At 44.2% G+C, this 72089-nt stretch overlaps 2 protein-coding genes across 13 annotated transcripts in view; one reads left to right on the top strand and one right to left on the bottom strand.

Annotated features, from left to right (window-relative positions):
- Positions 1–29173, top strand: part of ppfia2 (PTPRF interacting protein alpha 2) — a 240204-nt gene extending 211031 nt beyond the window's left edge. For 5 of the 9 annotated variants that reach the window (XR_006760155.1, XR_006760156.1, XR_006760154.1 and 2 more), the window contains exons 16-32: positions 2093–2330; positions 5333–5362; positions 6710–6837; positions 7038–7222; positions 11037–11121; positions 12600–12605; positions 14547–14628; positions 15737–15937; positions 22307–22372; positions 23898–23933; positions 24119–24294; positions 24421–24518; positions 25205–25380; positions 25828–25896; positions 26259–26412; positions 26786–27877; positions 27969–28052. Coding sequence is in view for 3 of the 9 variants with exons in the window: in XM_045699939.1 (XP_045555895.1) it covers positions 2093–2330; positions 5333–5362; positions 6710–6837; positions 7038–7222; positions 11037–11121; positions 12600–12605; positions 14547–14628; positions 15737–15937; positions 22307–22372; positions 23898–23933; positions 24119–24294; positions 24421–24518; positions 25205–25380; positions 25828–25896; positions 26259–26412; positions 27969–28027 (1789 nt within the window). In the remaining 6 variants the exon portion in view is untranslated. Of the gene's footprint in view, positions 1–2092; positions 2331–5332; positions 5363–6709; positions 6838–7037; positions 7223–11036; positions 11122–12599; positions 12606–14546; positions 14629–15736; positions 15938–22306; positions 22373–23897; positions 23934–24118; positions 24295–24420; positions 24519–25204; positions 25381–25827; positions 25897–26258; positions 26413–26785; positions 27878–27968; positions 28053–29042 lie in introns of those variants that run through there. The other 4 variants (XM_045699941.1, XM_045699940.1, XM_045699939.1 and 1 more) reach the window with 3 other exon arrangements.
- A 4785-nt stretch (positions 29174–33958) lies between these two features.
- LOC106576328 (acyl-CoA synthetase short chain family member 3) lies at positions 33959–71854 on the bottom strand. 4 transcript variants are annotated; one of them, XM_045699936.1, is made up of 16 exons: positions 71275–71849; positions 69902–70046; positions 69181–69369; positions 68233–68367; positions 66795–66935; positions 65407–65487; positions 65189–65284; positions 63833–63984; positions 58971–59074; positions 43306–43401; positions 40646–40709; positions 37179–37260; positions 36198–36320; positions 35191–35290; positions 34888–35063; positions 33959–34513 (listed from the first exon to the last, which is right to left on the bottom strand). In XM_045699936.1, the coding sequence occupies exons 1-16, from the start codon at positions 71670–71672 to the stop codon at positions 34430–34432; spliced, it is 2166 nt and encodes a 721-aa protein (XP_045555892.1). In that variant the 5' UTR covers positions 71673–71849; the 3' UTR covers positions 33959–34429. The 4 variants fall into 4 exon arrangements, 3 of the variants coding, with proteins under 3 accessions (XP_045555892.1, XP_045555894.1, XP_045555893.1); XM_045699938.1 differs by lacking the exon at positions 71275–71849 and adding an exon at positions 70251–70370; XM_045699937.1 differs by lacking the exons at positions 69902–70046; positions 71275–71849 and adding an exon at positions 69551–69583.
- Positions 71855–72089: the final 235 nt, after the last annotated feature.

Below are 72089 nucleotides of genomic sequence, written 5' to 3'. Positions count from 1 at the left end.
GGACCAGACATGTACCCATAACCCTGCTCTTATTGGACAGACCATGCTAGGGAACAGACATTTACCTGACTGTAACCCTGCTCTTATTGGACAGATCATGCTAGGGACCAGACATGTACCCATAACCCTGCTCTAATTGGACAGACCATGCTAGGGACCAGACATGAACCCATAACCCTGCTCTAATTGGACAGACCATGCTAGGGACCAGACATTTACCCATAACCCTGCTCTTATTGGACAGACCATGCTAGGGACCAGACATTTACCTGACTGTTACCCAGCTCTTATTGGACAGACCATGCTAGGGACCAGACATGTACCCATAACCCTGCTCTAATTGGACAGACCATGCTACGGACCAGACATTTACCCATAACCCTGCTCTTATTGGACAGACCATGCTAGGGACCAGACATTTACCCATAACCCTGCTCTTATTGGACAGACCATGCTAGGGACCAGACATTTACCTGACTGTTACCCAGCTCTTATTGGACAGACCATGGTAGGGACCAGACATGTACCCATAACCCTGCTCTAATTGGACAGACCATGCTACGGACCAGACATTTACCCATAACCCTGCTCTTATTGGACAGACCATGCTAGGGACCAGACATTTACCTGACTGTAACCCTGCTCTTATTGGACAGACCATGCTAGGGACCAGACATGTACCCATAACCCTGCTCTAATTGGACAGACCATGCTAGGGACCAGACATTTACCCATAACCCTGCTCTAATTGGACAGACCATGCTAGGGACCAGACATTTACCTGACTTTAACCCTGCTCTTATTGGACAGACCATGCTAGGGACCAGACATTTACCCAAAACCCTGCTCAAATTGGACAGACCATGCTAGGGACCAGACATTTACCCATAACCCTGCTCAAATTGGACAGACCATGCTAGGGACCAGATAAAAACTGTGGGCTTCCTGGTCAGGTCTCATTGCCAGGAAACACCCCTAGTGACTGATCTTTATGTAAATCAAGTTGTATGTTAGGCAGATAAAGTTCCTTGGGAAACATTATGACACATTGATTTGATTAATCCATGTTGGTCACTTCATCGTTGATCGGTAAAATATGCCTCTTAGTGCATGACGTGAGGGAGAGTTTATGGGTGTCGGCCTAGCTATCTCCACCCCTAAGGCTGGCTCATCCTATCAGTGGGCTCCGTGCCTCGGGTTTCTGTGGCGATGAAATTGATTTAATGAGACAGTAATTGATTGGATATCTAGGGATGTGTGTGGACACACTTGTCTTCAGGGCAGAAGCTTGTTGGCTCTTGTCTGCAGAGTGTGATGCCCTGTCTAGAGGAATTAAACACGAACCTCAGATACTGCCAATTACAGTACCTAGAAAAGCTGCGAGGAGCTGACCCTGATATACTGTAGTTTTATTCAAGTATTGATCATTTACCCAGTTAGCTGTCAGAATAATCTGTTGTATTAAGATGATTAAAACTTAGTTAACATTGGGAGCCTGACACTGTTTGAAATCAAACAACAGTATTTACTGGTTTGGGTTTATTCAAGATACAAGGTCTGTTATTTGCTTGTTGATATTGTACTGATCTTCTTGTCTGGTGATTAGCCAAGTATTATTTCACACAACCCTAAGCTTAAGTGACATTTTAAAGTGAAGTGTTGTTAATTTACCTAAGGCCTTTATTGTTTTTTGCTTATAAGCACAATCGATGGAGACATGCCTCATCAGGGTGATTTCTGAGTAAGTATATGCTGAGTTGGAATACGATTTCAGCTCCGATGGCAGAAAGCACTCTGAATTAATTTCTAAAGTAATTAGTGTTGTGAGGTAGTGTTATGCACCTATATGGTTTATGGGTAATGAACTGGCTTTATGTCTCCCCGTTTTGTCTTTAAGAGGAGCCCTATGGGTCTGCAGTGGGGATTTCCATGAACATCCAGAGAATTTAACCACAAAGGACCAAGGGATTCTGAGAATTCTCAGAGTCCTGTTGGGTGAATGAGCTTTCTATATATTCAGTGGCTGAATACAACTGTGAAATAAGTCTAATCAATCCCTTCCTCTCTGCCTCCCCCTCGATCTCTCCCCCAGACTGATCCAGGAGGAGAAGGAGTCGACAGAGCTGCGGGCGGAGGAGATAGAGAACCGTGTGGCCAGCGTCAGCCTGGAGGGTCTCAACCTCGCCCGTATGCACCACCCAGGAGCCTCCATCACCGCCTCGGCCACCGCCTCCTCCCTGGCCTCTTCCTCCCCGCCCAGCGGACACTCCACCCCCAAGCTGGACCACCGCAGCACCACAGACATGGAGCGCATGGGTATCATGACACTGGTACGGGGGGGGTGTATCCCAGTCTTGGCGAAGGCTACCATAGCCATTTCGGGCTCTGTCTGTATTGTGGTGCAGGACAGGGCCAATAGAAGCACCTGGGATCAGCATTCAGTATGCTGTGTTTGGCCTCTCTTTCTTTGTTCTCAGCCTTGCTCTTTCAATAGACCTCATATGTCTACTTCACCTGAGCCGCCCTTGATTATGCTAGAACGGAAAGTAAACTCAATTTGATGGTAAACTAGTAACCTCAAATGACCCGGGACCAGATTTCAAAGCAGCTCTGAGAGAGAGCCAGACGTAGATTTTTTTCATTAGCCAGCCACTTATGAAAGCATGTATTGGCTTTCTTTCAACTTTATTTAGATGGTGTTCTTTCCTTGATGGATTGAGTTGCATAATCTATCTGGCTGGGGTTCATTACTCCTTCATCATAGAGCTTGGCTTGGTTTGTGTGTGTTGTAGATACCAGGATGTGATAGTCTGTGCTATGTTTGTTTACTATGTTTTAAGGACTTCAGAAGATTTTTTTATACTTGCCACTATTGTCCTATTGAGCAATAAAAGTACTGTCTACATTAGGTCAATAAAAGTACTGTCTGCGTTAAGTCAGTAAAAGTACTGTCTGGTTAGGCCAGTAAAAGTACTGTCTGTTAGGCCAGTAAAAGTACTGTCTGTTAGGCCAGTAAAAGTACTGTCTGTTAGGTCAGTAAAAGTACTGTCTGTTAGGTCAGTAAAAGTACTGTCTGTTAGGTCAGTAAAAGTACTGTCTGTTAGGTCAGTAAAAGTACTGTCTGTTAGGTCAGTAAAAGTACTGTCTACGTTAGGTCAGTAAAAGTACTGTCTATGTTAAGTCAGTAAAAGCACTGTCTACGTTAGGTCAGTAAAAGTACTGTCTTGTTAGGTCAGTAAAAGTACTGTCTGTTAGGTCAGTAAAAGTACTGTCTACGTTAAGTCAATAAAAGCACTGTCTACGTTAAGTCAATAAAAGCGCTGTCTACGTTAGGTCAATAAAAGCGCTGTCTACGTTAGGTCAGTAAAAGCGCTGTCTGTTAGGTCAGTAAAAGCGCTGTCTGTTAGGTCAGTAAAAGCGCTGTCTGTTAGGTCAGTAAAAGCGCTGTCTGTTAGGTCAGTAAAAGCGCTGTCTGTTAGGTCAGTAAAAGCGCTGTCTGTTAGGTCAGTAAAAGCGCTGTCTGTTAGGTCAATAAAAGTGCTGTCTGTTAGGTCAATAAAAGTGCTGTCTGCGTTAAGTCAATAAAAGCGCTGTCTGTTAGGTCAGTAAAAGCGCTGTCTGTTAGGTCAGTAAAAGCACTGTCTGTTAGGTCAATAAAAGTGCTGTCTGTTAGGTCAGTAAAAGCACTGTCTGTTAGGTCAGTAAAAGTACTGTCTGTTAGGTCAGTAAAAGTACTGTCTGTTAGGTCAGTAAAAGTACTGTCTGTTAGGTCAGTAAAAGTACTGTCTGTTAGGTCAGTAAAAGTACTGTCTGTTAGGTCAGTAAAAGTACTGTCTGTTAGGTCAGTAAAAGTACTGTCTGTTAGGTCAGTAAAAGTACTGTCTGTTAGGTCAGTAAAAGTACTGTCTGTTAGGTCAGTAAAAGTACTGTCTGTTAGGTCAGTAAAAGTACTGTCTGTTAGGTCAGTAAAAGTACTGCCTGTTAGGTCAATAAAAGTGCTGTCTGTTAGGTCAATAAAAGTGCTGTCTGTTAGGTCAATAAAAGTGCTGTCTGTTAGGTCAGTAAAAGTAGTCAACATTAGGTCAGACTGTTGCAACACTTCCCTGTTGTCAGGTGCGTCGTAAAAGGTGGACCAAAACGCAGCGGGTATATGAATACTCGTCTTCTTTTATTAGAAGAAAAAAACAAAACAAAACACTTATACAAAAACAACGACGAAAACCAGTCCTGTAAGGCTACACAGCTATACACGGAACAACTACCCACAAAACCCATGGAAAAACACCCCTACTAAATAGGACCTTCAATTAGAGGCAACGAGGAACAGCTGCCTCCAATTGAAGGTCAGCCCAATTAACTAAACATAGAAATATAAGAACTAGAACGAACATAGAAATATATTAACATAGAACATGACCCCAAAAAAACGAAACACACAAAACAAACACACCCCTGCCACGTCCTGACCAACTACAATAACAAAATGACCCCTTTGCTGGTCAGGACGTGACACCAGTCATGTGCCTTGGTACATTGGTTGTTTTTACTAGTGTGTAGCTCTGGCTGCTCCAGCTTCTGATGGAGACAATACTACCAAGGAAAAAAGGTCTGCCTTGATGAATCCCCAGATGACATTATTGAATGGCAGGCTAGAAATACACACATTAGGATGAACTGATCGGTTGGCTGTGTGTACCGCCGATAGAGGATTTTCTCTCGTCTGTCTGTCTGTCTGTCTGTCTGTCTGTCTGTCTGTCTGTCTGTCTGTCTGTCTGTCTGTCTGTCTGTCTGTCTGTCTGTCTGTCTGTCTGTCTGTCTGTCTGTCTGTCTGTCTGTCTGTCTGTCTGTCTGTCTGTCTCACACACACACACACACACACACACACACAGCACACTGACCCAGGGCTGTAGCGCTCCAGATGTCCCCATCACAGGGAGTCTGTCTCTTTTTTCTATCCTCCACTGGGCTAAAAATATTCAAATCCCCACAATCCATCCAGCCATCCATCCACCAGCCAGCCAGCCAGCCAGCCAAACGTCTCAGAGAGTGAATGTTGCCAATACCCAGGGGCTTTTAAAGAATGAGCCTTTGATTTTACTGACCTTTCAAATGAATAGTGTCAAAGCAGGTTCTTTTTTCAACAAATCACTGTAATTGATTGTGTGGTGTAATGTGTAATTGACAGGTCAAGTGCCCACCTGATGATATATCGGCTAGCCATGTCTATAACTATAAATGAGGTGTTTCTGTATGGGAAAGGACATTTTGTTGAGTCTTACTGATTTACTGTAAACTGCTGTTTTCCTTTTCTTTCCTGTCCTCCACCCTGCAGCCCAGTGATCTGAGGAAACACAGGAGAAAGGTACAGTACTAATGATATGTTCATTTTATTACATTAGACATTTCAAATTCATAGTACCTCTGTCTTCCTGTAGATGACTGTCATAGTCTGGTGTATCCTTGCTATTATTGGACTCTAATGACCTATAAGCAAACAGTGTTGTAGAGATTGATGTGTGAGGTGTGACTATAGTGTAATACCAGTGTTGTAGAGATTGAGGTGTGACTATAGTGTAATACCAGTGTTGTAGAGATTGATGTGTGAGGTGTGACTGTAGTGTAATACCAGTGTTGTAGAGACTGATGTGTGAGGTGTGACTATAATGTAATACCAGTGTTTCAGAGATTGATGTGTGAGGTGTGACTATAGTGTAATACCAGTGTTTCAGAGATTGATGTGTGAGGTGTTATTATAGTGTAGTAACAGTGTTATAGAGATTGATGTGAGGTGTGACTATAGTGTAATAACAGTGTTGCAGAGATTGATGTGTGAGGTGTGACTATAGTGTAATAACAGTGTTGTAGAGATTGATGTGTGAGGTGTTACTATAGTGTAATACCAGTGTTGTAGAGATTGATGTGAGGTGTGACTATAGTGTAATAACAGTGTTGTAGAGATTGATGTGTGAGGTGTTACTATAGTGTAGTAACAGTGTTATAGAGATTGATGTGTGAGGTGTTACTATAGTGTAGTAACAGTGTTGTAGAGATTGATGTGGGAGGTGTGACTATAGTGTAGTAACAGTGTTGTAGAGATTGATGTGTGAGGTGTTACTATAGTGTAGTAACAGTGTTGTAGAGATTGAGGTGTGACTATAGTGTAGTAACAGTGTTGTAGAGATTGATGTGAGGTGTGACTATAGTGTAATAACAGTGTTTCAGAGATTGATGTGTGAGGTGTTACTATAGTGTAGTAACAGTGTTGTAGAGATTGATGTGTGAGGTGTGACTATAGTGTAATAACAGTGTTGTAGAGATTGATGTGTGAGGTGTGACTATAGTGTAATAACAGTGTTGTAGAGATTGATGTGTGAGGTGTGACTATAGTGTAATAACAGTGTTGTAGAGATTGATGTGTGAGGTGTTACGATAGTGTAATAACAGTGTTGTAGAGATTGATGTGAGGTGTTACTATAGTGTAATAACAGTGTTGTAGAGATTGATGTGTGAGGTGTGACTATAGTGTAATAACAGTGTTGTAGAGATTGATGTGTGAGGTGTGACTGTAGTGTAGTAACAGTGTTGTAGAGATTGATGTGTGAGGTGTGACTATAGTGTAATAACAGTGTTGTAGAGATTGATGTGTGAGGTGTGACTATACTAGTTTAATAAGAGCTACTAACAGGTCTCTTCACCCCTCCACGGTCAGATTGCGGCCACCGACGATGACGGCCAGGACAAGGCTACCATCAAGTGTGAGACGTCCCCTCCCCCCACGCCCCGGACCGTACGCATGACCCGCACACTGCCAGCCTCCTCACACAACGAGGCCCGAGGGTATGCTGCACTTATAGCGCACACACACACACACACACACACACACACACACACACACACACACACACACACACACACACACACGCATACTCCACCTTCTTCATCCTGACGGTAATTTGTGAGACAAATTGTCTCTTACCCAAGTTGTATCTTTTTCCTTGACTGTGTGTGTGTGCGTGTGTGCATGTGTGTGTTTGCAGCATTGCTGCCAGCCTGGAGGCAGAGGCCAGTGCTCTGAGCAGCGTAGCCAGCAGTCAGGACTCCATCAACAAGCAGCCCAAGAAGAAGGGCATCAAGTCCTCCATCGGACGCCTGTTTGGCAAGAAGGAGAAGACCAGACTGGCACAGCTGCATGCCCACAGGGAGGCCATCGGGCAGAGCCAAGGTACTGGTCTACACTCAGCACCTCTCTGATATGAGTTGCTCTTATCTGTTCTATGTACTGTTTGGTTAATGAGTAGGCATTCGTTTACATTGACATTTTAGTCATTTAGCAGTTTAGCAGACGTTCTGATCCAGAGTGACTGACAGGAGCACATAGGGTTTAGTGCCTTGCCAGGGGGTTAATACTTTCTCAAATCAAATTGTATTTATCACCTGCGCCGAATACAACAGGTGTAGACTTTACAGTGAAATGCTTGCTTACGAACATCTCCAAACAAGTAAAATAAATGATGATTAAAAGTAAAATAGCGGAGTAAAATAAAAGCTATATACATGGAGTAACAGTACCAGATCAATAATGGATCTATATACATGGAGTACCAGTACCAGATCAATAATGGATCTATATACAGGGAGTACCAGTACCAGATCAATAATGGATCTATATACAGGGAGTACCAGTACCAGATCAATAATGGATCTATATACAGGGAGTACCAGATCAATAATGGATCTATATACAGGGAGTACCAGATCAATAATGGATCTATATACAGGGAGTACCAGTACCAGATCAATAATGGATCTATATACAGGGAGTACCAGTACCAGATCAATGTGGAGCTATATACAGGGAGTACCAGTACCAGATCAATAATGGATCTATATACAGGGAGTATCAGTACCAGATCAATAATGGAGCTATATACAGGGAGTACCAGTACCAGATCAATGTGCAGCAGTACGAGGTATTTGAGGTAGATATGTACATGAAGGCAGCAGGGTAAAGTGACTAGGCATCAGGATAGATAATAGTAAGGTATTTGAGATAGATATGTACATGAAGGCAGGGTAAAGTGACTAGGCATCAGGATAGATAACAAGGTATTTGAGATAGATATGTACATGAAGGCAGGGTAAAGTGACTAGGCATCAGGATAGATAACAAGGTATTTGAGGTAGATATGTACATGAAGGCAGGGTAAAGTGACTAGGTATCAGGATAGATAATAATAAGGTATTTGAGGTAGATACATGAAGGCAGGGTAAAGTGACTAGACATCAGGATAGATAATAATAAGGTATTTGAGGTAGATAGATGAAGGCAGGGTAAAGTGACTTGGCATCAGGATAGATAATAATAAGGTATTTGAGGTAGATATGTACAGGAAGGCAGGGTAAAGTGACTAGGCATCAGGATAGATAATAATAAGTATTTGAGGTAGATATGTACATGAAGGCAGGGTAAAGTGACTAGATAATCAGGATAGATAATAATAAGGTATTTGAGGTAGATATGTACATGAAGGCAGGGTAAAGTGACTAGGCATCAGGATAGATAATAATAAGGTATTTGAGGTAGATATGTACATGAAGGCAGGGTAAAGTGACTAGGCATCAGGATAGATAATAATATGAGTAAAATAAAGAACAGAGTAGCAGCAGCAAATTATGTGTGTGTGTGTGTGTGTGTGTGTGTGTGTGTGTGTGTGTGTGTGTGTGTGTGTGTGTGTGTGTGTGTGTGTGTGTGTGTGTGTGTGTGTGCGTGCATGTTTGAATGTGTGAGGGATTTGTGTGGGAGTGACAGTGTAGTGTGTCTGAGTGAGTGTGTATATGTAGTCTAGTGAGTGTGTATATGGTGTGTATATATAGTCTAGTGAGTGTGTATACAGTATGGTGTGTATATATAGCCTAGTGAGTGTGTATACAGTATGTTGTGTATATATATAGCCTAGTGAGTGTGCATATGGTGTGTATATATAGTCTCGTGAGTGTGTATATGGTGTGTATATATAGTCTAGTGAGTGTGTATACAGTATGGTGTGTATATATAGTCTAGTGAGTGTGTATACAGTATGGTGTGTATATATAGTCTGGTGAGTGTGTATACAGTATGGTGTGTATATATAGTCTAGTGAGTGTGTATACAGTATGGTGTGTATATATAGTCTAGTGAGTGTGTATATGGTGTGTATATATAGTCTAGTGAGTGTGTATACAGTATGGTGTGTATATATAGTCTAGTAAGTGTGTATACAGTATGGTGTGTATATATAGTCTAGTGAGTGTGTATACAGTATGGTGTGTATATATAGTCTAGTGAGTGTGTATACAGTATGGTGTGTATATATAGTCTAGTGAGTGTGTATACAGTATGGTGTGTATATATAGTCTAGTGAGTGTATTTGGTGTGTATATATAGTCTAGTGAGTGTGTATATAGTATGGTGTGTATATATAGTCTAGTGAGTGTGTATACAGTATGGTGTGTATATATAGTCTAGTGAGTGTGTATACAGTATGGTGTGTATATATAGTCTAGTGAGTGTATATGGTGTGTGTATATATAGTCTAGTAAGTGTGTATACAGTATGGTGTGTATATATAGTCTAGTAAGTGTGTATACAGTATGGTGTGTATATATAGTCTAGTGAGTGTGTATACAGTATGGTGTGTATATATAGTCTAGTGAGTGTGTATACAGTATGGTGTGTATATATAGTCTAGTGAGTGTGTATATGGTGTGTATATATAGTCTAGTGAGTGTGTATACAGTATGGTGTGTATATTTAGTCTAGTGAGTGTGTATACAGTATGGTGTGTATATATAGTCTAGTGAGTGTGTATACAGTATGGTGTGTATATATAGTCTGGTGAGTGTGTATACAGTATGTTGTGTATATATAGTCTAGTGAGTGTGTATACAGTATGGTGTGTGTATATATAGTCTAGTAAGTGTGTATACAGTATGGTGTGTATATATAGTCTAGTGAGTGTGTATACAGTATGGTGTGTATATATAGTCTAGTGAGTGTATTTGGTGTGTATATATAGTCTAGTGAGTGTGTATACAGTATGGTGTGTATATATAGTCTAGTGAGTGTGTATACAGTATGGTGTGTATATATAGTCTAGTGAGCGTGTATACAGTATGGTGTGTATATATAGTCTGGTGAGTGTGTATACAGTATGGTGTGTATATATAGTCTAGTGAGTGTATATGGTGTGTGTATATATAGTCTAGTAAGTGTGTATACAGTATGGTGTGTATATATAGTCTAGTAAGTGTGTATACAGTATGGTGTGTATATATAGTCTAGTGAGTGTGTATACAGTATGGTGTGTATATATAGTCTAGTGAGTGTGTATACAGTATGGTGTGTATATATAGTCTAGTGAGTGTGTATACAGTATGGTGTGTATATATAGTCTAGTGAGTGTATTTGGTGTGTATATATAGTCTAATGAGTGTACATAGGCTCAGTGCAAGGTAGAGTCAGAGCAAATAGTTCAGGTACCATTAATTGACTATTTAGCAGTCTGGCCATTTAGCAGTCTGGCTATTTAGCACTCTGGCTATTTAGCACTCTGGCTATTTAGCAGTCTTATGGCTTAGGGATAGAAGCTGTCTCAAATGCACAATTTTTGGGGCCTTCCTCTGACCCTGCCTGATATAGAGATCCTGGATGACAGGGAGCTCAACCCCAGGGATGTACTGTGCTGGCCCAATTGCCATACCAAGTGGTGATGCAGTCAGTCAAGATGCTCTCGACGGTGCAGCTGTATAACTTTTTTAAGGATCTGAGGGCCCTAACCTGCCTGTATTATGTTAGATGATACTTGTCACAGAGGTTATGACTTACCACCTCACCATCCAAACATCACCTCTGCTGACTCGTGAACTCTCTGTTGAGTACAGATTCAGAAGAGATAAGTGTGGCTCCTTGCTAGTACTCTCTGGATGCTATCTACACGGGATGATTTCTATGAGCCATGCAGGCAGTGCAGTAACGTCCCATTCTCCCTCTCTCACAGGAGTGTCTGATCCAGACCTGGGTCAGGACATGGCTGTGGGGAAGCTGGGGACTCAGGCTGAGAAAGACCGCCGGCTGAAAAAGAAGTAAGCTTTCATAACACCCCCCTCCTGCCCCTGAAACCTGCCACCACAGCATTTCACCCCCAAAAAACAACAACCCTGCGCTCAATAATACTCTATTGGCTGACAACACAGCCAGTGGGAGATAAATCATACCTGTGTCACTAGAAACACTGGGCAATGTACCACACCAGTACTAACACCCCCCTGTGTTAATCTACTGTACATGACACTACTGTAGTAAAGAGTTATGATACACACACCTTTTTATGTGCCAGACAGCAGTGTCTGTTATAGTAAATCTGAATAGAGATCATTATCCTGTTTCCAACCTTTGACCCCATACACAGTGGCTGGTGAGGAATCCCTGGTTTCATTAGTCCTTTCCCTGTATAGGAGGCAGTTGCCCATGTGGCTGGATAGAAGATACATCTCCAATACTCTCACTCTCCAGCAGAGAGAGGATCAATACAGACCAGGAACCTGAATAGACGTACAATAGAGGGATCCCCCCTAACCAAACACACAGTCAGACTATTGATTGGGTTAGAAGTCTATTCATGTCACACATTGTAGGCCTACGATTCTTAGTTCATTCTTTTGGTTTGGTTTTCCAGATAGTATCCTCCTTTAAACCCACACATGAACGACAAACATGGGGGTTCCCTCATGTGCAAGTTTCATCTCCTTTCAACTGGGGATGTATGTGTCTACCGTGTCAGTGCCAAATGACAAATGCGTTCTCTATAGGCGAGCTTTGAGTTGTCATGGCAATAACTTTCCCAACCTTACAGATGATCAATAGAAGGTATTATGATGATGACGACTGTGTTTTCTTTGGTGTCGATTCTCCAGTTTTCCAGGAGACCGACCGCCTTGCATCTTGATGCTGCCCTCCAGTGCATGCTATTGAACTGCCTGCTGAATTTACATTGACATTTTCAGCCTGGTCAATATCGTGATCGTTCATTGGTTCATTGCTGATGTGTTGTGTATGTGTGATGTGTTGGGTAATGTTTGGCATTTGGCTGGTTTGTTCCTGTGAAGAATGTGAACCAATGCATTGCAGGTGTCTTGCCCCAAGTGCATTATCTTTCGTCTGCCTGCACGCGATGCTGTAAAAAGCTGCATCGACCAAAGAGAAGAAGAAAGTGGCTTTTCTTTTGCTAACCAATACAACTCTTTGACTTGTCATTCTACTGTTCTAATGTCAGTCTTTGGAAAAGCTCTTGTCACCTGTCTACTTGAGAGACTGTTTCTATTTTGCAGTGTGTGTGTGTGTGTGTGGGTGCCTGCATCCATGTGGTGTGTGTGTTTGAATATGTGTCCGTGCATGTATGGGCAGTGTGTGTGTGTGTGTGTGTGTGTTTTGGGGGCAAGGTGGCGGTAAGGGGGTGCTGTTAACTCATTAACATTTGTGCACTTTTTGTCTCCCGTCACTTTCTCTTCCTCTCTCTCTCTCCTTGTACTCTTCCTCCCTCCCTCTCATCATGTGACTAAAGAAGCGGGTAAGTTGTGACAGTGTGACACCTGGACATCTCCATTGTCAGCGCTGTGCCGTCTGTCCACCTCTGTCCATCCATCTGTCCCCCTCCCAATGGCCGGTGCCAAAGCTGACGTCACTCTGTCCCTCTATGGCTGTTAATGACCCCTTGCTTTCTAGCTATCTTTCTTCCTTTCGATCTTTCTATCTTTTCATTTACCGTATAAAATGTTTCTCCCTCACAGTGCAGTGGCGGCTGCATCCATGGCTGGACAAAGAATGTGTGCCGTCACCCGTTAATGGGGTTGATTTTTATACTTGGAATGTCCAATGCCTTCCTCCTTCCTTGTGCGTGTTTCTATATCTGTGACTGTGAGATATAACCGGTTCTGATACCGGGTTATGGGGCGTCATATCTTGTTGTTTTATTTTCTTTGTCATAACTGTTTCCTTCCTTTCCCAGCTATGTTCAGTGGATGTATATCTCATCCATAACAGCCTGACATGAACATATCTATCTATATGCCTGTTGTATTGATACGACATTGAATGGAAACAATTGATTATTGATCGATATCAATGGACACATCTCCTATGTTGTGTGTCAGTACATTCAGTGTTTGTATGGTGTATTCAAGTGCCCTTTCTCTGCACTGAGGCCTTCAACTCTGACCAAGTCACATACATAATGTGTCACATGCCGTTTCTCCATACGCCTCATGTGGGCCACTATGTCTCCAGATGGAAGACATTTTAGCTGCACTCAGGAACTAGTTTCTGCCTTAGAACTCTCATGAAGTATTCTGTTCACTGAATGGAATTGTAACTTCAGAAGTCTGTTTTTATGTGTGTAGCATGTTATGTGAGTTATGTATTTATCAGCTCCACAGGCCCTCTCTATATTCAGACTCTTAGACCAACCAGACACTATCAACTGTCTTCAGGAAGTAACGTTCCACAGTTAGGTATCTCTCTAACGTAGCCTCTCTGGTTCTATTCTACACCATAGGCCTCCCATCCATCTGCTCCCCAACTCCATTAGTTAACAATGTGCACACAGCAATAAAGACGAGACACACACACACATACCCCAAACACACATTTATATAGACTGTTCATTAGTTCTCTGTCTCTCACTCTGCCTAACAGAGTTGGTGTCGCAGGAATCAGCATATTACAAATTGCCTGGTACATGACTGAGTAAAGAGAAGCTCCTCTCCTCTGCTCTCCCTAGATAAGGTTTACTCTGGGCTGATGGTGGAGGGAGTGCTTAGCACTGCTTTCAAAGTGGTGCTCAGCACAAATAACACATTTCTCTATTTCACTTACCTATTGAACACTTCCACCGCCACACAAAAATGCAGTATTCCATCAAAGAATGTGAATAAAGACACCAAATACGATTTAAAGATGGCCAGAAAGAATACATTCAGCAAGACTCTCAAAGGGGTATCGCAGTCAGCAGAAAAAGCCCAGTCTCTCTGTGGTTAGTATTTCAGCAGTAGTAATACATTCCCAGCTGCAGCACAGAGACAAGTGGAGTTTGGTGGTTCTTCAGATTAGCAACTCAAAGTCAGGCTTCAGTGAGCAGCCCAGCAGCCCTAGCTGTCCCTTGAAGGTGTGTCTGGACCAGATGGTGAGAGAGAGAGGGGCAGAGAGAGAAAAAGAGAGAAAGAGGCAGAGTAGCAGAGAGAAAAAGAGGCAGAGAGAGAGGGTTAGAGAGGCAGACAGAGATAGAGGCAGAGAGAGAGAGCTTGGGGCAGAGAGTGAGAGTACTCATTTTACATGCAGTGTGTGTATGGAGAGATTGATGTATGATAAGGCCGTGCCCTTTTAGAAAGCTCTGGCCTGTGAGAGATAAAGTGTGTGGCACTGTACAGTGAACACACACACAAAATCTCGGTGTAATACTAGTGCCTTGTGTGTGTGCAGTGCATTAATCCCATGTCTCTGCTCCCGCCCTCAGGCACGAGCTGTTGGAAGAGGCGAGGAGGAAAGGCTTACCTTTCGCCCAATGGGACGGCCCCACAGTGGTGGCCTGGCTGGAGGTAGGCACTCCTCTACTCTGGCCTGGAGCCATTCTCAATCCTTCCGCCTCTGGGATAGATTCACAAGATTTGTGCCAGACTCCCACTCTGTGAAGAAGATAATATCCCCCCCCCATTAATCAAAACATGACCGGTCATGGATGTGGAATGACACAGTGCTGTTACATAATGGTTGGATATATTGTGTTGTAATTACGACGCGGGGAACTCCAATGCCGTAGTCAGCATGTCAGCAAGAGTTATTATAAAATGATCACGCCTCCGGCTGACATTACTCTTTGTGCTTTATTATATTAAGTCTATTATCTAATCCAGTGTTTCCCCAACTCCAGTCCTCCAGTACCCCCAGCAGTACTCATTTTTATTGTAGCCCTGTACAAGCACACCTGATACAACTGGTCAACTGATCATCAAGCCCTAAAGGAGTTGAATGAGGTGTGTTTGTCCCAGGCTATAACAACACTGTGGGCTGTTGGGGGTACTGTAGGACTGGAGTTGGGAAACACTCTGGCGTTGGGCCTATGGGACCAGCAGTGTGTTGAATCTGGATCTCACTGATATTATAGGAGACAATGTCCCAGAATTTGATGTCACCTTGGTGGAAGGCTCAGAGGCCTGTTGGTAAAGGTCTACTCTGTGATTTACTATGTCATGTTCTCCTCAGCACACCTTTTCCCTGTTAAATCAATTCCAAATGGGTTTGATTGTAATTGCTTGACATTACACCTTATAAAGGCCATAGTGATGTTGTTTAATATTAGTATGTTGTTTAACATGGGTATTCATTAAGTAAATGGATGTGTTGCCTATCAATGAATCATCACAGTTTATTTTCTGTCTTCATTGAAATATCCTATGTCTGTATTCAGTTTCTTCTCATTTAATCGTGATAGAACATGCTTGACATACAAGGTGAACATTTCAACCATGACTGCCCCCTACTATTTCTCAGTAGATCATTATTAAAACAATTAAGCTCTACACAACTTGTCTACCATAAGTAAGGATGGTAGACAAGTTCTCCCACCACATCACCTATAATTTGCAAAAACAAGCTCACTCACTACTTTACATGAAATCACGAATGGTCTTCCTCCTCCTGTTTCAGTTGTGGCTGGGGATGCCCGCCTGGTACGTGGCGGCATGTCGTGCCAACGTGAAGAGCGGTGCCATCATGTCTGCCCTGTCAGACACAGAGATCCAGAGGGAGATCGGCATCAGTAACCCCCTGCACCGCCTCAAACTACGCCTGGCCATCCAGGAGATGGTCTCCCTTACCAGTCCTTCTGCCCCGCCAACCTCCAGAACCGTGAGTGTCCATTGACACACACACACACACACATGCTCCCATGCATGTAACTGCCGTCAGTGTGTTAGCTTAGAATATAGCGCTGCCTCTCTGAACCTGCCTCTGACTGGGCTTTAACCAGGCTCCTCTACCACACCAACACAAGTGACCGCCTGCTTGACAACAAACACATTGAGCTATAGAAGAAGCATTCGACCTATTCGATAGCTCCACCGGTGACATTTTGAGTGAACTTACGGCACGTTCTTAACTCCGATATACACACACACACACACGCATACATACACACAGACGGTATAGTCTTCAAGGGTAAAGACACTCAAGAAGCTATTTCTGCTAGTTTGCATTGTTACGCCTTCACAGTCAGAGAACCTGACTTGTGTAGCATCTCTATCCTTTGTGTTGGTAACTGAATGTTGGAGAGAATGGGAGGAAACCGGTTAAGGCCGGCTTGTTTATCACTCAGTAGTGTCAGTCAGCTCATGCACTTAATTCAGCTCTGCAGCATTTACTCTAATTTACACCAGCAGCTATTTTATACCTCAGTCTGTTTCACAGCTCTGAGTTGTCATGGTGATTTCATGTAACCTCTGTGGAACCTGCTGAGCTTAATGCTACAAACTGTTTATTCTATGTAGCTTTATCCATCAAATTTCAATCAAATGTATTTATAAAGCCCTTCTTACATCAGCTGATGTCACAAAATGCTGTACAGAAACCCAGCCTAAAACCCCAAACAGCAAGCGATGCAGGTGTAGAAGCACGGTGGCTAGGAAAAACTCCCTAGAACGGCCGGAACCTAGGAATAAACCTAGAGAGGAACCAGGATATGAGGGGTGGCCAGTCCTCTTCTGGCTGTGCCGGGTGGAGATTATAGCAGAACATGGCCAAGATGTTCACATTCACACTCTCTTACACACACACACACACACACACACACACACACACACACACACACACACACACACACACACACACACACACACACACACACACACACATATATATACACACACACACACACACACACACACATATATATACACACACACACACACACACACACACACTGCTCATGAATCTTTCATCAAGGAGGAGTGAACTCTGGGAATATGACTCTACAGCCCCCTGCTGTGACTGGTGGTCAGTTCTCTGCTTTAACTCCGGGTTAATCAACCCTGTAAATGCAGAGGAAGTGTCTGACAAGCAGAACACTGACAGGAGAAAGGTGGGGGAGCAGACTTCTGACTGGTTATTCTGTTGCCTTTAAGCTCACAGAAAGTGACGTCTGATTCAACCTATGGGGCCGACCCGAACCGTACTGTGCTGCCCAGTACAGCTGGGCTTGTCTCGGCTCTATAGTGTGAAACAGGCATGCGTGAGCAGCCCTTTAGTACGGTGTCTTTAATAGAGATTGTCATCCTCTCAAGTGTTCTTATCTAGTTCATGACAGCTTGATCCAGTGGGGCTGCAAAGCACAGCAATCATGACTGCTAAAATTAGAATCAACAACAGATTAGAATGGGTTGGAATGGGGTTTAATGGTGTTGTACACTGAGGTATATCAAACTAGACTGAGTCTGTTAGAAAGGGGTTTAACGGTGTGGTACACTGAGGTATATCAAACTAGACTGAGTCTGTTAGAATGGGGTTTAACGGTGTTGTACACTGAGGTATATCAAACTAGACTGAGTCTGTTAGAAAGGGGTTTAACCATGTAGTACACTGAGGTATATCAAACTAGACTGAGGTGGATATGCATGTTTGTATTTGTGTCTGTTTGCTCCAAACACCTGTACTAATCCACTACTACAGTTGTGGTCAAATGTTTAGAGAACGACACAAATATTAATTTTCACAAAGTTTGCTGCTTCAGTGTCTTTAGATATTTTTGTCAGATGTTACTATGGAATACTGAAGTATAATTACAATGTTACGTTCGTCGTAATAATTGGACCAAGGCGCAGCGTGAGTAGCGTTCCACATCTTTATTATAACGTGAAACTTCAGCAAAATACAAAAACAATAAATGAACAAACGAAACGTGAAGACAGTGAAGTGAAAATCGGCACCTACACAAAAACAAGATCCCACAAACACAGGTGGGAAAAATAACTACTTAAATATGATCCCCAATTAGAGACAACAATTACCAGCTGCCTCTAATTGGGAATCATACAAAACACCAACATAGAAAAAGAAGCTAGAACACAACATAGAAATAAACAACGTAGAACACCCCCAGTCACGCCCTGACCTAGGGCTCTCTATGGTCAGGGCGTGACAGTACCCCCCCTCCCCAAAGGTGTGGACTCCGGCCGCAAAACCTGAAACCAAATAGGGAGGGTAGGGGGGTGATCAGTGTCGGTGGCGGCTCTGGTGCGGGACGAAGTACCCGCTCATCCCGCGGATCCGCCAGCATCGGGGGCGGCTCTGGTGCGGAACGAAGAACCCGCTCAGCTCGCGGATCCACCATCTTTGGTGGTGGCTCTGGTGCGGGCCGAAGAACCCGCTCAGCTCGCGGATCCACCAGCTTTGGTGGCAGCTCTGGTGCGGGCTGCAGAACCCACTCATCCCGCGGATCCAGCCATGGACCCAGGCTGAACACTGTGCCTGGACTGGATCTCGATGCCAAGGAAGGCTCCTGCCATGGCGCGGGACTGGACACCGGCCCTGGCCTGGACAGCGGTGCAGAGGAAGACTCCTGCCATGGAGCGGGACTGGACGCCGTGCTTGGACTGGGCATCGACGCAGGGGAAGGCTCCGGCCTTGGAGCTGAACTGAACACCGTGCCTGGACATCGGCGCAGAGGGAGGCTCCTGCCCTGGAGCAGGACTGGACGCCGTATCTGGACTGTGCACCGGCGCAGAAGAAGAATCCGGCCATGGAGCAGGACTGGACGCCATGCTTGGACTGGGCTTCGGCGCAGGGGAAAGCGCCAGCCTTGGAGCTGGACTAGATGTCTTGCCTGGAAGCTCCGAACCGTTGACCCCCGCTGAAGGTTCCCGGGCCGTTGACCCCCACTGGAGGTTCCGGACTGTGGACCGTCACAGGAGGTTCCGGACTGTGGACCGTCTCAGGAGGTTCCGGACTGTGGACCGTCTCAGGAGGTTCCGGACTGTGGACCGTCTCAGGAGGTTCCGGACTGTGGACCGTCTCTGGAGGTTCCGGACTGTGGACCGTCTCTGGAGGTTCCGGACTGTGGACCGTCGTTGGAGGTTCCGGACTGTGGACCGTCGTTGGAGGTTCCGGACTGTGGAGCGTCGTTGGAGGTTTCGGACTGTGGACCATCGTTGGAGGTTCCGGACTGTGGACCGTCTCTGGAGGTTCCGGACTGTGGACCGTCTCCGGAGGTTCCGGACTGTGGACCGTCTCTGGAGGTTCCGGACTGGGAACCGTCGCCGGAAGCTCTGGACTGGGAACCGTCGCCGGAGGCTCTGGACTGTGAATGCGCACTGGAGGCCTGGTGCGTGGAGCTGGCACAGGACGCACTGGGCTGTGGTGGCGCACTGGAGACCTGGTGCATAGAACCAGCATCAATGGTACTGGTTCGATGACACACCTCGCATGGTGAGTGCGAGGAGCTGGCACAGGATGCACCGGACTGGGGACACGCATTTCAGGGCGAGTGCGAGGAGGGGACACAGGACGTACTGGACTGGGGAGGTGCACTGGAGGCCTGATGTGTGGGACCGGCACAAGTTGCACCGGACTGGTGACACGCTCCTCCAAACGCCTGCGTTGCCGCATACTCTTAGCCAACTCCATTCTCCGGTATCCCTCCTCGCACTGTTCCATTGACTCCCAGGCGGGCTCTGGTACTCTCCTTGAGTCGACCGACCATCTCTCCATCTCCTCCCAGGTTGTCACTGGCTCATTCCTCAGCTCCGCCGACCACCCCGTGTACCCCCCCCCCCCCAAAAATGTGGGCTGTCTTTTGGGCCGTCTTTGTGGCGGCGAACCCCGGTGTCGTCGCTGTCCTCCCTTTGTCTGCCGCCAAAGAAGGCGATCCTGTCCTGCCAGGATTTCCTCCCAAGTCCAGGCTCCCTTCCCATCCAAGATCTCCTCCCATGTCCAGGATACCTTCTCCTCCTGGACACGCTGCTTGGTCCTGTTGTGGTGGGATCTTTTGTCACGTTCGTCGTAATAATTGGACCAAGGCGTAGCGTGAGTAGCGTTCCACATCTTTATTATAATGTGAAACTTAGCAAAATACAAAAACAATAAATGAACAAACGAAACGTGAAGACAGTGAAGTGCAAATAGGCACCTACACAAAAACAAGATCCCACAAACACAGGTGGGAAAAATAACTACTTAAATATGATCCCCAATTAGAGACAATGATTACCAGCTGCCTCTAATTGGGAATCATACAAAACACCAACATAGAAAAAGAAACTAGAACACAACATAGAAATAAACAACATAGAACACCCCCAGTCACGCCCTGACCTACTATACCATAGAGAACCAAGGGCTCTCTATGGTCAGGGCGTGACATACAAGCATTTCACAAGTGTCAAAGGCTTTTGTTGACAATTACATGAAATTGATGCAAAGAGTCAATATTTGCAGTGTTGACCCTTCTTTTTCAAGACCTCTGCAATTCACCCTGGCATGCTGTCAATTAACTTCTGGGCCACATCCTGACTGATGGCAGCCCATTCTTGCATTATCAATGCTTGGAGTTTGTTAGAATTTGTTTGTTCAACCGCCTCTTGAGGATTGACCACAAGTTCTCAATGGGATTAAGGTCTGTGGAGTATCGTGGCCATGGACCCAAAATATCGATGTTTCGTTCCCCGAGCCACTTAGTTATCACTTTTGCCTTATGACAAGGTACTCCATCATGCTGGAAAAGGCATTGTTCGTCACCAAACTGTTCCTGGATGGTTGGGAGAAGTTGCTCTCGGAGGATGTGTTGGTACCATGCTTTATTCATGGCTGTGTTCTTAGGCAAAATTGTGAGTGAGCCCACTCCCTTGGCTGAGAAACAACCCCACACATGAATGGTCTCAGGATGCTTTACTGTTGGCATGACACAGGACTGATGGTAGCGCTCACCTTGTCTTCTCCGGACAAGCTTTTTTCCGGGTGCCCCAAACAATCGGAAAGGGGATTCATCAGAGAAAATGACTTTACCCCAGTCCTCAGCAGTCCAATCCCTGTATCTTTTGCAGAATATCAGTCTGTCCCTGATGTTTTTCCTGTAGAGAAGTGACCTCTTTGCTGCCCTTGACAGCAGGCCATCCTCCAAAAGTCTTCGCCTCACTGTGTGTGCCGATGCACTCACACCTGCCTGCTGCCATTCCTGAGCAAACTCTGTACTGGTGGTGCCCGATCCCGCAGCTGAATCATCTTTAGGAGACGGTCCTGGCACTTTCTGGACTTTCTTGGGCGCCCTGAAGCCGCCTTCACAACAATTGAACCGCTCTCCTTGAAGATCTTGATGATCCGATAAATGGTTGATTTAGGTGCAATCTTACTGGCAGCAATATCCTTGCCTGTGAAGCCCTTTTTGTACAAAGCAATGATGATGGCACATGTTTCCTTGCAGTTAACCATGTTTGACAGAGGAAGAACAATGATTCCAAGCACCACCCTCCTTTTGAAGCTTCCAGTCTGTTATTCAAACTCAATCAGCATGACAGAGTGATCTCCAGCCTTGTCCTCGTCAACACTCACACCTGTGTTAACGAGAGAATCACTGACATGATGTCAGCTGGTCCTTTTGTGGCACGGATGAAATGCAGTAGAAATGTGTTTTGGGGATTCAGTTCATTTGCGTGGCAAAGAGGGACTTTGCAATTAATTGCAATTCATCTGATCACTCTTCATAACATTCTGGAGTATATGCAAATTGCCATCATACAAACTGAGGCAGCAGACTTTGTGAAAATTAATATTTGTGTCATTCTCAAAACTTTTGGCCACGACTGTACACTAGGTTATGGTGAACCAGTCTTGTCATGCATGGTAAATGTGTTCCTTTGGCCCATGTGTGTTGCACATGTGTAGGTGGGCTGCTCCTGTGTTATGTGCTGTTTTTGTCTATCCAAAGTCAGAAGTTGTCCCTACAGGATCAGATAGTATTTCACCCCTTTAATGGATAAGGTTATGATGGGGGTAGAGTAATCTGATCCTAGATCTGTGGTTAAGGACAACTTCTACCTCAATCAGTTTTGTGTCTGTGTTTGTTTGTGTACTGTGCGTGCCCTTTGACCCCAGAGGGGCGGGCCTGCTCATCATCTGACCATGATGCTATAACACTATTGGCTTACAGTGGTGCTGCTCTTCTTCTTTAATACTGCTTGCCCCTCCTGGCGGACTGCTGCTGCTGTCTTCTCTTGGGCACCGCACTCCTAGCCGTCAGGCAATGTATGGGTGACCCACGAGGAACTGGAGACCCTCGCAGCACCCTCCTCGAAAACGGTTAGTACTTCCTCTCCTTTTACCTCTTCTCTGCTCTCACTCACTTCTCTCTTTTCTTGCTTTCACTGCAGTGTTGAGACCTGTCAATGGCTGCTTTACTGAGGCCTGTACTGAGGACTGGGCGGCAGGTAGCCTAGCAGTTAGAGCATTGGGCCAGTAACCAAAAGGTCACTGGTTTGAATACCCGAGCCGACAAGGTGAAAAATCTGTCATTGTGCCCTTGTGTAAGGCACTTCACCCTGATTTGCTCCAGGGGTGCCGTACTACTATGGCTGACCCTGTAAAACAACACATTTCACTGCACCTATCCGGTGTATGTGACAATAAAACATATTTTTTTCCCTCAATAGGATTTGGAGAGTAGGGAGATTGAATAACAGTAGGTTTGTTGATAATGTGGTTAGACTGCATCACATCACATCCATTCTCAGTTCTCCCTTTCATTATAGTGGGTAAAGAAGGCTTTTTAATTGGAATGACTGGTGCACTGTCCTATATTTACCAGTATGTGTTGGTGTTACTGTTATGGTTCAGGGAGCTGCATTGCCCTTGGGTACCATACTGTAGTTACCCTATATTACCCGTGTTTATGGTACGTTTCAGCCAGATGTTGATTAGATACAGCACGTCAAGACATAATGCTATTTCTTTTCATTAGCAATGTCGTCCTTTTAAACCTGACAGTGATCAGCTGATTGTACATAGGATTCACCTTACAAGAGCGGTGTAAGAAGCTACATCAAATCCAGTACAGGTCTGCTAACTGATACAGTATGTTCCAAACATGTTCATTTAAAACCAATTGGTTCTGTCTCAAGATTGAAGCTTGCAGGATTATTAGTCACTGCAGGTGTCATTCGTGTCAATCCCTAGGACACGGACCGCTATGTATTATACTGTACATGTAATAATGGATGTCTTTGAGCTTGAACATAAAGGTTATTCTTTGTTCCACTGTTCTCCCTGCCTCTAATACAGCCTGCATGTCAGGCACAATGAGGCTAATAGCCAACTCAGTACCATTGTATGGAGGGCGAACCACGGGGAAAAAAGGCTCTCATTTGTGCCAGCCGTTTTGTGCAAGCTGGATTGGCCTAATGTGGCAGCAGCGCCCGTCTCCAAATCAAATGTAATCTGGCAGCAGCTCAGCCCAGGCCAGGACTAAAGGGATAACTGTGTTACTATCCCATGGTGCCAGTTCAGTTCTCACGCTAAAGGGGGGAAATCATTCTCCCTTCTCAGATTGCAGATAAATCGCACAGGCCACTTTCTCTCCCTCGAATAGTGATTTTTCATACATATTTAGATGGAGCTCTACTTTTAGATTGGAATAGTTTGTTAGGGGAATATATGCGAGGGAGAACTTTTCTGTACGTTTTGAGGCCTTTGCTCTGGCTTGAGCAAGTCAACAGCCTCTGATGCTAGAGTAGAGACTATTGGACTGTAGATGAAGTCCAGTGACCTGTTGCTATTATGTTCTCATGCATATTGCTACTGTTTCTTTTCCATGCCTGACCAATGACAGAGGTCCGGGGAGTCCGAGGAGGGGAGCTGGGCGCAGGTAAAGGATTTTTCGGTCTCTGTCATGGATTAGAACAGTAGAATTGTAGATTATTTAGAGTTACTCTAGTTTTATTATTTAATTTTTATTTAACTAGGCACACACCAGAGTTGTCTATGTGGCTACTTTTAAACTTCATCCAAATCGTTTACAGTACTTAATTGTTTCCTTGTCATTATTGTCAGACTCTAGCGTATGGTGACATGAACCATGAGTGGATAGGGAACGAGTGGTTGCCCAGTCTAGGACTACCTCAGTACCGCAGCTACTTCATGGAGTGCCTGGTGGACGCACGCATGCTGGACCACCTCACCAAGAAGGACCTCCGGGTGCATCTCAAAATGGTGGACAGCTTTCACAGGTACACCTGCCCTCCTGCATGATGTAGATCGGAAAGTTTAGTGTTTAGGCTCATTTTGTGGTAATAAGTGCAAAATATTATTGTGTCTGTCTAAAAATGGCTTTTCTAATGTTCCCATGTCTGTAGGACGAGTTTGCAGTATGGTATCATGGGTCTGAAGAAGCTCAACTATGACAGGAAAGAGCTGGAGAGACGCAGAGAGCACAGCCAGCATGAAATGAGAGGTACTTAAAGGAAAATTCCACCCAAAAACTGTAATTTGGTATTTGTTTCATTAGTCCATGGACAGACCTGTCTTCATAGTCCCAAAATGTTTTGTTGTCAGCAATCAAGTTTTCAAGATACGTAACTTTCAAAACACAGAAATCATCACTGTATTATGCATTTAGTATCATATGAGTATCATATCATATGCATTCAGTATCATCCTGCAAAACGCAGGATCATATGATGCAAAATCCATCATATGGGGATGATTTCTGTGTTATCTACAGTATCTTGAAAACTTGATTGGTGACAAGCATAACATTTTGGGACTATATCAACAATGGACAATTGAAACAAATGCCAAAATGTAACTTTTTTCTTTAAAGACTGCTCAAGGAACGATAATGAAGACCTTTAAGCTAAAATATATCTAGTAGTGTCTAATTACAATCTCATTAGTAATCTGCTAAGGCAAATAATACTTGTGGAAGCGCACTTACTTTACAGTATGTATTGTATTCTATTGTGAAATATAGCCAAGCAGTGTCTACCTGTCATAGAGCTAAGAGGTGATGGTCAGTAAGGACCAATCTAGCAGAGCTCAAAGGTTTTCTTCATCATGTAACCAGACATGGAAAAATGTTGTGTCTGTGGCCGAACATCCATGTTGTGTTTACTGTAATACCATGTCTGTGTGCCCCAGACGTGCTGGTGTGGAGCAACGAGCGGGTGATTCGCTGGGTCCAGAGCATCGGCCTAAAGGACTATGCCAACATCCTGCTGGAGAGTGGCGTGCACGGGGCCCTGGTCGCCCTCGACGACAACTTTGACCACACCAGCCTGGCGCTGCTCATCCAGATCCCCAACCAAAGCACTCAGGTCAGATCCCTCTGCCCCGCATCACACTATTGCATAGTTACGCCACAAGAGGGCGATGCATAATATACTAGCACAACCACACCATAAGAGGAAGACATTAACATCTTCATTCCGTAGTCTTGTCTCTCAGAACTAAAAGCAAGTGAATTATGATGTTAAATTAAAGTGTTTTCAATTGTTTATTTTTAGATTTTCAGGACAGAATAAATGATTTAGAGGATCATCATTAGAAGTACACTTCAAACACATCTTTTCATTTCTCAGTCTTTCCATCTCAAACAGGTCTAATAATACCCTGAGTGCCAGACCAGTAGGTCAACAGCGAGCTGTTTGGTCATGCTTGCGTGCGATCAAAATGACTGAAAGCGTCTGGAGCCCCAAATAAAGAGACCTAAAACTTCCTTTTCAAATGTACCTAATAAGACCTATTACCCTTCCTCTCCCCAGGCACGTCAGATTCTGGAGAGAGAATATAATAACCTGCTAGCCCTGGGCACTGAGAGACGACTGGACGAGGTGAGTGACTCCTGTAACCCGGACAGCTAGCCCCGCTGTTACCATGGGTGATGGGCCGTGGCAGACAGACACACACACCTGGGTTTGTTGTCAATCATTACTCTGTTTTCCACCATCTCACTGCGCCTCAGACCTGTCCTCAGTTTCCACTTCCCACCCGATCCACCCATCACTCATTTGTCTCTCATATTGTCTTAGTGTTGGTTTGAGTTATAAATATAAATATAAGGCCTTGGGAAATGATATTTGTTAGCTGCTATAAACACTACTGTATATGCAGACACAAGCTGTTCTCAGACCAGTTTCTCTCTAAACTCAATCCCTAACCTGTGCCTGTCTCTGTCTGTGTGTCTGTCTGTCAGTATGAAGATAATGACCTCCGGGGGCCATCGTGGAGGAGGCAGTTCCCCCCGCGGGACGTCCACGGGATCAGTATGATGCCCGGCTCGGCAGAGACCCTCCCCGCTGGCTTCCGCGTCACCACCGGCTCACACTCCCGTAGGCTACCCCCCGAAGGTGAGCTCCCCCACAGACCCCCTGCATGGCCAAGACCCCCACAAAGTAGACCTAACAATTGAACTAGAGCCTCCAGTTTAGGGCACTTGGATGAATGTAAATTGCTAAAAATGCCAAATTGGATGGTACAATTGCACTCATCAAACACTTATAAAAATGGCTAGCTGCCACAAAATGTATTTGATTGAGATTATACCTTGATTCATTTCATTTCTTTGTTAGAGTTTGGGGGGGGGGGGGTCCTCTTGCCCCTCTCTTTACTTGGAGCTCTCTCCCCATCACACTCTCTCTCTCGTCTATTGGTGTATGGATGGAGCATGTTGCTGACTATACCTGTATTTTCTCTGCTCTGGGAATGCTGCTCTGTGTGCAGTGCTCTATGAGGCGCTGGATGATAGTCCTGACGACATGTATTTGGACTGGTTTCAAGGTCAGATATACTGGAGCTATACCATGTGGCCTGCTGTTGGCCTGTGTGCCTTTACGCCCCCCCAAAACTCCCCGGTTCCTGCTGTCCACCCTACCGTACCTCCTCTCTTCTCCAACTGTCTTCACTCGCTACCTCTACTGCTCTGTTCCTCTGTTTCGTTCTGCCCTTGAAGCCAACTACAAGGGTGGCCATTTGTTTGTCAAGGTTGTCAGTTTGTTATAGTAGACATGTTGTGTGTCAAGTAATTGTTACTGAGGTTACTGTTGTTAGTTGCAGTTTCTTCTGCTGCACCCTTGAAGTTAAAGCAATGAATCCCCTATACATATGTTGGTTGAGCTACGTTAGTTGCCCTGTAAAAGGAGGTTTACATAAAAGAATCATAAAGATTTATGATGGATAAGATGGATATTTTACAGTTGCCGGTTTGTGTCGCTCATCGCCCTGTTGTTAAAAGAGGACGCTGGTCAAAATGTTCACGTTTTCAAGGGGATGTGAGATGTATTGAAACTTGCGTCTGTGATTGTGGCCCAGTGAGTTACAGCCGGACTGTAGTACAGTAGGCTGCAATATGTCAGAACTCACTCCGGAATTATGGACGCAACTTCTGATACAATTAAGTCTATCGCTGACATCCGATTGCAGGTTTTGACCAGAGTTCTTCTCTAACACTCTGTCCCCAGTGTAATCGAGCTGCCTTCCTGTATCTGCCTCTATCTGTGGTCCCTGGTCTGTGGTGGTGATGACATTAACAGACTCGTTCCTGTACGAGGTGTGATTCACTCAAAATGGCCACGTGCACTCCTCCTCTGAGTGTGCGATGCAATGTGCCTTGGCTTTGCTAGCTGACATTTTGACTAACCTCGTTCCCGTGTGTGGTGCGTGTGTGTGCAGTGTGTTGTATCCACAGTATGGTCTACTGTACTCCTAGCCCTTATCAACTGGTTTAGAGTCCGTTTTGTTTGTCTCTCTCATTTGTTTGTCCCTCTCACAGTGGACAATGGGAGCTGATCCTGTGTCAGTTGTTATGGGCATAAAGTAAGTTGGATAGCATTATCTACTGACCCTGGGCCCACTCTGGGTGTTGAAGCTAAGTGACTAACTAACAGGTCTCTGTCTCCCCCTACAGTTGGCCCCTTAGCAGTGCAGCGTCTGGACAGCTCTACAGTGAGGACCTACTCCTGCTGAGGGAGGAGAAGAGAGACTGTAAGCTGTAAGTCACACACATTATTGCCGTACAAGCTATCAGTTGCACATACACACATGCTCACACACAAACTCTCCCTCTCTCTTACATCTGTCGTTCTGCTCAGGGACAGCAAATGACTGTGAGACATTGGAACGGGGTGAGAGGGTAACTTGTCTTTACAGATAACCATGTTTGCTTGGAGAGGAGAGTCCCTACTCTAGTGCAGGCATTCATGATCAGATGATAGGAGTCAAAGGCAGCAGCATGAGGCGGCCTCACTCTGTTGTCCCTCCTTTAATCTCTGTCCAACAACTACAGCCACAGTACACATGGAACTGTATTCCACATCAGGTAACTGATGCAAGCAGTAGAATCAGATTTTTTTTTAAACAGATAAAAATACACCTTATGAACAGCGGGGACTGTGAAGAGACACTCACAGGTATTATGGTGGTAATATACATTTTGTAGATATGTAGTGGTGTAATACTGTTATATGATGTACTGTTTTATATTTTATTTTATGTGTGATGTAAGTGCCTTAATGTGTTTGGACCCCAGGAGGAGTACCTGCTGCCTTGGCAAGAACTAATGGGGATCCCTAATAAATACATGAATACCCCTGAATGCCAAGGTAGAGAGATATGGCAGCTACATGAATACCCCTGAATGCCAAGGTAGAGAGAGATGGCAGCTACATGAATACCCCTGAATGCCAAGGTAGAGAGCTATGGCAGCTACATGAATACCCCTGAATGCCAAGTTAGAGAGATATGGCAGCTACATGAATACCCCTGAATGCCAAGGTAGAGAGATATGGCAGCTTCATGAATACTCCTGAATGCCAAGGTAGAGAGATATGGCAGCTACATGAATCTGTCTCAAATGGGATAATGTTACACAATTAGTAGTCAACAATAATTCCCATGTGATCAAATTCATGTTCATGACAACTGCACTGTCACTGTGGATAAAGCTTCACAGTGTAATTAAACCATACCTCCTCTCTTTCAGGTCCAGATACTGTATGTAGAGAAGGTCTTACTGTACCTTGGAGCTGCTGGACGGGTCCTCCTGCCTGGAACAAACATTTTGACGAGACGCACTGCCAAGAAGCACCCCCCTACCCACCCACCCACCAAAAAGAGAGGGGGGGGCAGCGAGGGGTGCCTCCTGCCAAGCCGCCCCCCTCTGCACTTACAAGCCAAGGCCCCCTGAAACCTGGGCAGTAGCTGCCGGTGCTACTTTCCTTCAGTCTGTCCTGTTCTCACCGTTTCTACCTTTTACATGTACAATAACTTGTTGAAGCATAATGTACTGTGTATTTCTTCTACCAGGAGATGTGTAGGTTATCTGTAAATTAATATAAATATGAGTTTTTTTTATATATATAAATATATACACATCTATATTACAAAAAAAGAAAAGATATTCAGAGTTTGTGCAAACAAACCCCCCCCTTCCCATTTCAAATCCATGTCCTTGGTTGAAATATGCTGCTCTTTGAACATTTCTCCATCATTCCCTGAGAGACCATTTTGTACATAGTTATTTTCCATTGTGCAGATAAACGTGTGTTTTCACCTTGGAGAGACTGTCCATCTGGTCGCCACGTGACCCCCCCAAGCTGGTAAAGCCTGCCCTCTAGTGGCGTGTACAGCCCCATCTATCTGAGTCACCATCCACCAGCCACAACCCCTCACCTTACAATCATGACAGAGCCCATCTCATAGCAAAGCATTCTGGGAGGAGGACACAGAAACGCACTGTGACGTCTACTGACGATGTGACAAGCACTTTGATACAACCACAGAAACTGTGGACTACAGCCACAGACTAAAAGAGAGACTCCACTCTGAAGCTACTCAGCTCAGAGATCAACTAACAGCAGGAACACTCTTCATCAGATGATCTCACTCACCTGCAGTACCTTGACCATAAACCCATACATGAAGAAACTCAAGCTGGACTTTTTTTATTTTGCCGTGGCTTCCGACTCAGCATCGCTGAGAAATAACTGAAAGACAGACTGCTTAACTCAGTGTGCGTAGAGTGTATATGAACATGTCGAAGTGAGGTGAATTTTAATGACAAACCTGTTGCTTGCTGTGACATTGGTGTAACTGTTAACTCTTTGTTTTTGTCTGAGTTGCCAGGGAAACCTATTGTACAGCCCTCCTACCTGTCTTTGAGTTATTTCTGCTGGAGTACTCGATCAAGTTTGACTTTTTTGTTGACTTTTACATCCTTGATTTGCACAAACAAAGAATCATTTTATTTTGTGTCCATTTTTTATTCATTGCTAATTGTATTTTGGTCAAAACTAAGTGGTGATCAAACAAATTTTCATTGCCAATAAAAAAATACTGTCAGTGAAGTAAGTAGCTGTTGAAATGAATATTTTTCACTGATTGCTTCACTTCAGAGCTCTAGTATGAAGAGTTCATTCATCATATTAAACTATAAGATATAAACTAAACATGACAATTATTTTATTTAACTAGGCAAGTCCATTAAGAACAAATTCTTATTTACAATGATGACCTACCGGGGACAGGGGCTGGGATTTAAAAAAAATATGACAAAACACACATCAAAACACACATTATTAACATATCAATGTATCAACAAGGTAGATTGGATGATAGATGCAGGATGTGGAACACCAGAATATCCACTCCAGAGCTCAGTTCTGGCATCATTAGTGCTTTAAGCAATATTCCGTTGACTGCTAAATGGTTATGTTATCATAGTAATATGAAGGGATTTTGATTTGTACGGTTGGAGTTTGTTGAAGTCTGTAAGTAGGTATAAAGTAAGCTTCAGTAATAGTGTTAAAATGTTGACAGCATGAGGATTTAACCCAAACTGAAGCTAAGTTATGAGGTGGGAGACCCTTCCAGCAACTGCAGGGGCCTGTTCAGGAGGACATAACGTAACAGAATGTTCAGATAGAAATGTATTGTGTAGAACAAAAATTATTGTCTATCAGATGGAATAGGGAATCGTGTCAACTCTATTCAGTCTATTTCTAACTACAATGTTCAGTGTTTAACGTACCCGAATACACCCAGGGCTCAGATGTTTTCCTGGACCCAAATTGCTTACAGGTCAAATGCAGCCTTTTTTAAAATCTCAATATCAAATCATTTCTGGTTAACAATTAAGTACATTACTGTAATTGTTTTCAATCAAAAAAGAAACCGAAATACCTTAGCAAAAAGCAATTCCTCAAGCAAGACTTTTGCTAGGACTGTCTGGGAGTGGTCTGAGTGGGAATGGGAAATGGTTGTTATTGGCAGAGGTTTAGAACTCTCTTATTGATCTATAAAGTAATTTACTGCCTGGCAGGCCAAAACTCAATCCCACCAAAACAGGATGACATTTCAGGCAGTCTTTTCAAACAGCTCTTACACTAAAAGGGCATTATCATTTTCACAATATTATTCCAACCTCATAGTGTGGAAATATTAAACAAAGGAAAATCAGTTTGACTGCACTGGGCCTTCAATAGACCAATAAAGAGAGTTTCAAACCTCTCTGCCAATAACCTGCAAGTTTTCAGGTTACATAAATATATCCCTCCTATTAGGCCTGTCCAGTTAGGCCCCTCACTCAGACCACTCCCAGACAGCTATGTTTGTTTATTTTTAACCATTTTAATTGAGATGAATCACAGTAAGGCACATAACTTTTACTCAGACATTTTTTAAAAGGTTGCATTGGACCTTTAAAATCACTTTCAACTGAGATTCTGTGAGATCCACCCTTAAACTTTTTTTGCCAATGGAGATGTCGCTTCTATAAATAATTAACACAATGCATGATGGCTATTTGAACAATATTGGCACAGAGTTTCTAAACCCAGAGGCGTAACGTCGTGAGTCTTCTGGGAAAGGTGGTTGTAGAATTTAAACGGCTATTTTCTGGATTTTGATAATTAGCGGGTTTCGGCATAATTCTGCTCTGCGAGTGTAACCGATGTGAAATGGCTAGCTAGTTAGCGGTGGTGCGCGCTAATAGCATTTCAATCGGTGACGTCACTCACTCTGAGACCTTGAAGTAGTTGTTCCCCTTGCTCTGCAAGGGCCGCGGCTTTAGTGGAGCGATGGGTAACGATGCTTCGTGGGAGGCAGTTGTAGATGTGTGCAGAGGGTCCCTGGTTCGAGCCCAGGTATGGGCGAGGAGAGGGACAGAAGATAAACTGTTACACGTGCATTATTTGGTGTTTTACGTTGTACACGAAGGATATTTTTGCAGAATTCTGCATGCAGTCTCAATTTGGTGTTTGTCCCATTTTGTGAATTCTTGTTTGGTGAGCGGACCCCAGACCTCACAACCACAAAGGGCAATGGGTTCTATAACTGATTCAAGTATTTTTTGCCAGATCCTAATTGGTATTTCGAATTTGATGTTCCTTTTGATGGCATAGAATGCCCTTCTTGCCTTGTCTCAGATCGTTCACAGCTTTGTGGAAGTTACCTGTGGTGCTGATGTTTAGGCCAAGGTATGTATAGTTTTTTGTGTGCTCTAGGGCAACGGTGTCTAGATGGAATTTGTATTTGTGGCCCTGGCGACTGGACCTTTTTTGGAACACCATTATTTTGATCTTACTGAGATTTACTGTCAGGGCCCAGGTCTGGCAGAATCTGTGCAGAAGATCTAGTTGTTGCTGTAGGCCCTCCTTGGTTGGTGACAGAAGCACCAGATCATCAGCAAACAGTAGACATTTGACTTCAGATTCTAGTAGGGTGAGGCCGGGTGCTGCAGATTGTTCTAGTGCCCTCGCCAATTCGTTGATATATATGTTGGAGAGGGTGGGCTTAAGCTGCATCCCTGTCTCACCCCACGGCCCTGTGGGAAGAAATGTGTGTTTGACTATTTTAACCACACACACTTGTTGTTTGTGTACATGGATTTTATAATGTTGTATGTTTTTCCCCCAACACCACTTTCCATCAATTTGTATAGCCTCTCCCTCCCTCCTCCCAGTGTCACTCGCTCACATTACAGCCCCTCCCCCGCATGCTAGAGCAGCACCTCTCTCTCTCCCTCCTCTCACACTTTATCAGCTCATGTTAATAAAGTAGCTTAAAAAATGACTTCTGCTGCTTCCCTCACTCGGATCGGGTCTGAATCCGACCAGGTCTATATGCAACGGATCTAGTTTTCCTCGGGTCCGTTTGTAACGGTCTCTATAATTTGTTTTATTATTTATGCATATCAGGTCCAGGTGGGAAAGCCACAGGCCCATTTCTTGAAGACCTCTACTGCCTTTCATTTGACGCCTGCACATGCGCAGTTCGGCGCGACACAGCCATTAGACCAGATGATATCGGCTACAAAGTGTGATCTAGGATTTCTATTGGAAAGGCAGTTTCTGCCCATCTTCATTATGTACCATCTTTGATATTGGTACCCATTACTGGTAACACCATGAGGATATGACAAACAGGCTTTAAACTGCATAGCGGTTGTTTTGGTGGAGTCGGAGGTGAAACTGAGTTAGAGCTGTAAAATGCACAAGCGTCTCCTGGCGTTATACCTAAAGTGGACATTGCCATTGGCTGCACGAAGTCACATTAAGAGAAATACCATGCAGCCTTGTTTACAAGTTTGAACACTGGAATGTGCGATGTAATCTACACCTTGATTAGGCTGATAGAAATCCTCATTTTATTTGAATGATTTTCAATTTGAGAGTCAGTATTTCTATATAGCCTACTTTCTCCTTCTGAACTTCTAACGCCAGTGGGACGGGTGTGGCTTTGTGACAATGATCAAGAGCAGCTGCTCACCAATTTGACAGCTCCAACGCAGTTACACCTCCGACACCACCAAAACAGCTATGCGGGTGTCGGCTATCGCCGGTTAACACTTGATCTGATTGAATCTAGGCCTTACTCAGAGAATTGAAAGTATACTGTAGCTATACCAAGTTTTTTCACATTTTATTTCACAGTAGTAAATATACTGCAAATTTTCACAATATTGTTAACCACTGTTCAAGGTCTACAGTACATACCACCAAGTTATTTCATGTCAGTTCTTGTCCTGGCTATTCAATGTCACCCCCACACAGAGGTAGTGGCACCCATCTCTCAGAATGACTGTTCCCTTTGGGTAATGTTAAACGGCGTAACTGTTAAGTCTACAATTGGGAGTGTCTTCAGTGGAATAGTGAAGATACACAGTGACCGGTTTGCAAACCTGCTTGTGCTGCTGTTGTGCCATGTTCGTTGTCACGCCAACGAAAGTCAGAGGAGTTGGCTAAAGTACATACAGCTCTTGCGACCTGCCTGTTTTCTGTCTAGTTAGAGGAACAGTTGTAGTCCACCCTTCATGGTAGACTCTGCACTGTCTGCAGCCCAGGTGGAGGGTTAGAGCAGGAGGTTAGAGAGTCACTGTCCAGCGGGTCTCAGCTCCTGTTTCACCATCCTCTCAATGTCCTTGTACACATCTGGGTCCTCAATGGTAGGGGATATCTGTGGAGATGGACAGTCTTCCATACTACTAGTAGCAATATTTTCTTTCCATTTCTGTTTAAATCTTATTACATCGTGAGTGAATTTCATCTTTCATATAATCCTCAAACTTTTATTCAATTTGTCGGTATGAATGAAATTGATCTAACACCTGCTCGCCTGATAATTGGCAGCTGTACAGGAATAATAATCCAGTGCTATTACTGGTGAATAATTGCCTCTGTCTTCCAGAACCAAAAAAACAGTTTTATTTATTAATATGCAGCCATTCCTCAAAGCGTGCCTGAATACTTCAGATTCTAATTGTTGTTGGCTTCAATCCAAGTACAGTATTGACAAGCATTGACATGGTGGGTGAATGTGTGGTGAGTTACCGTGTATGGCTTCCCATTGACCAGGTTAGCCAGGGAGGAGCGGGGGATCTTCCCAGAGCGGGTCTTTGGGAGACCTCTGACAATCAGCACCTTCCTGAAAGCAGCCACTGGTCCGATGGTCTCTCTGACCAGGCTCACCATCTCCTTCACCACGTCTCCCTGGCTCTTCTTTAGGTCTGAGACAGACCCAGATACACAGGTGTTTGACTTTCTATAACCCCACTCACAGGAATGTTGGATCCCCAAATTGCTCCATTAAATGGACCTTTGTCCTGTATCTCTCTGGGTAACTGTGTCTCTTACCGTCTCTGAGAACACACAGAGCCAGGGGGACGTGACCCTTCAGGGAGTCCTCCAGACCCACCACAGCACAGTCCACCACCCCGGGGTGCAGCAGGACAGACTGGAACACACTTGTAGGGTCAGCATTCCTGAACAGTCCCATTACAAGTCAGAATGTTGAAAAAACTTCATTTTAACTTATTTTACCTGTTGTCTGCCGGTTTTGTCCCTATGTCGGAGGTAATCTGATACAACATATCCACAGGGAACAGTGGAGGCTGCTGAGGGGAGGACGGATCACAATAATGGCTGGAACGGAGTGAATGTAATGGCATCAAACACAGGGAAACCATGTATGTTGTATTTGATACCATTCCACTGATTCCGCTCCAGTCATTACCACGAGTCTGTTCTCCCCAATTAAGGTGTCATGAACCTCCTGTGACAGGGAAGTGTTATCAACCCAACCTTCACTGGTACAGTGGTCTGTATATTGGTTTGTACTTCTGCTTTTCATTATTCAATACTGATGCAATTCACACGTGACAAACACTTGCACAATATGGCAGAGCCTAACCGAACCACAGACCAAACGGCAAACACTTTCAGCTGATTGTGAGGAAATGAGACCCTAAAGGCGCCGGGTAAACAACACTTTCCTGTGGATACCTTATCTCCACCTCCAACAGGACCAACAGCATGTACAACCTGGAAAGTAACTGTAAATAGCATTTCATTCAACATTCTGGCTTGTAGAGACAGTCTTTTTTAGGGTAACTTTGGTCAGACTGAAAATCCATGGAGTAACCATGGCAACAGTCTGACGTTTCGGTATTGTAACACTCAGAGATGTTACAATACATTTCTGGTCAGGTTACATGGAGAAACCTTTTTTCCTAATGACATTTCTACTCCAGTCATTAGCTATGGGTTTCCACCGTGTGGCTGACACAGACACCAAATCACAAGGGAATAACAGGTAGGTTCATATCCATGCAATCTGGACCTATTAGTCTCTCCGCTCATACCTCTTCCAGTGCCCCTGTCGACAACCTGTGGCCCGCCACGTTGATGACATCATCAGAGCGAGACATGATGTACAGGAAACCCTCCTCATCCACGTAGCCTGCGTCCATGGTGTCATAGAAACCCTAAGGTAAAAGAGCAGGTAATGACTGACATTCTGATAAAATCACCACTCTAGTGTAGGTCACTTTTGGGTGTTTTTGTTCTGTTATCTACACTGAGTGTACAAAACATTGGGAACACCTTCCTAATATTGAGTTGCCCTCAGAACAGAGTAAATTCATCGGCCATGGACTCTACAAGGTGTCGAATAGCGTTTCCCATGTTGACTCTAATGCTTCCCACAGTTGTGTCAAGTTGGCTGGATGTCCTTTGGGTGGTGGACCATTCTTGATACAAACGGGAAACTGTTGGGCGTGAAAAATCCAGCAGCGTTGCAGTTCTTGAAACACTAACCAGTGTGCCTGGCACCTAATACCATACCCCATTCAAAGGCACTTTAAATATTTTGTCTTGCCCATTCACCCTCTGAATGGCATACATACATAATCCATGTCTCAATTGTCTCAAGGCTTAAAAATCCTTCTTTAACCTGTCTCCTCCCCTTCATCTACACTGATTGAAGTGGATTTAACAAGTGACATGAACAAGGGATCATAGCTTTCACCTGGATTCACCTGGTCAGTCTATGTGATGGAAAGAGCAGGTGTTCCTAATGTTTTGTGCACACAGTATATAATCATACAGTACATTTGAGCCACTAGATGGCATCACTGGCCAGCAAAAAATCCATCCACGTACCTGTCCCATGATTTACATGGTATTTAAAGTTTAAATCTATAATCCAAAGTCATTATGCATATTGGTAAGTATGTGACAAATCCAAAGCAATGAACACACACACACACACACACACCACAGTAACGTGGTGAATTATTATCTGATGCTAAAACATGAATAAGATCTAAGGTGAGATAACCTACAGGGAACTTGGTGAAGTAGATCTCCTTGAAAAGCTCCTGGTTCTGCCACAGAGATAAAGCTGCTCCTGGTGGTAGTGGCAGCCTGGAGGAGAGGAGAGACAGAGGGTGTGTGTACAGTCGTGGCCAAAAGTTTTGAGAATGACACAAATATTAATTTTCACAAAGTCTGCTGCCTCAGTTTGTATGATGGCAATTTGCATATACTCCAGAATGTTATGAAGAGTGATCAGATGAATTGCAATTAATTGCAAAGTCCCTCTTTGCCATGCAAATGAAATGAATCCCCCAAAAACATTTCCACTGCATTTCATCCCTGCCACAAAAGGACCAGCTGACATCATGTCAGTGATTCTCTCGTTAACACAGGTGTGAGTGTTGACGAGGACAAGGCTGGAGATCACTCTGTCATGCTGATTGAGTTCGAATAACAGACTGGGAGCTTCAAAACGAGGGTGGTGCTTGGAATCATTGTTCCTCTGTCAACCATGGTTAACTGCAAGGAAACACGTGCCGTCATCATTGCTTTGCACAAAAAGGGCTTCACAGGCAAGGATATTGCTGCCAGTAAGTTTGCACCTAAATCAACCATTTATCGGATCATCAAGAACTTCAAGGAGAGCGGTTCAATTGTTGTGAAGAAGGCTTCAGGATGCCCAAGAAAGTCCAGCAAGCGCCAGGACCGTCTCCTAAAGTTGATTCAGCTGCGGGATCGAGGCACCACCAGTACAGAGTTTGCTCAGGAATGGCAGCAGTCAGGTGTGAGTGCATCTGCACGCACAGTGAGGCGAAGACTTTTGGAGGATGGCCTGGTGTCAAGAAGGGCAGCAAAGAAGCCACTTCTCTCCAGGAAAAACATCAGAGACAGACTGATATTCTGCAAAAGGTACAGGGATTGGATTGCTGAGGACTGGGGTAAAGTCATTTTCTCTGATGAATCCCCTTTCCGATTGTTTGGGGCATTCGGAAAAAAGCTTGTCTGGAGAAGACAAGGTGAGCGCTACCATCAGTCCTGTGTCATGCCAACAGTAAAGCATCCTGAGACCATTCATGTGTGGGGTTGCTTCTCAGCCAAGGGAGTGGGCTCACTCACAATTTTGCCTAAGAACACAGCCATGAATAAAGAATGGTACCAACACATCCTCCAAGAGCAACTTCTCCCAACCATCCAGGAACACTTTGGTGACGAACAATGACTTTTCCAGCATGATGGAGCACCTTGCCATAAGGCAAAAGTGATAACTAAGTGGCTCGAGGAACAAAGCATCGATATTTAGGGTCCATGGCCTGGAAACTCCCCTGCCATTAATCCCATTGGGAACTTGTGGTCAATCCTCAAGAGGCGTGTGGACAAACAAAACCCCACAAATTCTGACAAACTCCAAGCATTGATTATGCAAGAATGGGCTACCATCAGTCGGGTTGTGGCCCAGAAGTTAATTGACAGCATGCCAGGGCGGATTGCAGAGGTCTTGAAAAAGAAGGGTCAACACTGCAAATATTGACTCTTTGCATCAACTTCATGTAATTGTCAATCAAAGCCTTTGACACTTATGAAATGCTTGTAATTATACTTCAGTATTCCATAGTAACATCTGACAAAAATATCTAAAGACACTGAAGCAGCAAACTTTGTGGAAATGAATATTTGTGTAATTCTCTAAACTTTTGGCCACGACTGTATGGTAGTGTGAGAGAGAGACTAGTGTCTGACATGAAACAGACAGCAGCAGTGAGAGAGGTGACCGAGGGACAGCTGGATCCCCAGGCCAATCACGGTGAGGACTATTACAGTGGCACAGAGGGAAGAAAGAGGAATACTTTGTGATGCTACAAATAACATCCAACAACAACTTGAGCTAATAACAAATGCTACAAAACAACAGTTGTCTTCTCTTACCCATGAAGCCATGATCACAATACACCCCCCCCGACATTAAGATGTCTGAGGCACTGTTTTTCTATGGGGAGATAAGATACTGTAGGATATCTAAACGCGTATAATACTTTGGGTTTAGCAAGTGTCTAAATTAGAAAGATAAGCCTGTCAGTCTATAAGGTTTATAACAGAGCTAGGGGGCTGAAGTAGTGTATACTATTACACTACACCTTAGTGGGTTCAGACATGGAGCCCAGTGTCTGCTGGGCCTGACCTGACCCTCCGTGTCAACACACACACAGGTATAGGGTGACTGAGTATCTGAGCCTTTGTTTACCCAGGGTCACTCTCAATCACCCCCAAATGTTCTTGAGAGGGTCATCCAAGTTCAAGCCCTGTCCGCATCACACCCGTTTACAAAGCAGCATGTTTGTGTACTGTAGTTGCATCAAGAACAAATAACATTTGAACAAAATTGGAATAGATTTTTTTTAAAGTCTGTACTGTTGGTGAGAGTATAGAAGCTTTCCCTGTCTGTCTTGACTGCAGCCAGATCTAGGGCACCGCTGGTATTGCTCTAGCCCGGAGAGGAAATGAACAAACCAAGACCTAATAATGTTCCATGGTTCAACCGCCTGCATTTATATCCTAATGAGGCTGTCACCCTTTTTTGAATGCACTTCCACACACAGACACAAAACAGCCTTTGAAGCAACAAACCAAATTCAATTAGGGCACTAATGCTTTTTCTTAGCGCATGAGATTCTCGCCACCCAAAGGCAATAACAATGCCTAAGGTTCATTTACACAATGCACTATAAGAAAATACTTTTGATGCCTCCATCTTGACTCTGGAAGAGAGATTCTCCATTATCAATTCACCTCAGAGCTAAAGGTGTTAGTTCTTAAACAGAGAAAAGGGTTGGTTATAAGAGTTGCGGCTATTTGTTCTCTGATGAAAAGCTCCATAGCAGCTTGGGCTGAATCCATTGTAATCCACCTTGTTGGTGCAGAAACAGTGGCAGCAATAACAATGAGGTGGCGAATGGAAGATGGGAGTGATTTCCAGGTAACAGGCTCACAGATAAGAGCACAATGGGGAGGAAGGACTGAAGTGCCCTCGCCGTGACCCGGCTCACACAATCAGCTCCCAAACACACACACACACACACACACACACACACACACACACACACACACACACACACACACACACACACACACACACACACACACACTTCTCTCTCTCGTTCTCTCTCAGGTCCTGAGGGAGCTAATACAGTGGAGACCTATCTGTATGGAGACGGTGGTGCTGCATGTAGCCCTGGGTGATGTAAAAATGTTTCGTATGATCGTTTCAAAGTAAATTATTTCCATAAAACAATTCCACCCTCCTATTTGAACAGATATAAAACATGACTTATTTTACTGTGCTCAAGTTTCTAAAAGTGACAGACTCACACACAATCTCCCTGTGTATTTATCCCTGATGCAGAGACAGAAAGGTTTGCTTCTCCAGGTGACATAGGCAGTATAACAGAATGACTTAGCTGCTCACAGAGGTGTGGCCATGACCATGCGGCTGGCTTACCTCACCACAATATTTCCCAGGGTCCTTGGCATCACCTCCTGCATATCATCGTCGATCACTGTGACTAGAGAAGAGAGAGGTGCATAGAAATCTGATTTATACGGCTTATATTTCAGCAGTGGGCAATGTGGGATGTCAAAATGTGGGTTGCTCTAAAGTTCAACCATTGTACTGACGGTGTGTGTTTTTTCTTTTCCCAAGCGAATATGCCTGGACTCCTCTCACACATGCCCATATTAAAACAATTATAGTGTGACATTAATACCTTTTTGCATTTTACAACTACATGTAACTGATTACAGTTGCAGTGCCTGAAAAGCAGTGTCTCTCTCTGCATACTGGTCAGGTAAATTGACTGTGACATTTCAGAACATTTGGGATAGTTCCAGAGGCGTCATGCCAATAGGGGGCACGTGCCCCCTCATATTTGTCCTGTTTAAAAAATACATATTTTGTTTTTGTAAAAGTTTTGTTGTTGTTTCTCTGGAATACTACTAGCCACCTAGAAATGTTATGAAGTTGGCTTTAGCTAGCCTAGATAGCTTCACAATCTCCCAACCTCCCAACTAGCTACTAAGAAGCCATTTCAGGCTATCAATCAAGTTAGCTAATTTGTCTATCAACACTACGTGACCAAGTATGTGGACATCTGCTCATCGAACATCTCATTCCAAAATCATGGGCATTAATATGCTACAACAGCCTCCATTCTTCTGGGAAGGCTTTCCACTAGATGTTGGAACATTGCTGTGGGAACTTGCACTGATGATGGGCGATTGGGCCTGGCTCGCAGTCAGCGTTCCAATTCATCCCAAAGGAGTTTAATGGGGTTGAGGTTAGGGCTCTGTGCAGGCCAGTCAAGTTCTTCCACACCAATCTCGACAAACCATTTCTGTATGGACCTCGCTTTGTGCATGGGGGCATTGTCATGCTGAAACAGGAGAGGGCCATCCCCCAAACTGTTGCCATAAAGTTGAAAGCACAGAATTGTCTAGAATGTCATTGTATGCTGCAGAGTTAAGATTTCCCTTCACTGGAACTAAGGGGCCTAGCCCGAACCATGAAAAACTGCCCCAGACCATTATTCCTTCTCCACAAAACTTTACAGTTTGCACTATGCATTCGGGCAGGTATTCTCCTGGCATCCGCCAAGCGCAATTCATCACTCCAGAGAACGCGTTTCCACTGCTCCAAAGTCCAATGGCGGCGAGCTTTACACCACTCCAGCCCGACGCTTGGCATTGCGCATGGTGATCTTAGGCTTGTGTGCGGCTGCTCGGCCATGGAAACCCATTTCATGAAGCTACCAACAAACAGTTATTGTGCTGACGTTGCTTCCAGAGGCAGTTTGGAACTCGGTAGTGAGTGTTGCAAGCGAGGACCGATGATTTTTATGCGCTATGCGCCTCATCACTTGGCGGTCCCGTTCTGTCAGCTTGTGTGGCCTACTACTTCAGGGCTGAGACGTTGTTGCTCCTAGACGTTTCCACATCACAATAACAGAACTTACAGTTGACCGGGGCAGCTCTAGCAGGGCAGAAACTTGACGAACTGACTTGTTGGAAAGGTGGCATCCTATGACGGTGCCACGTTGAAAGTCAATGAGCTCAGGCCTCCAGAGTGGTGCAGCGGTCTAAGACACGGCATTGAAGTGCTTAAGGCGTCACTACAGACCCGGGTTCGACACAAGGCTGTGTCACAACCTGCCGGGATCGGGAGTCCCATAGGGTGGCACACAATTGGCCCAGTGTTGTCTGGGTTAGGGGAGGGTTTCGCCGGGGGTCTTTACTTGGCTCATCGCTCTCTAGCGACTCCTTGTGGGCGGGCCGGGCGCCTGCAGGCTGACTTCAGTCGCCAGTTGAACAGTGTTTCCTCAGACACATTGGTGCAGCTGGCTTCCAGGTTAAGCGGGCGGGTGTTAAGAAACGCAGTTTGGCGGGTCATGTTTCGGAGAATGCATTACTCGACCTTCGCCTCTCCTGAGCCCGTTGGGGAGTTGCAGCGATGAGACAAGATCGTAATTGGATCGCAATTGGATATCACGAAATTGGGGAGAAAAACAATGGCACAGGTCTAGCCATTCTACTGCCAATGTTTGTCTGTGGAGATTGCACAGCTGTGTGCTCAATTTTATACACCTAGCAGCAACGAGTGTGGCTGAAATAGCTGAATCCACAAATTTGAAGGGGTGTCTGCATACTTTTGTATATATAGTGTACCTTCAGTTGCATGCCTGCTGGCAAGGTTGGTAGACTTTAGAATAGCAAGCAATTATTAATTTACTGAATAAGATTCACATTCCTTTCAATCATTTACCCGGATTTTAGCAGAGATGCAGATAAGTATATTTAGTTTCTTTAAAAAAATAACCACCAGTCAGCAGGATACAGACAGCTCCAGAGGTTTTTCTGCTTAGATATGCAGAAAAATATAAAATTTTTACATAAAATTAAGCATAACGATTATGGCTAGATTGCAGGAAAAAGCTGTTTCAGGTGTTAGAAAAATGCTAAATTCTCCAACTTCCGGATGGGGGTCCTAGCCCCACTCAGGACCAGCCCCCAGTCATCCTCACGTACTGTGTGCCTCCTCAGACTTTTTGGGTGCATGACACCCCTGGATAGTTCTGCTCTAATGAAAAGAGACAGGTTAGTTCTCACCATTGTATCCTGGAACGGGTTTGCCAGCCTGACCAGCAGGGGGAGACAGGGAGTTTCCCAGACCAATACAGGAGGACGTGATGGCTGAGCCACTCTCTGATGAAAGGAGAGAGGGAGAAAGAGGACAGAGGGCATACAGGGTGAGATCATTAAGACTTTACACTTTTACTGCCACAACTCATGCAACTTCCACAATACTCTCTTATCTCTGCAACACACATGCACTTTATAAACACACATTCACACGTGCGTACACACACACATAGAAACATATGCACGCATGCAAGCGCGTTGTCCTCAAAGATCAATGTAACGTCAGAATTTCAACTTTTCCCCACACAACCATAAAAAGTTTTACAGAATGTGCAAAAGGGAACAAATTATTCAAACTTTGTGGAACAAAAGTCAGTTTCATGCATGACTAGAAATAAAATGGTTTGTGATTGGCAGGCATGTCATCAAAACTGTGGTTGAGCCCTGTGTTCTTTCTGTGAGCACAGTCAACCTACATTACCAGAACTATGACAGTTCCTATGGGCTCTCTGACTCACACAACCAACCTCCACTCTACACAGCTGCTCCACTTTCCACTGAGATATCTCGGTCTATTCTGTCTCCAGTCACGTGCCCACACATCAACACTACAGCCCTGGTTCCAACCTAAATACAGCAGAACAATCACAGAGGTGACATCACACATGGGAGGCTCTGATGGAGGATAGGAGAAGAGAATTGTCACCACCGCAAATAGTTTCTTGCTAGATCCTCATCATTGTATCCTGTTGTCATGGGGATATCTGAATGTGAGAGCACTCTAACCTACTTCACTTTCTTAGCTACCTTTTTGGACTAAACTTCTATCCATATCATAAGGCATTCTTTGCTTGGAGGGGGGGTTTTGACTGTGATGGAGATGTCGCAGAACATCCCAGATCAACGGAGGGAGAGAAATGAATCCTCCTCTAGCCACCAGGGCAGTGCCCTCTGAACTGGAGATGTTCTGCACCTCTCAGGGCTCATTAATCATCAGCAGGTTAATCACTCCCTGTAGACTTCAAAGCCCTTCTACCTCCGGCCAACGCTGACAGCCAACGCTGAGGTCTCCCCCAATAGGAGACACAGAAGGTTGACCTTTGTCTGCCCCGGTCTCACATACCTGGTCAAAATTCAGGGCCTATCAGCCGGTGGCCTCAGCCACCTCAGTGACCAATGACAACAAACCAGCCACTGTTCTGCTTCCTCCTCGAGTGTGGAAGCAGGGAGATGACATGGTGTAGTAGGCCTGCCTTATGTTTACAGCTCTGTTATATATATATATATATATGTAGATAGAGATCAATAAACCTGTGCAGAGTAGCTGTGTGTGTCTGCTCAGCCCACATAAAGATCAGTGCAGAAACGGCAGATTCTAGCAACACATGTAGACCGTGACAGACCTCTCTAAATGGGAACATGTGAGGATTACACAATAAACCCACTGAGCTGTGGCAGCAGTGTTGTGTTTAAATTCACGCTGTTAGCTGCAGTCGTTGTAATTGCGGCGTAGATTTCAGACAGCAATTAAAGCCGGAACAGAGATGAGCAGAGACAACCAATATAATGGCCCAGTATAATTGCGCTTGCCGATTAAACACTTAGAAGGAAAACAATGCCGAGGGCTTAACGGTGTTCTTACATAACCAGGTACATTTGGGCTGTTAGTAGATACTAGAGCACAGAGAATAAAACACCTTGGAACATCTCTGGGTTTGCACCACTACCCAATTCCATGGGAAAAGTATAGATCTACAGTGCTTTATTAATTGATTGTTAACCAATCTTTGATCTTTGTTTCAAATACTTTCATTTTGTCCCGTGTTCTTCATCATGTTTAAGGGGCAGCAGTAGGCTAGAGGTGAGAGAGGCAGACCAGCAGCCAGAAGGTTTCTGGTTCCAAGCAACACAAAAATGGGAATGGAACTGAATTGGAAGGCTACCGGACTCTGTCTGATCCCATGTAACATCGCCTGTTGTTGTGCCCTTGAGCAAGGCACTTAACCCCCAACAATTGCTCTCAATCAAGGGGTGCTGCACTGCTGCTAACCTTATCCTCTCAACGTGTCTGTGTTAGAGGTCTTCACGGGTCCACCTGAACTTGAATAAACTGGACCTGACTTAGGACCCGAGCGGTTTGGTCCGTTGAGATCCGGGTCTCCTTTTTATTTATGATTGGGCTTTTCGGATCCGGGTCCAACCTCTAGACTGTGTGTATCTGGGAGTGTTGAGGAAGACAGAAAGCACATTTCCATTCTAACCAATGGACAATAATTTAACATGCTGCGTACTGCAATAGCCTTGAAAAACAGAGCTGTTTTTATTCCAGCGAGTGGAAGGAAGGCCTATTAATATGCCACTGCACTGCTTAGTTCTCCATACTTTGAGTGTTCTTAAACAGCAAGGCTACGCTAAGCACGGGAAAAAACAATCCCCATGGCACATTCAAAACACTGAAGCAGGACGTTATCGTTATATTCCCAATGACAGGTCAAATTGCCTAATTCAAACAAGCAGAGTCGACTGAGCAAGGCTCCGGATGTCCACCAGAGAGAGGGATACTGAGAGGAAATCAGTGTGAAAACAGGTTTAGACATGGACGAGTGGTGAAAGAGGTGGGTTCTCGCTCGATCTCTCTCTATCTCAGTGGTCAGATATCAGTACGCAAGCAAATCAATCTTCTCCAGACAGACGGATCTGTTGTGTCTGTGGTGGTGAGAGGCTGCTTGAGAGTGATGAATTAAGGGACACTGTGAGGACATGCAGGAGAGAAGGGGAGGTAAGGGGAGAGGAGGGGAGGTAGCATTGTGCCCTTTCATACCAGGGTGCCGTCAAAAAGCCAAGCGTCATCACTGGTCTGTCTGTACAGACACAGAGCCACACAATTTGTTCTGGGATCTCTGACATATAAACACTCATGAATCTGCTCCCAGAACCACCTTGACTAGCTCTTCTCTGTAATCTCACATCCATTTTTGCACACAGAAGCACAAACACACAGAAGCAAGCATACACACAGAATATTGAGTCAGACAACTATCTGGCCATTCCTGTCCTACATCTGACCCTTCGCACATGTCAGGAGTCAAATCTCAGGGGGCAGACTGTGTGTGTGTGTGTGTGTGTGTGTGTGTGTGTGTGTGTGTGTGTGTGTGTGTGTGTGTGTTTCTGTGAGTCTATGCCTGCGTCTGTGTGTGGAGAGAGCGGGGGGATTGGGTTGTCCCGATGTGTGGTTGCTGGGGTAACTTTGGGTTGTCCTGGTGATGTGTGGTTGCTGGGGTAACTCTAAGTCAGAGGATGACCGTGATCAGACAGCAGGCCCTAGGTCAGCAGACCCCTACTGGGGCAGAGCTAAGAGAGAGAGAGGAGATGGCAAACATTCCTGCAGCACTGTCCTACCTCTCATCTCTCTACTGACCTGTCTGAACCAATAGACCAGTATAAAGAAAACCCTGGATTGAGTAGGTGTGTCAAAACTTTTGACTGGTACTGTATATACACACACACACACACACACACACGCTATGTGATAATTTAATGTATTCCGTTCTATTTTGGATTAGAGTATATTATAAACTTGTTAGTTTGAGTATATTGTTATATATGATGCACAATTACTTGTTTACTGTTCTAATTACATTGGTAAACAGTTTAAAATAACAATAAGGTTGGGACCTCCCGAGTGGCGCAGCGGTCTAAGGCACTGTGTCGCCTTGGTAGAGGCGTTACTACAGACCCGGGTTCATTTAAGGCCTGAGGGGGTGTGGCCATATACCACACCCCCTCAGGCCTTATTGCTTAAATGTAGAGTAACTTTCTCAGGCCCTGGCTTGACAGGTGTGTCCCAGACAGGACCACTCTTACAGAACATTAGCATATCTGTTTTAGAGCTTCAATAAGAGCCCATCGAGTCCTGTCCAGACAGTCTGACAACCTCCCAGCCAGCAGTGAGCTGAGGTGCCAGACTGGGGCAGAGCTACAGCACTGCTGGTTAATAACCCTTCTGGTTGGAGCAGCTGTACCTGGGAGGGAGGGAACCTCCATGGAGGTCACAGCTGCTGCTCAGTTCTGGATCACACAGGCATGTGACAGACATGCACAAACTTACGTACGCAGATGAACAGGTAGAGGAGTAGAAAGGGAAACTGCCGTCACACCTGCTCTAATAGCATCTCAAATTCCTCTCCCTCAAACCCACAGTGGAATGTTCACGCATACACATTTTCTCATTACAAAATGACCTCTGTAATAAGAAACACCAGCTTTACGGGCCCATGGAGTTTAAACAAGGCAGAGCTAGCTAACAGCCGACAGAAAACCACTCTGCTTGAGGAGCAAATGACACTGGCAGCCTCTAGTGAGAGGCTAACACACACACACACACACACACACACACACACACACACACACACACACACACACACACACACACACACACACACACACACACACACACACACACACACACACACACACACACACACACACACACACACACACAGTCTCGGAGGAGAGCCAGGCTGTAATTACGCTTGCGGCCTCGCCTACCACGAGCCTCTTAATGAGCCAGTCTGTGGGACGGGAGCCATATGGTAATGAGTGACACGCCACACAAATCCACAGGTGGGCACAGAAAACAAGGAAAGGTTGGCCAAAGGAAGGGCGTTCATCTGAAAATAGATTGTGTATGTAATGTGTATCTGGGTAGTAGGGTAAACAATGTACACATTAGGTATTTTTATTTGGCTGCAATCCTTTGAATTATCTGGTAATGGGATGTAGTCTTATAGCTTTAGATAAGGGGACCAAGTAGGTGTCCATTACACCATAGCTGTACGTTACCCTTGTAGCATAACCATAACATGGGAGGAGATACTGCCACTAACCTAGGCCCTGTTGGGAGGTGAAACATGTTAACAAACTTCAAGTCCCATACCCATGCAGTTACTTGAGGTTGCGTCCACTGGAAATGCAGTGAAGTTACGTCGCCATCCATAATAAGCGTTAAGCTGTGTAGTTAAGGTTTCCTCTTAACTTCCTGACTCTCTGGTGCATTAATCATGTTGGAATTTAGAGCCTCAAATGCCAAGTACAAAGCTACTGGTTTTCATGTTGGTGAGGAGGCTGCTTAGAGGAGGCTGTGTGAACACATGGTGGCATTGACCCATAGACAGGACTGGCCAGGAGAATAAACTCTCTAACTCTACAGTCAGAATGAGATCGAGAAAGAAACACCGTAGTTGTAAAGGAAAGTCATTATTTCTAAACCTCATTTGCTGCAAAACGTAGGATCCTGTTTCTAACTGCACTTTCATTTACAGCCTCACAAAGGTTTATTTAATTGCAATTCATTATGCACCCATTTGCGTAATATCACAGTCTAGTACTTAATTGTTCAGCTTCTGTTCCCCCTCTCTGTGTGATGATTACCAAATGTGTCTTCCTATCAGAGAACAGACGTCTTGTGTTCTGCTCCTAGACATATTTCACCAATGTTCACCAATGTTACAATGAACCTTTGTACTGAGACAGAGCTTAAAAGGAAATAACCTTTAGCTGGTCATGTCCCTGGGCTGGAGCTTGGGCTACAGGGGCTGGACAGAGGGGGGACAGAGACCCAGCCGCCTGCCCTCCCTGCGTCTCTAGTCGCTGCCTCCCATCAGCCACTTCACCCTGGTGAGCCAAACCCTGCCAACTGGAAATATTCTGGTTGCCCGGCAACACTGACGACATCAGCAACCTTCATCATCAGCCGTCCCTCCAACCCCAGGCACTTGGGTCTTAAAATAGCGACACAGATTATTATCAGGCTTCAAAATAGCAGACATTTTCTCTGTTTTCTTTCTGCATAGATAGGGGAAAATGAGCCAGTATTCAGACAGATTTGGATAAAGGGGTGGGGGTCAGAGACTGCTGTGGGTGTCTGGCTGAAGTTAAAAGATGTGACTGTCTGTGAAGTAACAGAAATGGAGACAGAGTGAATACTCTTGATAGGGGCGATAGAGAGGGGAGAGTGAAAGAGAGCGAGAATGATTGAAACGCAAAATGTATCAGCGAATCAGCTGACAGCGTGTGTGTCTGAGTGTACATGACAGTAACGAGTGCACAAATCACTTCTACTTTATATCAGTAAAGTCATCTTAGCCACTTGCCCTGCAAAATGACTTTTGATTTTGGAAGAAAAAAAACACACAAAAAAAACAAATTCAAAGCCAAATTGGTCAATCAGTCAAACTCTGCCTGTAAGCTTGTTGACATAATTGAAATATGCTGTTCATATGAGATCACTGACAAGTTAGACACATTTAGCTGAGACTAATCAGAGGCATCATTTAGTAGAAGAGTTTGAAGCGAACTGTTGATGTGCCGTGCCATTTTGATCAAACACAATTAAGAGGAACATATTTCTCACACTTATTATCGCTGTTCAGTAGACGCAACACTCCTGCAGTGACAGACGAGAGAGAATGCTGCTCAGAACACCTGCCCCTTTGTAAAAACTAATTTACAGTTCTTTGAAGGCTGAAGGAGGAAAGGAACACTTGTATCCACGACTGTACTGAAGCCTCTCTACTCATATCTACTCTGTCTGTCATTTCATTACAAACAACACGGCCTCCTACAGTAGTTCCACTGTGAGTTCCTACTGTTTGAAACCCAGGGCCCACAGTACATGTGAGGAGTTCCCTGGGTGGTCAAGGCGAGGCAGAGACACTGCCCCTGGCTCTCTGTGATGATACAGTTTGACACACAGCAGTGGTACATAACTTCACTAGGTTTGCTCCAGGGTAGAGAGAAGCCCAGGAAATGACCAGGGACTGCTGCTTTCAAGCTGTGAAACATTTCATTTTCTCAGATGGAAGGCAGGCGGCCTTTACAGAGCATGAATTCTTTGAATACTATTTCACTCTGATTCTAGATCAGTGATCTGGCAGACAGCCTCTTCCATTCAGATCATCTTCCACCACCTCAATACTGACTCTAGATCAGTGGTCTGAAAGTGGTCAGACCACAGAATTATATCTTAATTTAATAGGATCTCTATGGGTCAGACAGCCTCTCTTTGTGTTGACTTCTAATTCAGATTACCACACATCGCCCACCCGCCTTTAAAATCTCCATCTCTCTGAGCCTTCATTCCTGCTGATTTTCATGCCATCGATTTCAGCTTTCCTTTGCTGAATATTACATTGGAAAGAGATTACAGGGCGTGTTGTGGAATGATTTGTGAAAAACCTAAGAGTAATTGATTTTGTTCAATTTGTATCCATTTTGCAGGGAGCTAGTAGATCAGCCTGGGTAGGCTCAACAGTAAAGCCCCTGGATGGAGACTGCATGACTGCATTTGAAGGACAAATCTTTACAGGCATCTTACATTCTTTATAAATAAGTGGAAGTGTGTGATGGTTTATTCAACAAACAACTGTCTATGGAATGCATTCCAAAGGAGTTGTACTTTGATTTCCGAGAATGTCTTAAACTTAGATTTGTGAGGACCCACCCAAACGTTTCAAAAGTAACATGTTTGGAATAATACCAATAACTGTGTTGTTTCTTAAATAATGTGTTTTTTCAGTGATCTCGGGATTACTGCAAGAACATTATGCATTAAAATGTACAATCCTCTCCAGAACCCTAGGCTGCAAGCCAATGTCAACCTGCACCATAGTTAGGATTTTGCCATCAGTGCAGTTCGCCTTCCTCTTCTCGTGAGAAGACAAGACTGGGGCTGATAAATGGGTTTGATGGATCACCTGTCACAGAGAGGTTGAAGCACAGTGTGCTGAAATCCTTAGATGACATGTGACTTAATCCAGTACAGGAGGGAGAAATCAGAAACGTACTGCCACAGCCTATCAGGTTCTTCCACAGGACTTAATTATGCATGCCTTCTCCCCGAATCAAAATGAAATCACTGCAGAGGTTTCATTTTCCAGCTGTCAATATAAAGGGAAATGTTTTAGCCCAAAGTTTGGGGCACATTTCTAAACCTCTGACAGAAACTCTGATGCTCTAGAAGGCTTGTGTGACAATGGAGAACAGAACATGCCTGCACCTTCCTCATCTCTCACAATAACACAGACTGCTCACATTCATTATGGTCTCTTTAACATATTGAGTCTGTCTGAGTTCTGTCTATTCTGTCTCACACACACACCCACATGCACACACACACACTGAGCCCAGGGTGAGAGGGGACTTTTGGTTATTGTCAGAGACAGACTCCTCTACTCTCCAGTGAACAGGTTGAGAACTGCAGGCCTTTATTCCCAGTAATGGCTTTGAGGTTAGTGCTGCCGCCAATCACACAGCCTGCAGTAGATGAAGCTCCCTGGTCTGGACTGCACTAGCACCACAGAGAAGCTGGGAAGGTGCCAGGGTTATTATTCCAACTCAATCTATCAGCAGTCTGAGGTTTGACTGAACTTCAGCGAACCATAGGCGGACAGTGTGAAGGAATCCTATCATACCCCTCAGGGCTAGGACTGACAGAGAGAGCACCAAGGATATGCTCTGAGAATCAGCCTGTCGTCTCTGATAAACCTCACATCAACACCACAACCATGGAGAAGAACCACCTCCTAGGAGAGTTAAAGAGCCAGAAAGGAACTGGGTGCGGACACACACACACAGACACACATACACAAAGAGAATGGATGAGCTAGACACAAAGGACAAGCTGGGGAAGGAAGGAGTCTTTTGAAGAGACATCCAGACTGAAAGATGTCTCATAAACCCATCCTCTGAGATCCGTGCTGGACAGGCTCTGAGACTCTCCTGCAAACAGGAAGAGCACAAGAGGAGACAGTACCGAGACAGTCAGTGGCTTTACACTCATCTGAACGTGTGTGTGTGTGTGTGTGTGTGTGTGTGTGTGTGTGTGTGGATATGTGTTTGTATTCGTGTGTGTGTGTATGTGTGCCTGTGTAGCATCTGGCCGTTCAGATCACACTGTACCAGCCAACCAGTAGGAGGCAGTCTTTGATCTATCTGCTCACTGTGGAAACTGTGTGTGTGTGTGTGTGTGTGTGTGTGTGTGTGTGTGTGTGTGTGTGTGTGTGTGTGTGTGTGTCAGGGCCACACGCTGGGATGTCAATCACTCATCCCCCCTCATCCCCCATTGGCCCCTCAGAGCAGATTTACACCCTTGCCAAAAAGCCTTACATAATAAGGCCTGTGTGGCGTGCCTGCTAAAACAGCACTCATGACTGATCAGTGAAATATGAGGAGAGTGGAATCAAAGAGAGGAGTCAATTCCATTTCAACTCTGTTAGCGCTAGTGGAATTAACTGAGGTTCAATTGGTCACATTTCCTCTGTTTTTCCAGTTCACCAGCTGCATTTAAATTCTTCGGATATCAACTGGAATTTAAATGGAATTGACCTTAACTCTGGGGCAAAGCACCATCGATTTCAGGCAAAACGATGCACTGCTACAGGTTTCCATATACACTGACGATACCAAACATTAAGAACACCTGCTCTTTCCATGACAGACTGACCAGGTGAATCGAGGTGAAAGCTATAATCCCTTATTGATGGCACTTGTTAAATACACTTCAATCAGTGTAGATGAATGGGGGGAGACAGGTTAAAGAAGGATTTTCAAGCCTTGAGACAATCGAGTTGGATTGGATTGTTTATGTCATTCAGAGGGTGAATGGGCAACACAAAATATTTAAGTGCCTTTGAATGTGGTATGGTAGTAGGTACCAGGCGCACCGGTTTGTGTCAAGAACTGGAACGCTGCTGTTTCTTTCCAGGCTCAACAGTTTCCCATGTGTATCTAAAATGGTCCATCACTCAAAGGACATCCAGCCAACTTGACACAACTGTGGGAAGCATTGGAGTCAACATGGGCCAGCATCCCAGTGGAACGCTTTTGAGACCTTGTAGAGTCCATGACCCGAATAATTAAGGCCGTTCTGAGGGCAAAAGGGGATGCAACTAGGGCTGTTATGGTGACCGTATTACTGCCAGACCGGCGGTCACAAGTCATGATAGCAGTCAAATTCCATGTGACCGTTTAGTCACGCTGATTAGGCTCTGATGCTGCTGATGGTCATTAGTAGCCTACCAAACTTGTTAACTGCCTGGTACTCAGCATTCTATTGTCCCTCGAATCACTCTGACATATATGCAAATGTGATCAAAAGTTTAATCAAACACTTCAAGAGGGCCCATGAGCTCATGTTGCCAATATTTCTATAGGCTATGTAATTGCGTGAGAAAGCAGAGTGATGGCCTCTATTACAAAGAGGAGGATCCCAACAGCTTTCTATAGGCTCGGCCAACTATATTTATTTCTCAACTTTCCTAAAATGAAGCACTCTTTACAACAGGAGTGTAGCCTACCTGGCTGGCATGAAAATGATCCACAGGAAAAGCGTCTTCCATTCGCTATTTAAGTGCATAGATGACATGTATTTTTTTCCGCTGCCCCTGTTTCGATACAGGTGCATGATAATGGTCCATTCTAAATCAAAACAAATGTCACACATATATTATTTAGTATATGTAAAGTGTGAATGAATTATATATGCATATGTTATCACTTGTGAATGAAGCCCAGCGTAAGGCAAAAAACAGTGCATGCGTTTTTTTGCGTCTTTTTCAAATCATAGTCCCACACCTCATGTAGCCTAGCCCATAGACCTATATGTTTTGATAAGGATTGTATCACAACTAAAGTGGCCAAATAACTTCTTAAAGTGAAGCTCGTTAATCCGCTTTACAACGGGTGTAGAGCTTAACTGACGACATACGCAGCACGTGAGTTTCAAGTTTGCGGAATAATATTTTCACTATAAAAATGCACCTTTATAATAAAAGCATTACATGCACAAAACGCATTTGTGGTCACTTTTGAGAATGGTATCTTTCCGCTAATGAAACATTTGCGCTTATAGCCTACTGCCGTGTGCGCATTACTGAGCTCATAATGTGAAGAAATAGCCTAATAGTTTATCAACATTTTAAGCTAAACATTTGTTGTGTGAAGCTCATTGCTTAAAACAGTTTTTGTTGATGCTAGTGGTTGTATTAATTTATAGCATCCCGCAATTGTCCCAGAGTATTTATTGCACAGAATAGGTCAACTTTTGTACTATGGGTGATAGTAGATTGACATAGGCTAGTGCTTTTGCTGTTCGTTAGGCCTACTCATGTTGGCTGATGAAAAGTAAATGTGGACAGTTCCTCCAATATCTTCAATATGCGCCTCGGAATTGGATAAGGACGCACGCAGTTGCGTCCCCGATGTGTCTGTCTTAACCTGTTGGGGATAGGGGGCAGTATTTGCACGGCCGGATAAAAAACGTACCCGATTTAATGTGCTTTCACCGAAAAGCTATTTTAAAATCGGACATAGCGATTGCATAAAGGAGTTCTGTATCTATAATTCTTAAAATAATTGTTATGTTTTTTGTGAATGTTTATCGTGAGTAATTTAGTAAATTCACCGGAAGTGTTCGGTGGGAATGCTAGTCACATGCTAATGTAAAAAGCTGGTTTTTGATAGAAATATGAACTTGATTGAACAAAACATGTATGTATTGTATAACATAATGTCCTAGGAGTGTCATCTGATGAAGATCATCAAAGGTTAGTGCTGCATTTAGCTGTGGTTTTGGTTTTTGTGACATTATATGCTAGCTTGAAAAATGGGTGTCTGATTATTTCTGGCTGGGTACTCTGCTGACATAATCTAATGTTTTGCTTTCGTTGTAAAGCCTTTTTGAAATCGGACAGTGTGGTTAGATTAACGAGAGTCTTGTCTTTAAAATGGTGTAAAATAGTCATATGTTTGAGAAATTGAAGTAATAGCATTTCTAAGGTATTTGAATATCGCGCCACGGGATTCCACGCTTGCTTGTAGCAGGTGAGAAAGACCCGATCACATTATAGCCATGTGAGTGAGAGGTGCTTCGGCAAGGGCACAATGGCTACTGGCCACAAAAGTCATGGATTGTTTTAGGGGGCATTACGGCCACACAAAGGGGATGCAGCTGGGAAATTCAAGGCATTATCAAGTGTTTGTCAACTTGTGAATGAGAGACTGATGAAGTGTGTACAGCCTGCACAAAAAACAAAGCAGAGATCATGCCTTCCATGCAATTCTTTTGAAATCATCATTAGTCACATCATGCAGCCTTAGAATGTATTAAAAATCAGAACCTATGGCACAACATTTGTATCACAACTAAAGTTACATAAATAACTCTAAATTAAGCATATAGAAGTACCTGTTTCTTTGCTAATCGCTCAGCACAGAATAGCCGCATGTGCGCACTACCTTAAATTGTTTGGAGAAAATATCCATTCTATTTTATTCAGCTTTGTTCAATTGTATTTTTTATACTATGAAATAATACCACGGAATTCTAAGCAAATCTTGTCTGCTAAATGAACTAGTGTAGCCCACAGCCATATGGCATAGCCAGATCAGGACCTAACATAAAGACAACTTAGAGTATGATATCCTGTTCTTCTGAAATAGACTACATTTTCTTAATATCGTGTTTCTTTAGACTGGTCTAAAATAAATAATGCATTTATTGTGAAGGTGTAGGCTATATTAAATGGATGTTAAACTTTTTTGAAATGTAGATGTTCCAAAGGTCTACATCAGTGGCTTGTAGGCTATGCATGAAAGCCAGGAGATGCTAAATGTGTTTGTCACAGCGTATCTGTTTCACCTGTCTTTGTGATTGTCTCTACCCCCCTCCAGGTGTCGCCCATCTTCCCCATTATTCCCAGTGAACTTATACAATATGAGCCTTCCTTCGTCTTTTCAGATGACCATTACGTTGCTTTGGTTTTCTCAAAAGCCTATATATACACTGAGTATACCAAACATGAGGAATACCTTTCTAACATTGAGTTGCACCTAAACTGTGGCGGTCATTCAATTTCATCAACCGGTGATTGTCAAGCAAATAACTGCCGGTCTCACGGTAATTGACCGTTAATTAAAATAAATTGTCAAGGCTCAGGCAGAGGTCAGTAGTCCAGAGCAGAGTCCGAAAGGTACAGAACGGCATGCAGGCATCAGGGTCAGGGCAGGCAGAGGTCAGTAATCCAGGGTGGTATAACAAGGTACAGAACGGCAGGCAAGCATCAGGGTCAGGGCAGGCAGAGGTCAGTAATCCAGGGTGGTATAACAAGGTATAGAACGACAGGCAAGCATCAGGGTCAGGGCAGGCAGAGGTCAGTAATCCAGGGTGGTATAACAAGGTATAGAACGACAGGCAGGCATCAGGGTCAGGGCAGGCAGAGGTCAGTAATCCAGGGTGGTATAACAAGGTACAGAACGACAGGCAAGCATCAGGGTCAGGGCAGGCAGAGGTCAGTAATCCAGGGTGGTATAACAAGGTACAGAACGGCAGGCAGGCATCAGGGTCAGGGCAGGCAGAGGTCAGTAATCCAGGGTGGTATAACAAGGTACAGAACGGCAGGCAAGCATCAGGGTCAGGGCAGGCAGAGGTCAGTAATCCAGGGTGGTATAACAAGGTACAGAACAACAGGCAAGCATCAGGGTCAGGGCAGGCAGAGGTCAGTAATCCAGGGTGGTATAACAAGGTACAGAACGACAGGCAAGCATCAGGGTCAGGGCAGGCAGAGGTCAGTAATCCAGGGTGGTATAACAAGGTATAGAACGACAGGCAGGCATCAGGGTCAGGGCAGGCAGAGGTCAGTAATCCAGGGTGGTATAACAAGGTACAGAACGACAGGCAAGCATCAGGGTCAGGGCAGGCAGAGGTCAGTAATCCAGGGTGGTATAACAAGGTACAGAACGGCAGGCAAGCATCAGGGTCAGGGCAGGCAGAATGGTCAAAAACCGGGAAAACTGGAAAACAGGAACTAGAGACAGACAGGAGCACGGGGAAAACCGCTGGTAGGCTTGACGAAACAAAACGAACTGGCAACAGACCTCTGCCTGCCCTGACCCTGATGCCTGCCTGCCGTTCTGTACCTTTCGGACTCTGCTCTGGACTACTGACCTCTGCCTGAGCCTTGACAATTTATTTTAATTAACGGTCAATTACCGTGAGACCGGCAGTTATTTGCTTGACAATCACCGGTTGATGAAATTGAATGACCGCCACAGTTTAGGTGCAACTCAATGTTAGAAAGGTATTCCTCATGTTTGGTATACTCAGTGTATATATAGGCTTTTGAGAAAACCAAAGCAACGTAATGGTCATCTGAAAAGACAAAGGAAGGCTCATACTGTATAGTGTATCAACTGGAGCTGTTGCACTGTGGCACATTGGCTCATGATAACTAACAGTGGATGACTCAGTAAAACACCAAAAGCCCTGTTTTATGTGGTAACTCCTGCGGGTTACTGCTGCTGAGTTAACAACACCCATTTCCAGGGAGGTCTGGGAGAGAAAGAGTCATCTCCCCAAACAGGCTCATCTGGGCTGAGATCCAAGACAGTGTTAGGTGGATTCTTTCTCACCCGTACATTATCAGGGTCCATGTCTTTTTATTTTATACCATATTTAACATAGAGATGTCTGCTCTTCCTCGATCAATTCCCTGTCAGGCACGCGGAATATATATATATTTTTTTAAACGTACAAGGCATCCAATGCCTTTCTCATGCCGCCTTCTCTACCACATTTATCACTGTTTCGTGGGACTGGGGGTAATCGAGCCGAGGGAGAGAGGGATATTTGTACGATGGCTCGCTGCCTGGAACATGGGCTGGAATCACCCACCAAGTGGCTAATAGGCTCTTAGCGACTCTAAAGTCATTCCAATGTGACAGGGGAAACAGGGTAACACAATGCAGTATAGCCTTGCACTCTAGACCCAAATTACACATCTCATCACCAATATAGACAACAGTGATGATGGATGATAGGTCAATTGGGAGGTATTATATACAAAACGAATCACACACTTTCACCAACAAAGAGAACTTCCCCTCATTATCCATTGTAGAGCTACTAGACCACAGCACATGGTCTATGAATGATGAACTGTGAACTGCTTTGAAAGGACTAGTATTAATGAGGTTAGATTGAGAAGCTGATTATATTAATTGGGTGGCTGTGGGAGCATAGTGAAAGCCTTAGGGCACTCTAGGACCATTGCAGAGCAGCCCCAAATCCTTGTGGGCTAATTCCTCTTCTTAGCACGGCACTTAGTGAAAGAAATGCCATTTCCTCTGGTGCTCCGTATACAGTATAAGTGCGAAGGATGAATTAAATCGGGAGCATAGTCCATGCACTTAATCCCTGCAAATGGCTTTCAAGGAAGAGTTATACTGTGGAGATATGGCTATTTGTTACACCTTCTCAAGGCCGAATTAATGTCAAGGGGCTGATAAAATACTACCAAGACTGCAATAAATATTCACTCACATTGACAATTTCAGAGTACACCCCTAAAATAGACTAAAACTATAATAGATTACAATTCTCAAAAGGTGCTCAGAGAATCGACTCCTGCATTTATAATTTGTTAAAACTATTCTTTCATTCTGAACCTTTAAATGAGATATAGGGGAGTTGTTGGGTCAGATGTAATATCACAGCCGGTATCAAGAAAACAAACCATCGTCCTAGTGTAACATGTAGTGTCCATTATGGATGTTCCAGTAGCGAATGAAAGTCTTACCAGTCTGCCACCAGTGGTCCAGTACAGGCACCCCAAAGCTCCGTTTGGCCCAGTTCAGAGTCTCCACGTCACAGCGCTCTCCAGCCAAGAAAAGGCTCTTCAATCTGGATTTTCAGAGAGAACAGTCAAGCTCTATAGGCCAGGACAGTGTAACAAGAGTAGTGGCAGATCTATAATGAAGCAATAAGGCCTGAGAGAGGTGTGGTAGATGGCCAATATACCATGGCTAAGGGCTGTTCTTATGTACGACGCAAGACAGAGTGCCTGGATACAGCCCTTAGTCGTGGTATATTGGCCATATACCACAAACCCCCAAGGTGCCTTACTGCTAATATAAACTGGTTACCAATGTAATTAGAACAGTAAAAATAAATGTTTTTTGATACCCATGGTATACGGTCTACAGCTTCAGCCAATCAGCATTCACAGTTCGAACCACCCAGTTCATAAAAAACTATTTAACAGCCAAGGAATGTTACGGTTAAGTGTTTTCAAGTGATATAAAAGTGAGCTGTGCCAGCAGCAGGGTGAATAGAACAATAAGCTGGAGTTTTCCCATTAGAATATAATTGCCTTACGAGTCTCAGACAAACTTGCATAAAAACGTGTACACAAAACAGCCCATATTGTTCCTGTTGATCTGAGTAAAAATCTCCCTCTAGCTGTTGTTATACAGATACAGCCATGCGTAATCTTCACTCAGGGACCTTGACATGGTCTGATAAAGCAGAGAAGACTTAATTTGCTGTCAAAACGTCTGAGGCCATACAGTTTCCATGGCCTCCTGCCACACATAACAACTCGAGGAATTCTAATTCGTATAGGCCTCAGAGGAGGCTGGTGGGAGGAGCTATAGGAGGACGGACTCATTGTAATGGCTGGAATGGAATCAATAGGACGGCATCAAACATATGGAAACCGTTCCATACTGTATATTTTCTTCCAGTCGTAACAATGAGCCTGTCCTCCTATAACTCCTCCCACCATCCTCCTCTGATTGGTCTGTTATCTGGGTCAGGGTCTTGGTGCAATCTGAATGAGAATGGGTAGAAGAAGCAGGGTCACAGATCTCTACAGAACATCCAGAGAATCACTCTGCTGCTCTTTGCTCCGTATTCTACACCGCATGCCATTTAAATGTAAATCTCACCCGTGACACCTTGCCCTGTGTTCCCTGCTGCTACTCTGGAACAATCTGACTACAGATGCTGGGAGGAGAGGGGAGAGACAGGAAGCCATGGATGGTTGGATCTGTGTGTAATTCATGCAAGTGGGTGGGTGAAGGCCAAGCACATTTCTCCATATCTTCAAAGGCCCAGATTCAGCCTTGGACAGGCAACAATAGTCCCACAGTACTATACCTAACATAGTCCCACTGGGTAAGTTTATGTCTCATTAACAACAATGAGAGAGGAAACATTCACCCCCATAATTGCATTTAGTGTGCATGTGCTTGTGTGTGTGTGTGCGTCTGTGTGTAGCTGTGTATGTGCACCTGTATGTGTCACCTTGCAATGAGAAGGTATATCAATCGCACATATATTCCTTGATATCCCAGATAACGAATTATATAAATCCTGCAAATGTTAAGCAAACAGGCAGAGTCGGTCACAAGCCAAGCTTCCTGGTGCTACAAGCTGGAAAATGTTATTGACTGAAATCATGAACTTTGTCACCCAATAAGTAAGAGTCTGCTCTGCCTGTGAGCGTTGAGTTAGTGCTCCGGGCTATGTTAATAAGGGCTATAAACTGGTGCTTGCTCCATTGTGCTGTGATTGTTCCTCTGTGTGGGTTGAACGGTAGAGCTAGACGCAAATCCTACACCAGAGAGCTCCAAACCCGCTTTTCTATTACTTTTCTGACATCTGGGGTGACGAGTGAAATTGCTCAAGCTCGCTGATAATGCTCCAAGGCCATTACAGTGCAGAGCCATTCCACAGAAGCAACTCATGTGTCGTAATAACAATAGTCAACGTGAAGTACCCAGCGAGAACAAAATACTGGGCTGAAAATGGCAATTTTGTGGTTTTGGCAGGTCTGTACCTTTCAACACTTGGAAAGTGCTACACAGGCAAATCTGATTTTCTGAAAATCAGCACATAGGAAAGTGCATTCATAATGACTTTGTGGGACTGGAGGAGGCAAGCCCTCTTGCTGTGCCCTTCCAGCGCCGCCGCCGCCTTCTTCTTTAAAAAATGTTTGCGAATCGCAACCAACTGACAGGTGCATACACCGCTACCTACTGTACAGGCGTGTGAGGCCGGTCACTATCTATCATTCCAGTGCCTTTCCAGTACTTTCTCTGTTGGGAGGCTAATGGAAAATAAGTCACGTGTGTGATTGGCTGGACAATCAGCCCCAACAGTTGATTAGGCTGCTGCTGCTCACATTCGAGGGAGAGAACTGGAGATACAGTAGCAGCAGACAGTTTGGGGCTGAAAGGTTATCTTAAACTGAGAGGCTTTGTTATTTGAAGTTATACTTTAAGTGTCTTATTTGTAAGCATTTATGTTGGTAAGTGATGTAATAAAACCTAATTTCTGTTGGTAAGTCATGTAATAAAACCTGATTTCTGTTAGTAAGTGAAGTAATAAAGCCTGATTTCTGTTGGTATTTGATGTAATAAAACCTCATTTCTGTTGGTAAGTGATGTAATAAAGCCTAATTTCTGTTGGCAAGTGATGTAATAAAGCCTAATTTCTGTTGGTAAGTGATGTAATAAAGCCTCATTTATGTTGGTAAGTGAAGTAATAAAGCCTAATTTCTGTTGGTAAGTGAAGTAATAAAGCCTCATTTCTGTTGGTAAGTGAAGTAATAAAGCCTAATTTCTGTTGGTAAGTGAAGTAATAAAGCCTAATTTCTGTTGGTAAGTGAAGTAATAAAGCCTAATTTCTGTTGGTAAGTGAAGTAATAAAGCCTAATTTCTGTTGGTAAGTGAAGTAATAAAGCCTAATTTCTGTTGGTAAGTGAAGTAATAAAGCCTGATTTCTGTTGGTAAGTGATGTAATAAAGCCTCATTTCTGTTGGTAAGTGATGTAATAAAGCCTGATTTCTGTTGGTAAGTGATGTAATAAAGCCTCATTTCTGTTGGTAAGTGATGTAATAAAGCCTCATTTCTGTTGGTAAGTGATGTAATAAAGCCTACGTTTGAAGCGTTCACTCTGCCTCAATGACCCTCTGTACCCGGAGACCCTCTTAGCAATGGTCCATGGCAGTGGCTTCTCCCCAGGCTCTGTCACGGGCGGCAATCGTTGTTATGGGCTCGGTGGTATATTTTAGCACAGGAATCAGTGCAATTAGCTACGCATGTGGTGTAACTGAGCTAGGAGCTGAGAAGAGGCTACTGCAGTGAGCTTATCAAAGAGAGAGCGTGATGAATATTTCATATGCTATCCACCCACATCATATTACTTCCAAACTGCCTACCGATAACGGTGCCATACACTGAGGAGATACCAGCAACAACCCATTCATAGGAGCAACCATCCACACGTGAATTAAGGCAAGAGTCCTTTAAGGAACATTTTAGTGTCTTAATGCTTAATGAAGTGTTCTCAAAACGCTTGCCTTTTAAACTACAAGTTTATAATCAATTAATGAGAAAGAGGGGAAATAGAGTTGACGTTTTAATTGACATGAAGTGCTATTGTATTCAACTTTACTGGATTGCGTTCTTTTTACATTCACTGAGAACATCCAATTTCCTGAGCTGTAAAACAGCTAGTGTCTGCTTCTTGACTGTTAACGCTGCGAGCTTATTTGGTAGTAGAGGAGGGAGAAGAATATATTTGATGGTTGTCTGTTTTGTCTCCAGGCAAGGAAACACAAAGGTCAGCTGGATATTCGACTACTGTCTGAGTCTGTCTGGATTCTGGAAACATCTTACATTGCGGTTTTTGTGTTTGAGCATCAATTCTCTCTCACTGAATTGCTGTAGTCTTTCACTAACCTGCTCCCTCTGGGAGAAAGACAATCATGGAAAGATGCTGCATGGCACATGACTAAACCAACAACTGAAGCATAGTCCATCATAACAACTAGCAGAAAGAATGTAATGTTATAGTCCAGGGAAAACAATGAATTCAATCCCTTTGGGATTTGTGTCTCAGGTCTGCCTGGAGCAGTCGAGGCAAAACACTGTTCACCAACAGCACACAAAATACCTTCAAATTCCCCACATGCAGATTATTCCATGGCAAACTATGACCCAAGATCAAAGCCCCTGCTTTATGACTTTGTGCAACAGGTGTGGAGAAAAATCTAAATAAATGACCACCACCTCCCCTCTACTTTCACATTATACCTGATCAACTGTGATGCTGTTTCAAAATATTAAGGAACCAAAACTGTATTTTCAACAGATTTATTATCAATATAAATGATGACATTTCCCATGGGGATAACAATCACTTCAGTCCCTTGAACCAGGCACCATCAAAGATGGCATTGCCTGGGGCTCTCTACAGCACTCAGTGATTCCCTGTGTGTTTAGCAGCAGCACAGTATTATGTAATAGGAATGAATGCCCTGCCGGTGTTTTATCCATCCTGATTAAACCTCAATCAGGTCTAAATGGGAACACAGGTTGTGAGTGATGAGCCTGGGCCTGGCAGGGACACTGCTCCAGCAGATGGACAGAGACTAACAAGAGAGTGGGCAGGCAGCGCCAAACCCTTCAGCCAGTGGGGGACAACACTGGGTATGGATGAAAGGTACCCAGTCCCTGGAAGTTGAAAGGAATAAAGGGTAGGCCTACTTCAAGTGGGCAGAAAAGGTACAAAACAGAGCTAGCCCCGACAGTTGTTGAATGGTCCATCTCTGCAGTGTTATGCCAATATGTGGGGATTGGGTGGTGAGGGTACCTGGTGAGGGGGTACTGAGCCCCTATGGCGGAATGGGTGTCCTGCTGGCGGATGGCTCGGATGGCAGTGGGCGCGGTGAACATGGAGGAACAACCATGCTCTGACAGCACGCGGAAGAACGCCCCGGAATCCGGCGTCCCAACAGGCTTGCCCTGCATAGAGAGAGAGAGAGATCCGTTACAAACCCAAACAGCCTGAGGTCATAAGCTTACATGAACACGCCAATTGGGTATTGAAGTGTAGCGGTACATTAAGAGCAAGCTGTTTTTAGAGGCTTGCGGTAGTAATGACTCAGCCAGCCACCTATCAAACAGAATAACAGTAGTAAGGCCATAAGGTTTTGTTCCTATTGACGTTCCACAACATTAACACTTCCACTGTGCTGAACAGAACGAATATTCATGGGAATATCTGCTGAAATGGAGACAAAATTACATTTGGAGCCCAGACAGATGGGCTGAAACTGATGAATAGAAACAAGATTACTCTACTGGGAAAGTATTGTGCACCAACAAAAGTCGCAGTGAGGAAGAACCCACGGGTGAGTGGAACCGATATTCAGTCGGCGAGATTGCTCGTACAGTAAGGAGAGAGAGAGAGACGAGGCATGAAAGAGAGATGAGGCGTGAGAGAGAGAGAGAGAGAGAGACAGATTAAAATGAGCTGGGAAATCAACAACAACAGACTCGAGGGACTTAATTTCCTCCCAGTGTGAATATCTATGACTGTGTATTGATCAGTGAGAGGACAGAAGGTCTTGCGTGGAGCAGGGTGGACAGGAGCAGTGCATTCCACAAGGCAAACGCAGCCACAGACAACAGGCTCTGCTTAAAGCCAGGCTGATGAATTCAACACCCACCTCCAATCCTCCAGCAGCCACAGAGACCAAAAGGCTAATGAGGTGGATAGCCTCCATGAGCAGTCCTACCTCCCCACCCCTCTCTCCCTGGGCCCTGGGCCCTGGGGTCATTTTCCCCGGGCCCAAACACAGCAGAATCACCAGAAGCTCTTCATACAAATAACTTCCTCAAACCAACCTAACTGGGCCTTTTCGAGCCAGTGAATATTGGTTTAATGAGGCCGGGGTAAATTTGCAATGATGATCATGTGCATGAATATCAAGAGGCTAGTTGTCTGAAACCACATATAATCATACGCCATTAGGAGTCCATTTTTCTTGTGCTCATTATCTTTAAATAGAGTAATCTGCGAAGCATTTGGAATCACTGAGTGAAAGGGACAAGTCCTTGAGAAAGTTGAGTTTGTTTGTTTTTCTGGAGTCAATTGACCAATAGTGACCCGTTCACAGGTCATTATAATAGGCCTATGCATTATAATAGGCCTATTAGTACATACCTCGTATAGAATGGTGGTGTTGCCGTGGAGGAGAGGGGCGTAGCAGATGTAGGAGTGACCCACTACCCAGCCCAGGTCAGACGCTGCCCACCATACCTAGCAGAGAGTAGGCAGAGAAAGAAGAGAGAATCCATACTGTACTATGTTTGTGCATGCATATGGTGTCTGTTCTGTAATACAATGATAAAGAACACTGGAGATGTTTCACATGGACTTACTTCACCAGGCTCGAGGCCATAAACGTTTGCCATGGTCCACGTCAACATCACAGCGTACCCAGCAGTATCCCTGACAACGCCCTGAGGGGGACACGTAGAAAAGAGGCGAACGTTGATGCAAGACGAATGCAACAAGCTCTCAACAGGTTCTTTTGAAAAAAAAAGATTTTACATCAAACCCTTGTATAAATCTTTCTTTTTCAATTCAACTATTTCGTGAGTGTCACGTCCTGGCCAGTATAAGGTTAATTGGTATTGTAGTTTGGTCAGGACGTGGCAGAGGGTATTCGTTTTATGTGGTTCAGGGTGGTGTGTTTGTTGAAGGGGTATTTGATTTAAGTATTCCGGGGTTTTTGGGCACTGTTTGGTTTTCATGTATTCTATGTTTAGTCTAGTGTGTCTGTTTCTATGTTTTGGTTAATTGGGGTTGGGACTCTCAGTTGAAGGCAGGTGTTGTCTATTTGCCTTTGATTGAGAGTCCCATATATTAGGGTGTGTTTGTCATTTGTGGGAGATTGTTCCGTGTTTAGAGTGTGTCAACATTACAGGACTGTCAGTTTATCATTCGTTCTCTTTTGTTGTTTTATGTTCATTTTGGAGTTAATAAATGTTCAAAATGAACAACCGCATGCCTGCTGCGTTTTGGTCCTCCTTCCCCGACGATACCCGTGACAGTGAGGCCATCTTTACGCTGTATGGTAACATAACATGTAGGAGTTCAGCTGTTTCCTCCATAGATCTCACTGGTGACTAAGAGTCTGAGAACAGCAGGCCAGCGGGTGGATATTTCATATTGCCTGGGTGCTAAAGACAAAGGGAGCTATCTGGAGCTGTGTTTTTCCAATTTAGAGCCACCTCCAGTCAATTTCTCTACCTCCTGCATGGTTCACCTCATATTCAGTACTACTGGTTCTGGTTTAAACATTGTCTCATCTATCTCATGGTGGTAAAGTTTAGAAGGAACTTGAATCACATTTGCAGAGCCATGGAAAGTCTACTGTAGAATATGATACTCATATCTTGCATTAAACTGTGAAATTGACTGGCTTCCTTACGATAAAAGTCGTTAGACCCCACTGGGCAAAAACTGGTTGAATCAACGTTGTTTCCATGTCATTTCAACCAAAAAATGCAATGTGATGACATTGAATCAAAATGGGAAATGGATTGGATTTGAAAAATGTAATCAACGTAAGGGAGTTTCTTCTGTTTATTCACCCAACTTTTAATCTAAATCCAATGAAATGGTGACATTTTTTGTTGATTTCACGTTGACAACTCAACCAAATGTAAATCAAACCTAGAAGTTGAACTGATGTCAGTTCCCAGTGGGACTTTACACCCCTTCCTGTAATGAACATGTGTTGTGTCTAGTCAGAGTGCTGTACCTTAGGAGTTCCAGTGGTCCCAGATGTGTAGAGGACGTATAGAGGATGGCTGGCAGGGAGAGACACACAGTCATGAGCACGTGCAGTGGACATCTCCTCCTCCCAGTCCAGACTGAGGTCAGGGTGCATGGACACCTTCTCCTGTTGCAGACAATCAGCCAGGAGAGATGTATTCATTTCCATGACATATTCAAGAGACACACATTCAATCATTTTTACCACGTGGGCATAAGAGACAGATTAAAACAGCTGCAATAGTTGTGCACAACTCAACAAGGCTCATCCGACCACCAATGCCACATTGTTCAAGAAAAGTTTTTTATAGTCGTCACAACTTGGGTTTTCAATTGTGCATTTTTCAATAAGTGAGCTTTCATGATGCAGAACATGCGGAATTCAATCTGCCCAAAGGCCAAGCTGTTTTTGAATTGTTCTCTTCCAAAAGAATAGAACCCAGTAGTAGGACCCTTCTCTGATTAATGAGGGCCTTATGGGTGGGTTTTGAATTCCACTTCTCTGGAACCACTCATTGCCTTTTCATAGTGATTACTAGAGTGGTTTAAGATTCATCAGAGCGGCAATTTACCAACGACTTAAAAATATATAAAAAAAGGGGGGCATCTCATATTCTCCAACGGGGAGGATTAGTGATTTGCTCAGACAGTTTCCATGACAACATACAACATATCACCTTAAAAGTATCCTCCCTGTGTTGCATAATCTCAAATAGCTACTAGGGTAACTGAGCATAAAGGTAACACAGCAGCAATCAGGGCGCAAAACCCCAGACATTGTGATACATTCCAAACATAGGTGGTACTAATAAAATAGGTGTGAAAGATTGCAAAGTACTGTAATCACTCTGCTCAGGCAAAGCATTTTTAGAATGATTTCCCTGAGCACAGATTTGTCTGTTTTTATGTACGAGTTGAGAAGAGACTCATTTCAGTTTGCTGGAGTGCCAACACATTACTGTAAGTGGCTTCTGGCTGTTTTGGGGGAAATTGACTGTCTTTTATTCTACCGGTTCTGCCTGGTTTCAATCTGACCCTGTGCCAGGCTCCCCATCACAACCTAGGGGCACATCTCAGCGTTGCGTGTGTTGCGTGATTCAGTCCCTCATGCGCACCATTTCGCTCTCCCGCCTTTGTTTCAACAGGCCGTTTAGGAGCGACAGATCTGTCGAACCATCCATAACTCCATACAAGCTCACGGCTGAAATAATCCCATTTATATATACACTGGAACCGGATTCGTGGTCCATTCAGGAAGTAATAGCATTAGGTAACCAATAGAGAGGATAATGTAAAACTATTGCATGTCAGCAGAGTTATTGTCTTTGGGAAATGACAGGCATCTCTCACAGAGAGTTGACGTTAGTGAGTTAGGCCTTACCACAGAATAACATAGAACAGTATTCTATCTCTATGGACCTCACCATGCCGGGCCGGTTGTAGATGAGGACCTTGGAGGGACTGTGAGAGCTGAGCTCCAGGGCTTTCTCCACCAGGGGGATGTACTCCACTCTCCTGCCAGGCTCAATGCCAAAGGAGGCCGTCACTATCATCTTAGGCTGGAAGACACAGCATTCACACAGTGTGCTAGCGGTGCCTCTTAAAAGAAACAAGACTTAACAGATGTGATACAACACAGCTCAAACAAATGCATTAGTCTGAAATGTACTTCAGAACATTCTGAAAGGCCATGTTCTGACTATGTAATGTACTATCAATATGACCGATATTACCTCTCAATTACTATCTGCACACCATGATACCTTCCTCGGGTTACTGATCAAATGTATTAAGGGATCTGAAATGACTGTCTCGTTCAACATAGAATGAGTGTCTCTAATATGTAATTCATTCTTATACAATATAAAACAGGCTAATCAACTCTACCCAAATGCTTGAGGAGGAATCTTCAGCAATAGTGGAGGTGCTCCTCTCTGAATGTTATATAGGCCTAGAACTTAAAAGGCTTTAAGGTCTGGCTTATATAGCTTAAAAGGATTTCAGTATATGTAATTCAGCGTCAGAGTCGCATACTGGCTAATATCCCTGCTGCTTTGATGAAATCCCTCCAACAAAGTGCTTCACTTGGCTTCAGTGAGACCTTTATCTACTGCAATATTACTATCTCTGTGACTGTGAAAGTGGGCCATCAACTCTTCTATAAACAGTCCTATAAATGTGGCATGTACATTTCACATTTAACCATTCAACCATTAAACAGATCTGAGAAAATAACAAAATATTTAAAAAAAAATAACAAAATATATTTGAGCGCATGGTCCATTTCAAACTAAATTGAGAGAACAAAGGGACCTGTCATCCAGCACATCAAACTAAAGAGACACAATGTGAAGCTATGATGGTCAGCTGACCTTGGCATGGTCGATGCGGACAGACAGCTCCTTGGAGGCGAATCCCCCAAAAATGAGGCTGTGCGGGGCTCCGATCCTGGCACAGGCTAGCATGGTGAACATGGCCTGGGGCACCATGGGCATGTAGATGACCACCAGGTCACCCTTCCACACCCCGTGTTTCACCAGGACCCCAGCCAGCCTGGACACCTGGACAGAGAGGAGGGGCTCAAGCTGCTTAGGGGTGGCTATACTATGTTACAACATACAGGTGAAAATGTATATTTAGAGGGATGTCCTACAGTCTACATGAATATCTACAGTGTGAAGAGGTTTGTTAAGATCCTTACCTATTCCTGTAGTTCTCTAAAAGTGCCCCCGAGATCATTACCTGTTCCTGTAGTTCTCTAAAAGTGGTTGAGTTCATTACCTGTTCCTGTAGTTCTCTAAAAGTGGTTGAGATCATTACCTGTTCCTGTAGTTCTCTAAAAGTGGTTGAGATCATTACCTGTTCCTGTAGTTCTCTAAAAGTGGTTGAGATCATTACCTGTTCCTGTAGTTCTCTAAAAGTGGTTGAGATCATTACCTGTTCCTGTAGTTCTCTAAAAGTGGTTGAGATCATTACCTGTTCCTGTAGTTCTCTAAAAGTGGTTGAGATCATTACCTGTTCCTGTAGTTCTCTAAAAGTGGTTGAGATCATTACCTGTTCCTGTAGTTCTCTAAAAGTGGTTGAGATCATTACCTGTTCCTGTAGTTCTCTAAAAGTGATGGTCTGCTTAGTTCCAGTCACTGGGCTGTCATAAATGATGGCTGGTTGATCTCCTCGTCCGCTCTCGACATGGCGATCCACCGCATTGTAGCAAACATTCAACTTCCCCCCGGCGAACCTTACAAAGACAAAACCCCACATTAGAGACAACATATTGTCATTAAGAGCCAATAAATAACTACTGTAATACTTTCACTATAGATCTATCAATGTTATGAAATAACATAAAGATAACAGTAAGCACAGTAGCTTAGTCTACAATGAGAGAATTTGTATGATAAGATGAACACAGACAAAAATGACAGTTTTTCCTGCAACGTACAGGATCTATGTACAACCCCAGATCTTTGATGAAATGGGACTCTCAACTCATTATGAGCTCTGTTGAGGTACTGAGGTGCTGAGACAAGCAGATGGTGTCTGGATTCCTGTTGTTTTAAATATGCACACACACAGAAAGATGAGACATCATGCAAAGTCGCTCACTAGCCATATGCCTTTGATTTTAAAACTATTACAACACTGAGGTCAATCTTGAGAGCATATGGGATTTTTACCATGCAGAATTAAAGGTTCATCTTGTGAGGTCTACCATCAAATACTTTGGACAGCTATACATGGTTTAATGTGACCTTGGTACACAACATTCATTCTGACAACCATTACAAAATATGTAACAATTATGCACAAGTGCATTATATTTCACAATTGGATCGTCATAGACTACTAACTGTATGTACAGTGCACATAAATGTATCGCCCACACATATAATGCTTTCAAGTAGTAGGATAAATTGTATAGTGCCAAAGTGGTAGGTGGCAGTAGTGCTAGATAACGTCATCGGGTCTAAAGGTTGTCTCGCGCCGAACCGCGCATGTCTCAAAGCATATCCTTCAACATACAGATGTTTTTGACGAAAAAAAAAACGTTTATCACTTTCACAAGGTTGGAGTAGTAATGTGTTCAACTAGTTAGGTAGGAAATGTGCTCCTATCTACGTTGTCCCTTTAGATTTCGATAAAATTAACAACTAAGGAAGAGTTTTCACCTCTGTCATTGACATCTCAAACCCATGACTGGTCTGCTTTGCAAGCGTTCCCGGAAGTCTCGCCACTGGGTTTATACTCTGTGACCCAAGTGTGACTGACTTAGCGAATTCGACGTTGCACCGAAACGACTTGCAGGATAATGTCCATGTAATTAATAGTAGCTTTTACCATTGCTTTGTCGTTCACCAGCGGTTGTAAAATGACTAGTATTTACCATTATGCAACAAACCCGTATTTGGCGTTCACCTCATTGGTATCGATGCACTGAAACTTAGCAACATACAGTAAATAGTTACCACTTTGGAAATATGGCGTCCCCATTGTCCATTGTTCGGCTCCATGGCTCAAACCAAGTTACATTCTGTGCTGCTTCACTCCAGAACTGTTCAGGGTCATCCCTCGCTGTTCTGAAGGCTTCGTCGTATGCGTGGTTGTTTGTTGTTACTGTTCTGTTACATTGTTGCTTGTTAGATGTTGACAAAGATGAGAGAACTCTCAACTCACGCTGTGCAGTTGCTGTCCAGGAATTATAGAAATGTAACGGTCCCAAAGTTAGCCTTCTCTCGCTCCTGGTATTTGGAATGGCAAGGAAAGTGCAGTAACCTTTACAAGCAATACCATTCTCTGGTCTTACTTTTGCGATAATGACATTTTTAAAAGTCATACTTAATCTTGTTGGCCGAAAAAGACGCATCTCTGAAGTGTTGGTAAACTAGGCTCCTGAATGTGTTTTGCTGGTTAAATCTAGTTTAGACGTGTGCTGCCAAAGACGAAAGAGGGAGTCCTTGATCTCATCCGCAGATTTATCAAGGTGTTTGTGACTTCGTCAGACTCGATTGTGGCTACAGCGTCATCAGAGGTACATTTCAGCAACAACAACAACATGCTCAGCTAACTTCCTGTATTTCAACACACTTTGCCATGGTGCAGAAAGAAAAATGTGCAGTTTTATAATTATACTCTACATATTTTGTCATGAGGCTAAGAGAAAACGTTGCAGTTTTAAAGCTAGTTTCCGGCAATTCTAAACGTTTTGCCATGGGTTGGGGCCCCGGGGGGTGGGGGGGGGCTTGGCCCTGCATACCTGTTCGTAATCCGGCCCTGGCTATTA

Source organism: Salmo salar, chromosome ssa17, assembly GCF_905237065.1.
Source record: "Salmo salar chromosome ssa17, Ssal_v3.1, whole genome shotgun sequence".
In the NCBI taxonomy this organism is placed as follows: domain Eukaryota; kingdom Metazoa; phylum Chordata; class Actinopteri; order Salmoniformes; family Salmonidae; genus Salmo; species Salmo salar.
Note: the sequence above shows the minus strand (reverse complement) of the source record. Positions and strands in the feature narration are given on the sequence as shown.

What these genes read in the sequence shown, in the direction of transcription:
- LOC106576328 (XM_045699936.1), bottom strand. Translation starts at nt 71,672, where the DNA reads ATGCGTCTTTTTCGGCCAACAAGATTAAGTATGACTTTTAAAAATGTC. An exon ending in ACACCACCATTCTATACGAG is followed by an intron (nt 63,985 to 65,188) that starts GTATGTACTAAT and finishes CTCTCTATGCAG; the next exon opens with GGCAAGCCTGTTGGGACGCC. An exon ending in ACCCGTTCCAGGATACAATG is followed by an intron (nt 40,710 to 43,305) that starts GTGAGAACTAAC and finishes TCTCTTCTCTAG; the next exon opens with TCACAGTGATCGACGATGAT.